This window comes from Eschrichtius robustus, chromosome 3 (assembly GCF_028021215.1).
Source record: "Eschrichtius robustus isolate mEscRob2 chromosome 3, mEscRob2.pri, whole genome shotgun sequence".
Lineage (NCBI taxonomy): Eukaryota > Metazoa > Chordata > Mammalia > Artiodactyla > Eschrichtiidae > Eschrichtius > Eschrichtius robustus.
The window spans coordinates 111,344,762-111,416,850 of record NC_090826.1 but is presented as its reverse complement, the minus strand read 5'-3'; the positions used below and the strand labels follow the sequence as shown (position 1 = coordinate 111,416,850).

Here is a 72,089-nt window from a genome sequence, read left to right as displayed (position 1 = left end):
TGTCCAATTTGTTGGCATATAACTGTTCACAGTATTCTCTTATGGTTGTTTGTATTTCTAGGATATCAACTGTAATGTCTACTCTTTCATTTCTTATTTTATTTATTTTGATCCTCTCTCTCCTGTTTTTTCTTAATAAGCCTGACTAAAGGCTTAACAATTTTTATTTTTTCAAGAAACAACCTCTTGGTTTCATCAATATTTTCTATTTTTTGACCTCTATTTTATTTATTACCTCTCTGATCTTTATTATTTCCTTCCTTCTGCCTTTCGGCTTTGTTTGTTCTTTATAAAAATTCTTTCAGATGGTGGGTTAGGTTGTTCATTTGAGATTCTTCTTGTTTCTTGAAGTAGACCTGTATTGCTATAAACTTCCCCCTTAGAACTGATTTTGCTGCATCCTACAGATTTTGGAATGTTGTGTTTTTGTTTTCATTTGTCTCAAGGAATTTTCTGATTTTCTCTTTGATATGTTTGTTGCTCTATTGGTTTTTAGTTGCATGTTGTTTAATTTCCATGTGTTTTAGTTTCTTCCATTTTTCTTTCTGTAATTGATTTCTAGTTTCATATTGTTGTAGTTGACAAAGATGTTTGATATAATTTATATCCTCTTGAATTTGTTGAAAGTTGTTTTGTGGCCTGGCATGTGATCCATCCTGGAGAACATTCCACGTGCATGTGAAAAGAGTGTGTATTCTGCTGTTTTTGGATGTAATGTTCTGTAGATATTTATTACTAAGGAATTTGTAGTTTTATCTCTCACATTTAGGTATTTGATGCATCTTGAGTTAATTTTTGCATATGGTGTAAGGTGTGGGTCCAAATTAATTCTTTTGCTTGTGGATATCAAGTTTTCCCAGGACCATCTGTGGAAAACACTGTCCCTTTCCCCACTGAATGGTCTTGGCATCCTTGTCAAAAGTCAACTGACCATATATGGAAAGATTTACTTCCAGATTCTCTAGTTTATTTCATTGATCTATATGGCTGTCTTTATGTCAGCACTATAGGGTTCTTTTTTTTTCTAATCTATGACGGTTTTATTGATTATTTCACAATAACCCGTTTCATTATTAAATTGGAATGGTATTTTATTAATGAATAGAAAATATGACCAAACTTTGGGTGTTTTGGAGTGTATTAAAATAATACCAAGGTAAATTTACAGTGTCACCTTGTTCAGCCCATGTCTTTCTTTTCTTTTTTTTTTAACATCTTTATTGGAGTATAATTGCTTTACAATGGTGTGTTAGTTTCTGCTTTATAACAAAGTGAATCAGTTATGCATATACATATATCCCCATATCTCTTCCCTCTTGCATCTCCCTCCCTCCCACCCTCCCTATCCCACCCCTCTAGGTGGTCACAAAGCACTGAGCTGATCTCCCTGTGCTATGCGGCTACTTCCCACTAGCTATCTATTTTACATTTGGTAGTGTATATATGTCCATGCCACTCTCTAACTTCATCCCAGCTTACCCTTCCCCCTCCCCTTGTCCTCAAGTCCATTCTTTAGTAGGTCTGCCTCTTTATTCTCGTCTTGCCCCTAGGTTCTTCATGACCATTTTCTTTTTCTTTTTAGATTCCATATATATATGTTAGCATACATTTGTTTTTCTCTTTCTGACTTACTTCACTCTGTATGACAGACTCTAGGCTCATCCACCTTGCCACGAATAACTCAATTTCGTTTTTTTAATGGCTGAATAATATTCCATTGTATATATGTGCCATATCTTCTTTATCCATTCATCTGTCGATGGACACTTAGGTTGCTTCCATGCCCTGGCTATTGTAAATAGAGCTGCAATGAACATTGTGGTACATGACTTTTTTTGAATTATGGTTTTCTCAGGGTATATGCCCAGTAGTGGGATTGCTGGGTCATATGGTAGTTCTATTTTCAGTTTTTTAAGGAACCTCCATCGTGTTCTCCATAGTGGCTGTATGGAGACCAATTTACATTCCCACCAACAAACACTATAGGGTTTTGATTACTGTAGATTTGTACAAAGTTTTGAGTCAGGAAGCATGAGACCTCCCTATGTGCTCTTCTTTTTCAAGAATTATTTATCTATTTGGGATTCATTGAAGTTCCATATGAATTTCAGAATGAGATTTTCTACTTCTGCAAAATACACATTTGGGATTTTAATAAGGATTGCATTGAAAATGTAGAGCTTTTGGATATTACTATTATCTTAACAATATTGCATTCTAATCTATGAATTTGGGATGTCTTTCCAATTATTTACATCTTTAATTTGTATCCGTTTTTTTTTTTTTAGTTTTTAGTGTATGGGTATTTCACATCATTTATTAAATTTATTCCTAAGTATTTTATTCTTTTTGATACTATTGTAAATAGAATTCTTATCTTAATTTTCTTTTTAGATGTTTATTATTAGTACATGGAACTACAACTGATTTTGTATCCAGCTATTTTGGTGAATTTGTTAATAGCTCTCACAGATGTTCTTGGTGAAATTTTAAAGTTTTCTACATGTAAGATCATATCTTCTGCAAACAAGGATCATTTTACTTCTTTCTTTACAGTTTGGATGCGTTTTATTTCTTCTTCTTACCTAATTACACTGGTTAAGTTTTCGAATGTTGAATAGAAGTGGAAGATGTGGTTATCCTTGTCTTAGTCCTGATCTTAAGGGAAAAATTTCAGTATTTCATCATCGGATATGATGTTAGGTGTAGGTTTTTAATGGATGGCCTTAATCAAGTTGAGGATGTTTCCTTTTATTCACATTTTATTGTGTCTTTTTAAAAAGAAATAAGTTAATTTAATTAATTTATTTATTGGCCACCCCACACGGCATGCGAGATCTTATTTCCTAGACCAGGGATTGAACCCGTGCCCCCTGCAGTGGAAATGTGGAGTCTTAACCACTGGACCACAAGGGAAGTTCCTTATTGAATGGCTTTTTTATCATGAAAGGTATTGAATTTTGTCAAATGCTTTTTCTTCATTGGTTGAAATGAAGAAATGTATTTATCCTCTTCTTTTTATTAATGTAGTATATTATATTGATTGATTTTTGTATATTGGATAATAATTGCATTCAGGAATAAATTCTACTTGTGCATGTTGTATAATGTTTTTAATATGTTGCAGAATTTGATTTGCTAAATGTTGATAAAAACTTTTCTGCATCAGAATTTGTCAGGTATTTTAGTCTGTAGATTTAATTTCTTATACTGTCTTTGTCTGGCTTTTATATCAGGGTAATGCTGGCTTCATAAAATAAGCTAGGAAGTGTTCCCCTTTTTCAATTTTTTGAAGAATTTGAAAAGGATTGGTGTATATTCTATAGGTATTTGCTTTGTGGTTACAGTGGTTATTACATCCTAAAGTTATAACAACCTAGTTTGGATTGATGTCAACTTAACTCCAATTGCATTAAAAAAGTTTATTCCTATGAGCCTCCATCCCCTTTTTATGCTAATGATGTCATAAATTACATCTTTCTACTTTTTGTGGTCACAAATATAGTTTTACAATTATTTTTAATAAACTTGTCTTTTACATATAGTAGAAAGTAGAAACTGAAGTTATAAACTAAAATTACCATAATACTGGCTTTTGTATTTTCCCATGCACTTACTTTTACTGGAAGTTTTAATATATTCAAATGATTTCAAGTTTTGTTCTTTTTAAGCATCCTTTCATTATCAACATAAAGGGCTCCCTTTAACATTTCTTGTAGGGCAAATCATATGGTAATGCACTCCCACAAGTTTTGTTTATCTGGAATATCATAAATTCTCCCTTGTTTTTAAAGGACAGTTTTGCCAGATATAGAATTCTGGGTTGACAGGGTTCTTCTTGCAGCACTTTAAACATATCATATCCCACTGCCTCTTGGCCTCCAAAGTTCTGAGGAGAAATTGGCTGACAGTTTTATTGAGGACCCCTTATACATTAGAGTCTACTCATTTCTTGCTGCTTTCAAGATTCTCTCTTTTTACTGTTTGATTATGATGCGGGTTTCTTTGGATTTAACTTACATGGATTTGTTGAGTTTCTTGGATGTGTAGTTCTGCTTTTTCCAGAAGTCAGGTAAATAGAATCATACAGTATGTAGCCTTTCAGACTGATTTCTTTTACTTAGCAATTTGCATTTAATATTCAACTAAGTCTTTGTGTGGCTTGATAGTTCATTCCTATTTATCACTGAATAGTATTCCATTGTGTGGGCCCACCACAATTTATTTACCCATTCATCTATTGAAAGGCATCTTGGTTGCTGCCAGTTCTTGGAAATTACAAATAGAGCTGCTATAAACATTACCTTGCAGATTTTTGTGTGGGTGTATTTTGAAAGCAGTTGGGTAAATTTCTAGGAGGGTTATAACTAGATCATATGGTAAAATTATATTTAGCTCTGTAAGTTCTTGGGTCAGTTTTGATTTTAGAATTTTATAAGAATTTTTATATCTCACTTATCTTTTCTGTAAGTTATCCCCTTATTGTTCCATCAGCTCTGTCAGCCCTCTCTGTCCAGGAAGCAAATTTTCTTTATTTTTCTTTATGACATTTTGTGAAGCGACCTAACAGCCCATGTACTTTCACTGTCTTGGAAAGACTGTTATGAGAAGTGTCTGATTCATTCCATTTTTTACCTCATGTTCTTCTTACTCTCACTAGCACACACCACATGGGATCAGTTCATATTTTTATCAGCCCTTGAAATCACTCCTTTAAATATTCTGATCTCACATGTAGGGAATACAAACCTAGGATTTATAAAGTCCATTTGCAACTGAAAAGTTAGTGCTGATGGCTATTCATTTTCTTCTAAGGACTTAGCCTGACATTAGGGTAAACTGCCACAAGGAGGAATGTGATATTTAAACTAGAGATTTTCCTGTTGTCTTAAACAGCTAACCATAGTGTTAGTAAAATGAACCAGAGATTACATCATATTTTTAATACAGAATAATAAATATTTATAAATGTTATTTTTTCCACCAACAAAATTAACATGTTAGATTTTATTGGATTGGGATTTTTTTTGGTATTTAACAATATTCAGAGGAAGGCTTAAGTGAATCCAAATACCTAGGAACAATTATATTGTCCTGTTTCTATACTATGTTCTAAATTTCTGCTTAGATTAACTCTTATTTCACCACATAAGAATAAGTGTCTATGATAGTCCATTTTATTATTTCTTTATACCTAATTCAAGTTGGGTGTTCTTTTTAGCTTTCTCCTAAAAACTTTTGGAAGTGACTTAAAATAGAAATGATATAAAAATTCTTTTTAAAAATGAAGCATGGTGTTGGGGACTGTTCTAATTTCATTCTTTTACATGTAGCTGTCCAGATTTCCTAGCACCACTTATTGAAGAGGCTGTCTTTGCTCCATTGTGTATTCTGGCCTCCTTTGTCATAGATTAGGTGACCATAGATTCCTGGGTTTGTCTCTGGGCTTTCTATCCTGTTCCATTGATCAATGTTTCAGTTTTTGTGCCAATACCATACTGTCTTGATTACTGTAGTTTTGTAGTATAGTCTGAAGTCAGGGAGACTGATTCCTTCAGCTCCACTTTTGTTTCTCAGAACACTCCCAAACACCATACAGAAAAATAAACTCAAAAGGATTAAAGACCTAAACATGAGGCCAGACACTACAAAACTCTTAGAGGAAAACATAGACAGAACATTCTTTGACATAAATTGCAGCAAGATCTTTTTGGACCCACCTCCTAGAGTAATGAGAATAAAACCAAAAATAAACAAATGGGACCGAATGAAACGTAAAAGCTTTTGCATAGCAAAGGAAACCATAAACAAGATGAAAAGACAACCCTCAGGATGGGAGAAAATATTTGCAAACAAAGCAACAGAAAAAGGATTAAACTCCAAAATATACAAACAGCTCATACAGCTCAATATCAAAACAACCAAACAAACAAACAACCCAATCAAAAAATGGGTGGAAGATCTAAATAGACATTTCTCTAAAGAAGACATACAGATGGCCAAAAAGCATATGAGAATATGGTCAACATTGCTAACTATTAGAGAAATGCAAATCAAAACTACAGTGAGGTATCACCTCACACTGGTCAGAATGGCCATCATGAAAAAGTCTACAAATAATAAATGTTGAAGAGCGAGTGGAGAAAAGGGAACCCTCATGCATTGTTGGTGGGAATGTAAATTGATACAGCCACTATGGAGAACAGTATGGAGATTACTTAAAAAACTAAAAATAGACCTACCATATAACCCAGCAAGCCAACTACTGGGCATATACCCTGAGAAAACCATAATTCAAAAATGCACCCCAATGTTCATTGCAGTACTATTTACAAGAGCAAATACATGGAAGCAACCTAAATGTCCACCAACAGAGGAATGCATAAAGAAGCTGTGGTACCTATATACAATGGATAGTTTCTCAGCCATAAATAGAATGAAATTGGGTCATTTGTAGAGACATGGTTGTACCTAGAGACTGTCATACAGAGTGAAGTAAGTCAGAAAGAGAAAAACAAATATTGGATATTAACGCATATATGTCAAAATTGAAAAAAATTGGTATAGACAGTCTTATTTCCAAAGCAGAAATAGAGACACAGATGTAGAAAACAAATGTATGGATACCAATGGGGAAACGGGGGGTGGTGGGATGAATTGGGAGATTGGGATTAACATATAGGCATAGTGATACTATGTATAAAATAGATAACTAATTAGAACCTACTCTATAGCACAGGGAACTCTACTCAATGCTCTGTGGTGACCTAAATGAAAAGGAAATCCAAAAGAGAGAGGATATATGTATACGTATAGCTGATTCACTTTGCTGTACAGTATAAAGTAACACAATATTGTAAAGCACCTATACTCCAATAAAAATAAAAAAAAAAACAAACAAAAAACAAAGCAAGGATATATAGAAAAATAAAATAAAACCTTTTATGGAGTGGTGTTGAAAATATTCTAAAAAAAAATGAGGCAAATAACTTCCTCAACTATCAAACACAACTTGAACTTGATGTTTTACCTTTACTTGATTAACAATTTATTATTTAACTAATTGTATACTTTCTGCCACCTGTGGTAAGTGCTTTATATAGTTTCATTTTAAAATTTATTTCTCATAACAGTTTAAAGGGAGGTACTATTTTTACTGCTATGTTATTGTCATCACTACCTCTTTTACTACCATCCTCTTTTACCTAATTTATCACAGTCTGACTAATTTTAGGATTTCTATCTGTCTGACTTTTGAAGTCTGGACAAACTCATTCCTCATTAGTTTTTTAAGCTAAGTATGATCCTCCATTTTTGATTGAACTGTTGCATAGATACATATGACATTCAGGGGCCTGTGGCTTTTGTGTGTCAATGCTGGGAGGAGGGTGGATTATCATTGGGATTTTTCTTCAAGAAGGATTGTATTGAGATGTGGTCAAATATGGAGACAATAGCAATAAAACATCTACCACCTTCAGTCCCAACTTTGATGACTGGCCAGAAATGTTGGTGTAGAACGTCTGGTCTGGAAAAGAGGAAGAGTATTTTCCCTCTAATTGAGGAATAGATAGATTTGTCTCTTGTTCCATTTTCAAAGTAACATTTTAAGATTCTTTACTCATTAGCAGATATTCTTTGGAAAATCTTTTGAAAAGAAAAATACAAAATAAAAATTATCTGTAATTACACCAGTAAATCACTCTTAGCAAATTATATGTATTTCCTGTCTTTTCTCGAATATATGTTAATCAAAATCTCATCATGTTTTACATATGATTTTAAATTATAATTTGAATATTTTTGATAATATTAAAACAACTTCTAAAAGTGCTCTTTGGTGATCTTAAGAATTCAACCATATGAATGTACTGTAATTTGTCCAATTCAGCAAGATTATGGAAGGTTGGTGGAGAGTGAGCCTGACACTCAGAAATAAAAGCAAAAGGCAGAAATTCAAGTATACTTGCAGTTACCTTTTTTTTTTTCCTACAAATATCAGGAATATCTTACCATAATTCTCATTTACTCATTTTTATTTCTTCCCTATTTTATTGTAGAATCTTAATTCTCACGATTATTCTGTTCAATGGTGTATAACATATAGTAGTAATATGTGAGATAAAATGTTGAAGCAAAAATTGGACAAAATTTTTAAAAATGTTTTTTCCTTTCATTTTTCTTATAGTAATAATTCATAGTAAAACCCTCAGAAAGCTACAGAATGGAGACAGTAGTCTTCATTGCAGCATTTCATGAAGTTGATCTTGAGGGACTCTTGAGTGTTCAAGTTCACCACTGCAACCAATAAAGTGACTGCTGCCTGACATGTTGGGGGCACCAGGCTTGCTGTGACTTTGGTGCTTTGACTATAATGATTTGTGCCCTTTTTGAGAGATGTGTCCTCAGCGGGAATGACCCCAGGTATGAACAAAGCTGGAGTACCTGACACTGCAATCCCATTTGAGCAGTTAATTCTCAAATGTTTTGATGACAGAAATCAGACATTTCTCTAAGGATTTATGTCTTAGATGTGATGTGAAACTATGGGGAGTAGTAACTGATCTGTTGAGTAGAGTTCCTTCTGTTTGTTCTCTGAAACACACTATATGATCCATCTGGTGATGAAATTGCTTGTAGATACCTTTTCTGAAGGTGTTCTAGTCATGGCTCTGTCCCTGGATGGTCATGGCCAATGGTAATGTGGGTTAAAAGCTTTTCCTTACTGACAGGAACAAAACAGTTCTGTGAACCCAACCCGTTTAACTGATGGGATGTGATGCTGGGTTGATCCTTCACTTTCCGAAGCATAGATGGTGATTCTTTCATAGGTTTCAAGGGCTTCCTCTTTCTATTCCTCCCCTCCTCATTCTCCTCTTCTTCCTCCTTTCCCATTATAAAACCGCAGTCCTGAAAAGCTTCCTGATTATTTGGCCAAGACAAGGAAGGGCATTTAGTAACATCATTTTAAACTTTTAATTTGAAACTGGTCAGCTCTACTGACTGCAAGAATTTTTAAAAATATGAAAGTACTAATCACTAAATGCATTGACATGAAAATGTACAAAATTGGACAGCTAGGAGTACACATTGGGGAGCAAAGGGTAATATGGCAGGTTGACGGGACTGGAGGGTTGAAGGAGAAGACAGAAAATGAGCATGAAAATACATTTTTAAAATTACTGCCTTTTAAAGACTTAAAGCATATCTGGAAAGAGTAGAAGAAAGCAAAGAGATCAGCCCTAAGTTTGTAATTCACCTAGAATTCGGACCTTTAGTGCTCTGATCCTCTCTCCCCTCCCCAAACCTACTCTCAGTCACTTATATGTGATGGTTTGAGTCTTAAATGGTATCTTCCATTTATTTTTGGTTTCACACAATTTAAATCTGATATTTATTGTTGGAATAAAAAATATTTATTTTCCTTGATAAAGGAATTTTAAGGATATGACAGCAGTCAAGAGGAGTGTTGGGGTCAGGTGAGATGGGACATCCTGATTCTATTAAAAATGTGTTACCACGTTCTACAGTAATATAAAGCCAGTGTTGAAAACGTTTCCTAAATGAGACAGGGCTGCTCACCAGCCATGACCCATAAAGAAAAGTTTCAGTACCCAAGGGGACAGAGGATAGTTCAGGTTCAGGACTGAAAAGGCAGAAATGAAATCTTTTGCCAGGGTTGGAGAACATACTAGGGCATTGTTTCTTGAAATTCAGTTATTCCCTAAAGGCTCATTATATTTGTTATAATTACACATCACAAGTATCATGTAATATTGATATTTTTTACTTTAAATTCACTTTAAACTAACTTTTTGAATTTCTAATTTAATTGGCCATAGGGAGTCAAGTGCATGAAATGGCAGAAGAAATATTCAATTTACATATATATGTGTATATATACATATATATATGAATAGAGAGAGACACACACACACAAACAACAAGAGAGAGAGAGAGAGAAGAGACAGAGAAAGAGAGAAATATAGAGAGAGAGATTAGGAAGGCTGGAAAGTCCAAAATATGCAGGGCCAACCCTAGCTGGAAGGCCATCAGGCAGGGGAATTGTCTCTTACCTGGATGGGGGAGGGTCAGGCCTTTGTTCTATTCAACAGACTCTATGAGGCCTACCCACTTACAAAGGGCAAACTCCTTTACTCAGGGCACTGATTTAAATATCACTCTCATCCAAAAGCATCCTTAGAGAAAAAGCCCGAAAAAAGATTGACCAAATATTTGAGCAACCTGTTCCAGTCAAGTTGACCCATAAAAAATATCAAAAATTCCTTCCAGCACATGGACAAACTGTATAAAGAAAGTAGAGCAGGAAATAGGTTAATTTCACGTATATTCCACTGTGATCAATATGGAAGAATCTACAGATAGGTTAAAATTATAGTAAAATTATTATGAACGATTAAGAAGTAGTGTATGAATGGCAATTAACATCAACGACCGAATTATTAATAAAGTGATTTCAACTATCTCTTGAATTTACCCCTAGATTTGATGTGAATCAATGTGCTTAAATAATTCATAAATAATTAATAGATTTAAAACTCGTTATTTGAATGGCATTGCCTATTAGATAGGGTTTTCCAATGATTTCAAAGAGACAGGAAGCCAGAAAATTTAAACACTCGTCTGAGCTTTCTTCAAAAGTTGAAGAATCCAAAGAGGTCCTTTGGGGGAAATTAGGTAAGAGCAGGTGGGATGTCACGTTTGGGAGGTATGAGTAAAAGGCTTGGTTTCTATTGTAAGTCTAGGTTCTGATCTGCCAGCTGATTGGAATTATGGTAGGTGATGCTACACTCCTAGTGAATTCCTTGTGGCCGGAAGTGAAAGAGATTTATAAAGTTCATAGGAATCTGACTGTTGGATGTTCTTAATCTGAAGGAACAAAGCAGTGAAAGGAGGGCCCTAGAGGTCACCACTTTACTAAACGTATCTAAGTATCATGATGGGAAGTCATCTGAGATCATCTGCAAACATCTCTCAGTCCATTTTAGAAGAGGAGAAGAGATTTCACTTAGCAAGCCGTGGATCAAGGCGAAATGTATTGTAAGAAGGACTTGAGGTAAAGGGAAAGGTGTCACCAGGTAGCCAGGCCATTTTCAAACCAGTATGTACAACAAAATGGCCACCAGATCAAGTGCAACTAGGCAGGCAGTTTTAGAAGTCAAAGAAGGGGAAAGATAGAAAAGGGTCATCTTCCCCAATGAAGAAAGGGAACACTTGCCTACAAGTTAGAGAACCCCTGAAATTCTCCAACTGCCATAAACCACTGAAACGGAGAGCTAAGGCAGGGACTCTGTGAGTCAGGAGAACATCATCTAGTGAGGAGATCCTGGCGCAGGACATTTCCTGTTTTCAGAGTCCCTGTCAAGCCAGTTATGGATAGATTTGCATTTGGGTTGGGAAATGACTGCACGAGGCTAGTTTGGACAGCTCCGCTTCCCCTTGGGTGGGGCAGCAAGCCCCAATAAAAAGGTCCTCTGCTGCACGACAGCTATCCTCCTGCTACTCGAGTTCCGATTGACTTTGGAGAACCTGGTGAGTCTGATTCTTCAGTTCAAATTAGTTCTCGGGCCCCCGAATGTTGAGTTTATGCTGGAGACAGCAAATTTAATGGGTCCAAAGTTATGATCATGGGTATAATGCTACTTAGTGGATGGGAACTTGGAATATGGGCACAATGTTATATTGTATTTACTAGATTTCTGATAGCTAGTTTGAATTCCTCTATTGAAAAAGAAATTAATAGGAAATTTTGACATGAAGGGATAAAGAGCAAAGGGTTTACCTTTTTTTATACCTTTTTCTTGGACCTCCACTGTGATTTCAGAGACATTTATCTTAGAAGGTGTGAGGCTCTTACATTCATCCTGATTGCCCTTTGCTCTGTACAAAGTCATCCTGTCGGGTCCTCATGAGAGAAAATGGTGACAGGAATTACTTCTGAGCTTGCCCAGAATTTTAGAACTTTTGATAGCCTTTTAAAAATATGTTGTTTTCATAAAAAAAAAAAAAAGGAAAGAGAAATAAAACTGAAAACATCGCTTGTTTCTTCAAAACAAAGATATTTTCTTTGGAAAAGTTGTATGAGAAAAGAAAGTATTCTCTGGGCTGATGAATAGATTTGCTAAAGGATGAGAGAGATGTCAGAAATTCATTAAAAGGTATTAAAGAGATTAAAACACATGCTTAGAGATTGGAGAGATACTGTCCGTTTGTGTTACACAAGCTTTTGCTCTTCTCTATGTAGGGATTCCTTATTGTGAACACGGTCATATACTTTCTTTCAGATATTAAGACTGCAGAAAGATGTCTTCTCAAGAGCAGCAGTGCAAGCAGAAGTGCAAGACACCTCCAGTGTGCGTAACTAAGTGCCCTGATCCTTGCTCACCTAAGAAGGATTCAGACCCTTGTCCACCTAAGCCGTGCCAGCAGAAATGCCCTCCTGGGACACCTATCCAGCAATGCCAGCAGAAGTGCCCACCCAAGGAAAAGTAACAGCTTCAGCTTTTATCTGCATCTGGAAAGGATAAGGGCAATCGGCTCACCTAGCTCCACAGCTCCGCCTTCATCTTGTCTTCAAAGCCTATCATGGATACAGAAGAAGCTTTCCACCCTTCAGCCTGCAGTATGCGTGTGGTGAATCCTGACGGTCAGAGGTTTCCTATCTGAGTCTGCTATGCCACTTCCCTCTGGAGGTACCTGAGAAAGTACCACAGAGCCTCAGGAGGAAAAGCAGCAGCTCTCCTCCTGGGGGCCCTCTGAGGATTCTCTCGCTGTCTTCTGTGTCTGTCTGTCACCTGGGCAGCGGTTTCTACCGGATGAGCAATTGTTACTTATCCTCCATTTCCTGAATAAAATACATTTCTTTTTGTGATGGTTAAAGTGTTTTCATTCTTTTAAAACCTGCTTTTAGCAATATTATATCATAATTTTGGTTGATTTCTATCCTTCTTTGATCTCAATTTTCAGGCTCTCACAGTCAGTGTTATCTGAATTTAGAGTTATATCGATGATTGTTTGTATATAATTTCAAATCCAGGTTATTTTCTTAATTATTGCTTGATTGATCTGGGGAACAAACTTTTTAACTCCTCAGAAGTTCAATCCCTCTACTAAAATGTGGGGAAAACCACATTTACAGTGCCTACTTGCTTAGGCATAAAATTTACATGAATGTGTGTAATTCAGTTGCCACAATGCCGGGCACATAATTGGCATTTGAGAGGTGGCCGATCATCATTGCCTCTGTCATCATCACCGTCACCACCATCACCACCACCACCATGTTTGCTCCGGCAGGAAAGAGGCTCAGACATACCTAGTACAGCACAGAAAGAGAATCTTAAACTATATTACACTTTCATATTCTGTGTTCCTTTTCTTTTCCAACTTAACTGTATTTATAATCTGATATGACACATTAAATGCTTTGGGAAATATTGGGATATTGTGCATAAAATTATAGTAGTTCTGAAAACATGGGTAGTACAAATAATGGGAAGTTTAAAGTGTCCTTACCAGGCAAAGCGCTGCCTGCTCTCCATGTGCACAACATGCTCTTCTTACTGTGAAACTCAACAACCTCAGGGTCTTATGATACTTTTTCACCTCTGAAGTTACTTTCTTGATTGATTTGACCCCACCTTTGAGGTCCACTGGGGTTTCCAATGTTTATCTAGATTTACAAAATGACTGTTGCTATGCAGCTTGTTTTCTAAGTGCTTAGCTTAGTGGTCCAGTAAGCTGTGAATAGGGAGGTGTTCTTTAAGCATATCTCTTCTTGTGGTCCTAGAAGTAAAGGAGTCCAAGATGCCAGAACTGCAGAAGAAAAAGATCCACAGATTACTGCCCAAAGCTCATCAGAGTATTACATGAGTGAGAAATCAACACTGATATTTGGGAGTTGTCTCTACTTTAGTTAGTGTTATTTGACCTGACAGAGAATTTAGTTCTGTGAGGTGTGATGCTCCTGTAGAAATCTTAAAATTAGGGCATTGGCTTAAGAGTCTGGAGGTATTTGGCAAGGAATCTGATATTGGAAGCCATAAATGTGGTGATACATTTTATTCAATGGCAAAATGTTTGCAGTAATGGTTGTCCATGGTATCCTGAGAGGCAGACTAAATGTTGGTCACTTGTTGACTTGACCAGGGTATGTCAATAGACATATGTTCAGGAAAAACTTGCTAGTTGGCAGGTCGGAAATTTAAAAAAATGAAAAGGAAAAAATAAAGCCCAGATATTCAAAACCTTGTTGAATTAGGAAACGCAACACTTGTAAGCCCTAAAGAGTAAGAGGTGAGATTAGAAGTGTTTTGTAAAAAAATAATTAATTAATTAATTAATTAATTTTTGGCTCTGTTGGGTCTCCGTTTCTGTGCGAGGGCTTTCTCTAGTTGCGGCAAGCAGGGGCCACTCTTCATTGCGGTGCGCGGGCCTTTCCCTCTCGTGGACTCTCTTGTTGCAGAGCACAGGCTCCAGTCGCGCAGGCTCAGTAGTAGTGGTTCACGGGCCTAGGTGCTCTGCGGCATGTGGGATCATCCCAAACCGGGGCTCAAACCCGTGTCCCCTGCATTAGCAGGCAGATTCTCAACCACTGCGCTGCCGGGGGAGCCCTAGAAGTGGTTTTGAACTTGAAGCCCAATTTCAGTTGACCGTAACAATAGAGAAAAGATATAGATACAGAAGTTGTAGTCTTTCCACCTGTGTGCAAGGGAGCCTCATGGTAATTGAATTATGTTCAGGGATCAAGGCAGCAATTTAATCAGGCCAGAAAATTACTTCCAGAAAAGGACCCGAATGAGGTCTCTAGCACATAGTCATGATTGGAGGAACGAATTATGTCAGGTGCCTACTAAGTGTTTGAGGGAATTGACAACTAAATAAACTATATGCCAAAACGAGAAAGACTGATTTTTCAAGAATTGTATAACGACTTTCCAGCCCTCCTTTCCCCACTTTCCACCCCACCTACTTCAGATGTGGTCAGTAGAGGTGATTAAAAGTGAATATCCACTATGAGGTGGATACAGGGCCCCAGAGAATAATGGATAAGGGAAGCTCTCTCAGAGAATAGTATCAGAGCCTAAGAGAGGCAAGGAGGAGAAGGAACACAGAGCTTCTCAAACGTTGTTACTCTTTTGTATGATGGTTATTCTTTCATCTTTCCCCTCCAGTTTTATTGAGGTATAATTGATTAAATTGTACACATTACGGTGTATAATGTGACGATTTGACATATGTGTACTTTGTGCAGTGATTTACACCATAGGTTACATAATACATTAATTACTTCAACAGTAGCCATTTAACTGTGTGTATGGCTGAGTGTTTGCCTGTGTGTGTGTGTTTGTGTGTGTGTGTTTGTGTGCGTTTGTGTTTGGTGAGAATGCTTATGGTGTACTTTCTCAGCAAGTTTCAAGTACACAACACAGTGTTAATATCAAGACTCACCATGCTGTACCTCAGACTCGCAGAGCTTATTCATCGTAGGACTACAGACTTGTACCCTTTGCCCAACATCTCCATTGTTCCCACATCCCCCAGGCCCTGCTGACCACCATTCTACTCTCTGTTTCTGTGACATCCCTGACTTTGGCAACATAATCCTAAATAAACATTGGCTCAAAGAAGAAATAACAAATACATATAAAATACTTTGTGATGAATGAAAATGAAAAGAAAACATAGAAGAACTTTAAGGATCAATGTAACGCAGTGCATAGAGAGCAACTTACGGCTGGAGGCATGTGTTTTACAGAAGATAAAAGATCTCAAATCAGTAACCTGAGAGACATGTATGCATGTGTGTGGGTTTATGAAAATTGAAAACTCCTAACACTAAAAACAGCAAAATATAAGCAGTGATTATTTTTGGCTGTTTAATAAACATGCTTATTTTTGAACAGCTTTATGTTTTCCCCATTATATTATATGAGGTAATATTTTTATAACAATTTATCATAATATTTAAAAAAGATGTAGTAGTCACTGAAGATGTGGCTGAGATGGAGGGAAAGTTTATGTCCTGGACTTCTGGCGCATGCCCAGCTGGTGACTCTTTCACAGGTTTCAGGTGTCTCCTCTTTCTCTTCCTCTCCTCCTCATTGTTCTCTTCTTCCTCCTTTCCCATTATAAAACCACATTCCTGAAAATCTTCCTGATTATTTGACCAAGACAAGTTACTAGGCCACTTCTTCCTCCTGACTGCAGGAAGAATTATGAAAGATATTAAAGGACTATTACTAAATGCATGGGCAACATTTCAAAGTACTAAATTGAACAGTTAAGGTGTATATATTGGGCAGCAAAGGTAATATGGCCGGTGGAGGGTTCTGGGGTGTTGAAGAAGAAGACAGAGAATAAATAGTGAAACATTTTTTTCTATTACTGTCTTCAAAGCCATAAAGCATGTTTGGAAAGAGCAGAAGAAAGCAAGTATATCAGATGAGCCCTAAGTCCATATTTCATCTAGATTTCAGACCTTAGTGCTCTGATCTTCTCTCCCCTCCCAACCCCACTCTCAATCACTTATATGTGATGCTGTGGGTTTTCAATGATATCTTATATCTATTTTTGGTTTCACACAATTGAAATCTGATATTTACTTATGGAATACAACAGTTTTATTTCCTGATACAGGAATTTTAAGCCCACGAGGGCAGTCTAGGGAAGTGTTCTCCTCAGGTGAGGTAGGATATCCTGACTCCATTAAACATGTGTTCCCACATTCTACAGTAACATTAAGTGAGAGTTACAACTTTATTCCTAAGCGAGACATGGCTCTTCACCAGCCATGGCCCATCACGAGAAGCTTCAGTGCCCAAGGGGACAGCATAGAAAAGAGTAGTGTTCAGGCCCAGGATAGAAGAGAGGAACTGTAGAAGAACTGTTGACAGCTAAATCTCTGAAAAGGCAGAAAGGAAAACTTTGGAGAACATGCTAGGCCACTGTTTCCCGAACTTCAGTTATTCGCTGAAACCTCATTATATTTGTCATCATTCCACACCACATGTATTACATAACATTAATAATTTTTAATTTAACTTCACTTTATAATAACTTTGAAAATTTTTAATTTAGTTGACCATAGTTAACCACGTACATGATATGGCAGATGAAATATTTAAATTATATATTACAGCATATGTGTACATATATACATACAGAAATATGTTACAGAACGAGAGGGACAGAGGGAGAGAGAGAGAGAGAGAGAGAGAGATATTACAAAGTTTGGCAAACTCAAAATCTGCAGAGCTGAAACGCTGCTGGAAGTCGATCTGACGGGGGAATTATCTTTTACCTGGGTGAAGGTCAGCCTTGTTCTATTCAGGCCATCAGTGGATTGGATGAGGACTTCCCACCTTATAGAGGGCAACCGCCTTTACTCAGGTCACTGATTTAAAAAATACTCTCATCCAAAAGAATCTGTACAGGAGCACCCAGAATAATGTTTGACCAGATAACCATGGACCCTGTGCCACTGAAGCTGACCCATAAATTAACCATCAAAACTTCCTTCCAGCACAGTAACAAATTGTATGAAGAAAATAGAGCAGGAAATAGGTTTACTTGACATACGTTCCACTGTGACCAAAATGGAAAATGTAAAAACTAAGTTAAAATTATAATAAAATTGTTATTAATGATTGAAAAACTGTATATGAATGGCAATGAACTTCAGTGACTGCATTTTTAATAAAGTGATTTCAACTTCCTGTTAAATTTATCCCTAGATTTGCTGTGAAACAACATGTGTTTAAATAATTCATAAATATTAAATACATATAAAATTAGTTATTTGAATGGCATTGCATATTGAGATTCCCAATAATTTCAAAGGGACAGGAAGCCAGAAAATTTGAACAATCCTCTGGGCTTTCTTAAAGGTGAAGAAATCCAAAGAGGTTAGTTGGGAGAAATTAGGTAGGAGCAGGTGGTATAACACTTTTGGGCGGTATGAGCAAAATGCTTGATTTCTGTTGAAAATCTAGAGTCTGGGCTGCCAGCTCCTCTTAGTTATGGTAGCTCATGCTATGCTCTTAGTGAATTCCTTTTGGCCTGAAGTAAAACAGTTTTATAAAGGTCACAGGAATCTGACTGCTGGATGTTCGTTATTTGAGGGAGCAAAGCAGTGAAAGGAGGACCCTAGAGGTCACCACTTTACTGAACGTGTCTAAGTGTCATGATGGGAAGTCATCTGAGATGATCTACTCACTTCCCTCAGTCCATTTTAGAAGAAGAAAAGAGACTTTGCTTGGCAAGCCATGAATAAATGGGAAATGCATTGTAAGAAAAACTTGAGGTAAAGAGAAAGGTGTCACTACGTAGCCAGACCCTTTTGAAACCAGTATGGGCATCAAAATGGTCACCAAATCAAGTGCAACTAGGAAGGCAGTTTTAGAAGTCAAGGAAGGTGAAAGATAGAAAAGGGTCGCCTTCCCCAATCAAGAAAGGGGAATTTTGATTACAAGTTAGAGAACCTCCCAAATGCCCCCACAGCCATAAACCACGGAAACGGAGAGCTAAGGCAGGGCCTCTTTGAGTCATGAGAATGTAATCCATTGAGGAGATCCTGGAGCAGGACATTTCTTGTTTTCAGAGTCCTTGCCAAGCCAGTTATAGATGGATTTGCATTTTGGTTGGGAAATGATTGGACCAGGCCAGTTTTGGCAGCGCCCCTTCCTCCTAGGTGGGACAGCAAGCCCCAGTGAATAGGTCCTCTGTTGCATCACAGCCATCCTCCTGCTACTGTAGTCCCAATTGAATTTGGAGAACGTGGTGAGTAGGATTCTTTAGTTCAAATTTGTTCTTCAGCTTCTGAATGTAGCATTTATCCTGGAGACAGCAAATTTGATGGGTCCAAAGTTACCATCATGGGTTTAATGCTACTTATTGGATGGGAACTTGCAATTTGGGCACAAAGTTATATTGTATTGATTAGATTTCTGATACCTTGTTTGAATTCTTGTATTGAAGAAGAAATTAATAGGAAATTTTGACATGAAAGATAAAGAATAAAGTATTTTCCCTTTCCTATGCCTTTGTGGTGTCCCTCTGCTGTGATGTTAGAGGCATTTATCTTAGAAGGTGTGAGGTCCTTACATTCTTCCTGATTGTCCTTTGCTCTGTATATGTCATTCTGTTGGTACCTCATGAGAGAAGATGATGATAGCAATTGCTTGTGAGCTTGCCCAGGAGTTTAGAACTTGTGTTGGCCTTTTTTGAAGATGTTGTTTTCATTAAAAAAAAAAGAAATAAAAGTAAAAACACCTGCTTGTTTCTTTCAAATAAAGATATTTTCTTTGGAAAAGTTGTGTGAGTAAAGAAAAAAATTTCTCTGGGGTGATGTATCGATTTGCTAAAGCGCGAGAGAGAAGTCAGAAATTCTTTAAAAGGTATTAAAGATATTAAAGCCCATGCTTAGAGATTGCCGAGATAGTATCTGTTGTTATTACACAAGCTTTTCCGCTCCTCTCTGTAAGAATTCCTTCTTGTGAACACGGTCATATACTTTCTTTCAGATATTAAGACTCCAGAAAGATGTCTTCTGAACAGCAGCAGTGCAAGCAGCCTTGCCAGCCACCTCCAGTGTGCCCACTGAAGTGCCCTGATCCTTGCTCACCTCCCAAGTGTCCAGAACCTTGCCCACGTATAAAGTGCCCTGAGCCATGCCCACCTCAGCAGTGCCAGTAGTAATGCCCTCCTGTGCCACCTCCCCACCAATGCCAGCAGAAGTGCCCACCCAAGAACAAGTAACATCTTCAGCGTTTTTATGGATCAGGAAAGGATAAGGACAATTGGCTCACCGAGTTCCACAGCTCTACCTTCATCTTCTCTTTAAAGCCTATCATGGATACAGAAGAAGCTTCTCCACCCTTCAGCCTGCAGTATGCGTGCGGTGATTCCTGTCCGTCAGAGGCTTCCTATCTGAGGCTGCGTTATACCGCTTCCCTCTGAGACGTACCCGAGAAAGCATCACAGAGCCTCAGAAGGAAGAGCAGCAGCTCTCCTCCTGGGCGCCCTCTGAGGAATCTGTTGATGTCTTCTGTGTCTGTCTGTCACCTGGACAGGGGTTCCTACCAGCTGAGCATTTGTTCCTTATCCTCCACGTCTTGAATAAAATACAATTCTTTTGTTTGATGGTAAAAATATTTTCTTTCTTTTACAACCAGCTTTTTGCTATACCATATCATAATTTTGGTTGATTTCTATCCTTCTTTGACCCCACATTTCAGGCTCTCACAAGACGTTTTATCTGAGTTTTGAGTCCTATCGATGATTATTTCTGAATAATTTCAAATCCAGGTTATTTTTTTAAAAATTATTGCTTGATTGATATGAGGAAGAAATTATTTAACTCCTCAGGATTTGAATCCCTTATTAAAATGTAGGGAAAATCACATTTAGAGTGCCCACTTTCTTATGCTTAGAAACTAAATGAATCTGTATAATTCAGTTAGCACAATGATGGACACATAATTAGCATTTTGTGAGTTGGCCCATCATCACTGTCTGCTTCATCATCACCATCACCACCATCACCACCATCACCACCACCGCCATGTTTGCTCCAGCAGGAAAGTGGCTCAGACATACCTAGTACAGAAAACAGGGAGATTCTTAAACTCTATTACCCTTTCATATTCTGTGTTCATTTTCTTTTCCAATTTAACTGTATTTTTAAAAAACATCTTTATTGGAATATAATTGTTCTACTATGGTGTGCTAACTTCTGCTTTACAACAAAGTGAATCAGCCATACATATACATATATCCCTATATCTGCTCCCTTTTGCATCTCCCTTCCTATCCCATACCTCTATGTGGTCACAAAGCACCGAGCTGATCTCCTTTTGCTATGTGGATGCTTCCCACTAGCTATTGATTTTACATTTGGTAGAGTATATATGTCCATGACACTCTCTCACTTCGTCCCAGCTTACCCTTCTCCCTTCCCTTGTCCTCAAGTCCATTCACTAAGCCTGTGTCTTTAATCCTGTCCTTCCCCTAGGTTCTTCACAATTTTTTTTTCTTTTTTTACATTCCATATATATATTATCATACGATATTTGTTTTTCTCTTTCTGACTTCCTTCACTCTGTATGACAGGCCTCAGGTCCATCCACCTAATTACAAAAAACTCAATATCTTTTCCTTTTATGACTGAGTCATATCCCATTGTATATATGCACCACATTTTCTTTATCCATTCATCTGTCGATAGACACTTAGGTTGCTTCCATGTCCTGGCTATTGTAAATAGAGCTGTGATGAAGATTGTGGTACATGACTATTTTTGAATTCTGGTTTTGTCAGGGTATATGCCGAGTAGTGGGATTGCTGGCCCATATGGTAGCTCTATTTTTAGTATTTAAGGAACCTGTACACTGTTCTCCATAGTGGCTGTATCAATTTACACTCCCACCAAGAGTGCCACAGAGTTCCCTTTTCTCCACACCCTCCTCAGCATTTGTTATTTGTAGATTTTTGATGATGGCCATACTGACCAGTGTGAAGTGATACCTCATTATAGTTTTGATTTGCATTTCTCTAATGATTAGTGATGTTGAGCAGGCTTTTATGTGTTTGATTTCAATCTGTATATCTTTTTTTTGAGAAATGTCTATTTAAGTCTTTGGCCCATTTTTGGATTGGTTTGTTTGTTTTTTTGCTAATGAGCTGCATGTGCTGCTTGTAAATTTTGGAGACTAATCTGCTGTCAGTTGCTTCGTTTACAAATATTTCCTCCCATTCTGAGGGTTGTCTTTTCGTCTTGTTTATGGTTTGTTTGTTGTGCAAAAGCTTTTAAGTTTCATTTGGTCCCATTTGTTTATTTTTGTTTTTATTTCTGTTTCCCCAGGAGGTGGGTCAAAAAGGATCTTGCTGTGATTCTTTTCATAGAGTGTACTGCCATTGTTTTCCTCTAAGAGTTTGATAGTGTCTGGCCTTACATGGAGGTCTTTAATCCATTTTGAGTTTATTTTTGTTTATGGTGTTAGGGAGTGTTGTAATTTCACTCTTTTACATGTAGCTGTCCAGTTTTCCCAGCAGCACTTATTGAAGAGGCTGTCTTTTCTCCATTGTATATTCTTGCCTCCTTTATCAAAAATAAGGTGACCATATGTATGTGGGTTTATCTCTGGGCTTTCTGTCCTGTTCCATTGATCTATATTTCTCTTTTTGTTCCAGTACCATACTGTCTTGATTACCGTAGCTTTGTAGTATAGTCTGAAGTCCAGGAGCCTGATTCCTTCAGTTCCATTTTTCTTTCTCAAGTTTGCTTTTGCTATTTGGGGTCTTTTTTGTTTCCATAGAAACTGTGAAATTTTTGGTTCTAGTTCTGTGAAAAGTGCCATTGGTACTTAGATCAGTGTTGCATTGGATCTGTAGATTGCTTTGGGTAGTATAGTGATTTTCACAATGTTGAATTTTTAAAAATATGAAAGTACTAATCACTAAATGCATTGACATGAAAATGTACAAAATTGGACAGTTAGGAGTACATGTTGGGCAGCAAAGGGTAATATGGCAGGTTGAGGGGACTGGAGGGTTGAAGGAGAAGACAGAAAATGAGCATGAAAATACATTTTTAAAATTACTGTCTTTTAAAGACCTAAAGCACATCTGGAAAGAGTAGAAGAAAGAAAAGAGATCAGTGCTAAGTTTGTAATTCACCTAGATTTCAGACCTTTAGTGCTCTGATCCTCTCTCCCCTCCCCAAACCTACTCTCAGTCACTTATACGTGATGGTTTGAGTCTTAAATGGTATCTTTCATTTCTTTCTGGTTTCACACAATTTAAATCTGATATTTATTGTTGGAATAAAAAGTATTTATTTTCCTGATAAAGGAATTTTAAGCATATGACAGCAGTCTAGGGGAGTGTTGGGGTCAGGTGATATGGGACATCCTGATTCTATTAAAAATGTGTTACCACGTTCTACAGTAACATAAAGCCAGTGTTGAAAACTTTTCCTAAATGAGACAGGGCTGCTCACCAGCCATGACCCATAAAGAAAAGTTTCAGTGCCCAAGGGGATAGAGGATAGTTCAGGTTCAGGACTGAAAAGGCAGAAATGAAATCTTTTGCCAGCGTTGGAGAACATACTAGGGAATTGTTTTTGGAACTTCAGTTATTCCCTAAAGGCTCATTATATTTGTTATAATTACACATCACAAGTATCATGTAATATTGATAATTTTTACTTTAAATTCACTTTAAACTAACTTTTTGAATTTCTAATTTAATTGGCCATAGGGAGTCAAGTGCATGAAATGGCAGAAGAAATATTCAATTTACATATATGTATGTACATATGCATATATATATATGAATAGAGAGAGAGAGACACACACACAGCAAGAGAGAGAGAGAGAGAAGAGACAGAGAAAGAGACAGATATAGAGAGAGAGATTAGGAAGGCTGGAAAGTCCAAAATATGCAGGGCCAACCCTAGCTGGAAGGCCATCAGGCAGGGGAATTGTCTCTTACCTGGATGGGGGAGGGGTCAGGCTTTTGTTTTATTCAACAGACTCTATGAGGCCTACCCACTTACAGAGGGCAAACTCCTTTCCTCAGGGCACTGATTTAAATATCACTCTCATCCAAAAGCATCCTTAGAGAAAAAGCCCGAAAAAAGATAGACCAAATATTTCAGCAACCTGTTCCAGTCAAGTTGACCCATAAAAAATATCAAAAATTCCTTCCAGCACATGGACAAACTGTATAAAGAAAGTAGAGCAGGAAATAGGTTAATTTCACGTATATTCCACTGTGATCAATATGGAAGAATCTACAGATAGGTTAAAATTATAGTAAAATTATTATGAACGATTAAGAAGTAGTGTATGAATGGCAATTAACATCAACGACCGAATTATTAATAAAGTGATTTCAACTGTCTCTTGAATTTACCCCTAGATTTGATGTGAATCAATGTGCTTAAATAATTCATAAATAATTAATAGATTTAAAACTCGTTATTTGAATGGCATTGCCTATTAGATAGGGTTTTCCAATGATTTCAAAGAGACAGGAAGCCAGAAAATTTAAACACTCGTCTGAGCTTTCTTCAAAAGTTGAAGAATCCAAAGAGGTCCTTTGGGGGAAATTAGGTAAGAGCAGGTGGGATGTCACGTTTGGGAGGTATGAGTAAAAGGCTTGGTTTCTATTGTAAGTCTAGGTTCTGATCTGCCAGCTGATTGGAATTATGGTAGGTGATGCTACACTCCTAGTGAATTCCTTGTGGCCGGAAGTGAAAGAGATTTATAAAGTTCATAGGAATCTGACTGTTGGATGCTGTTAATCTGAAGGAACAAAGCAGTGAAAGGAGGGCCCTAGAGGTCACCACTTTACTAAACGTATCTAAGTATCATGATGGGAAGTCATCTGAGATCATCTGCAAACATCTCTCAGTCCATTTTAGAAGAGGAGAAGAGATTTCACTTAGCAAGCCGTGGATCAAGGCAAAATGTATTGTAAGAAGGACTTGAGGTAAAGGGAAAGGTGTCACCAGGTAGCCAGGCCATTTTCAAACCAGTATGTACAACAAAATGGCCACCAGATCAAGTGCAACTAGGCAGGCAGTTTTAGAAGTCAAAGAAGGGGAAAGATAGAAAAGGGTCATCTTCCCCAATGAAGAAAGGGAACACTTGCCTACAAGTTAGAGAACCCCTGAAATTCTCCCACTGCCATAAACCACTGAAACGGAGAGCTAAGGCAGGGACTCTGTGAGTCAGGAGAACATCATCTAGTGAGGAGATCCTGGCGCAGGACATTTCCTGTTTTCAGAGTCCCTGTCAAGCCAGTTATGGATAGATTTGCATTTGGGTTGGGAAATGACTGCACGAGGCTAGTTTGGACAGCTCCGCTTCCCCTTGGGTGGGGCAGCAAGCCCCAATAAAAAGGTCCTCTGCTGCACGACAGCTATCCTCCTGCTACTCGAGTTCCGATTGACTTTGGAGAACCTGGTGAGTCTGATTCTTCAGTTCAAATTAGTTCTCGGGCCCCCGAATGTTGAGTTTATGCTGGAGACAGCAAATTTAATGGGTCCAAAGTTATGATCATGGGTATAATGCTACTTAGTGGATGGGAACTTGGAATATGGGCACAATGTTATATTGTATTTACTAGATTTCTGATAGCTAGTTTGAATTCCTCTATTGAAAAAGAAATTAATAGGAAATTTTGACATGAAGGGATAAAGAGCAAAGGGTTTACCTTTTTTTATACCTTTTCCTTGGACCTCCACTGTGATTTCAGAGACATTTATTTTAGAAGGTGTGAGGCTCCTACATTCATCCTGATTGCCCTTTGCTCTGTACAAAGTCATCCTGTCGGGTCCTCATGAGAGAAAATGGTGACAGGAATTGCTTCTGAGCTTGCCCAGAATTTTAGAACTTTTGATAGCCTTTTAAAAATACGTTGTTTTCATAAAAAAAAAAAAAAGAAAGAGAAATAAAACTGAAAACATCGCTTGTTTCTTCAAAACAAAGATATTTTCTTTGGAAAAGTTGTATGAGAAAAGAAAGTTTTCTCTGGGCTGATGAAGAGATTTGCTAAAGAACGAGAGAGATGTCAGAAATTCATTAAAAGGTATTAAAGAGATTAAAACACATGCTTAGAGATTGGAGAGATACTGTCCGTTTGTGTTACACAAGCTTTTGCTCTTCTCTATGTAGGGATTCCTTATTGTGAACACGGTCATATACTTTCTTTCAGATATTAAGACTGCAGAAAGATGTCTTCTCAAGAGCAGCAGTGCAAGCAGAAGTGCAAGACACCTCCAGTGTGTGTAACTAAGTGCCCTGATCCTTGCTCACCTAAGAAGGATTCAGACCCTTGTCCACCTAAGCCGTGCCAGCAGAAATGCCCTCCTGGGACACCTATCCAGCAATGCCAGCAGAAGTGCCCACCCAAGGAAAAGTAACAGCTTCAGCTTTTATCTGCATCTGGAAAGGATAAGGGCAATCGGCTCACCTAGCTCCACAGCTCCGCCTTCATCTTGTCTTCAAAGCCTATCATGGATACAGAAGAAGCTTTCCACCCTTCAGCCTGCAGTATGCGTGTGGTGAATCCTGACGGTCAGAGGTTTCCTATCTGAGTCTGCTATGCCACTTCCCTCTGGAGGTACCTGAGAAAGTACCACAGAGCCTCAGGAGGAAAAGCAGCAGCTCTCCTCCTGGGGGCCCTCTGAGGATTCTCTCGCTGTCTTCTGTGTCTGTCTGTCACCTGGGCAGCGGTTTCTACCGGATGAGCAATTGTTACTTATCCTCCATTTCCTGAATAAAATACATTTCTTTTTGTGATGGTAAAAGTATTTTCATTCTTTTGAAACCTGCTTTTAGCAATATTATATCATAATTTTGGTTGATTTCTATCCTTCTTTGATCTCAATTTTCAGGCTCTCACAGTCAGTGTTATCTGAATTTAGAGTTATATCGATGATTGTTTGTATATAATTTCAAATCCAGGTTATTTTCTTAATTATTGCTTGATTGATTTGGGGAACAAACTTTTTAACTCCTCAGAAGTTCAATCCCTCTACTAAAATGTGGGGAAAACCATATTTACAGTGCCTACATGCTTAGGCATAAAATTTACATGAATGTGTGTAATTCAGTTGCCACAATGCCGGGCACATAATTGGCATTTGAGAGGTGGCCGATCATCATTGCCTCTGTCATCATCACCGTCACCACCATCACCTCCACCACCATGTTTGCTCTGGCAGGAAAGAGGCTCAGACATACCTAGTACAGCACAGAAAGATAATCTTAAACTATATTACACTTTCATATTCTGTGTTCCTTTTCTTTTCCAACTTAACTGTATTTATAATCTGATATGACACATTAAATCCTTTGGGAAATATTGGGATATTGTGCATAAAATTATAGTAGTTCTGAAAACATGGGTAGTACAAATAATGGGAAGTTTAAAGTGTCCTTATCAGGCAAAGCGCTGCCTGCTCTCCATGTGAACAACATGCTCTTCTTACTGTGAAACTCAACAACCTCAGGGTCTTATGATACTTTTTCGCCTCTGAAGTTACTTTCTTGAATGATTTGACCCCACCTTTGAGGTCCACTGGGGTTTCCAATGTTTATCTAGATTTACAAAATGACTGTTGCTATGCAGCTTGTTTTCTAAGTGCTTAGCTTAGTGGTCCAGTAAGCTGTGAATAGGGAGGTGTTCTTTAAGCATATCTCTTCTTGTGGCCCTAGAAGTAAAGGAGTCCAAGATGCCAGAACTGCAGAAGAAAAAGATCCACAGATTACTGCCCAAAGCTCATCAGAGTATTACATGAGTGAGAAATCAACACTGATATTTGGGAGTTGTCTCTACTTTAGTTAGTGTTATTTGACCTGACAGAGAATTTAGTTCTGTGAGGTGTGATGCTCCTGTAGAAATCTTAAAATTAGGGCATTGGCTTAAGAGTCTGGAGGTATTTGGCAAGGAATCTGATATTGGAAGCCATAAATGTGGTGATACATTTTATTCAATGGCAAAATATTTGCAGTAATGGTTGTCCATGGTATCCTGAGAGGCAGACTAAATGTTGGTCACTTGTTGACTTGACCAGGGTATGTCAATAGACATATGTTCAGGAAAAACTTGCTAGTTGGCAGGTCGGAAATTTAAAAAAATGAAAAGGAAAATATAAAGCCCAGATATTCAAAACCTTGTTGAATTAGGAAACGCAACACTTGTAAGCCCTAAAGAGTAAGAGATGAGATTAGAAGTGTTTTGTAAAAAAATAATTAATTAATTAATTAATTAATTTTTGGCTCTGTTGGGTCTCCGTTTCTGTGCGAGGGCTTTCTCTAGTTGCGGCAAGCAGGGGCCACTCTTCATTGCGGTGCACGGGCCTTTCCCTCTCGTGGACTCTCTTGTTGCAGAGCACAGGCTCCAGTCGCGCAGGCTCAGTAGTAGTGGTTCACGGGCCTAGGTGCTCCGCGGCATGTGGGATCATCCCAAACCGGGGCTCAAACCCGTGTCCCCTGCATTAGCAGGCAGATTCTCAACCACTGCGCCGCCAGGGAAGCCCTAGAAGTGGTTTTGAACTTGAAGCCCAATTTCAGTTGACTGTAACAATAGAGAAAAGATATAGATACAGAAGTTGTAGTCTTTCCACCTGTGTGCCAGGGAGCCTCATGGTAATTGAATTATGTTCAGGGATCAAGGCAGCAATTTAATCAGGCCAGAAAATTACTTCCAGAAAAGTACCCGAGTGAGGTCTCTAGCACATAGTAATGATTAGAGGAACGAATTATGTCAGGTGCCTACTAAGTGTTTGAGGGAATTGACAACTAAATAAACTATATGCCAAAACGAGAAAGACTGATTTTTCAAGAATTGTATAACGACTTTCCAGCCCTCCTTTCCCCACTTTCCACCCCACCTACTTCAGATGTGGTCAGTAGAGGTGATTAAAAGTGAATATCCACTATGAGGTGGATACAGGGCCCCAGAGAATAATGGATAAGGGAAGCTCTCTCAGAGAATAGTATCAGAGCCTAAGAGAGGCAAGGAGGAGAAGGAACACAGAGCTTCTCAAACGTTGTTACTCTTTTGTATGATGGTTATTCTTTCATCTTTCTCCTCCAGTTTTATTGAGGTATAATTGATTAAATTGTACACATTACGGTGTATAATGTGACGATTTGACATATGTGCACTTTGGGCAGTGATTTACACCATAGGTTACATAATACATTAATTACTTCAATAGTAGCATTTTAACTGTGTGTATGGCTGAGTGTTTGCCTGTGTGTGTGTGTGTGTGTGTGTCTGTGTGTATGTGTGTGCGTTTGTGTTTGGTGAGAATGCTTATGGTGTACTTTCTCAGCAAGTTTCAAGTACACAACACAGTGTTAATATCAAGACTCACCATGCTGTACCTCAGACTCCCAGAGCTTATTCATCGTAGGACTACAGACTTGTACCCTTTGCCCAACATCTCCATTGTTCCCACATCCCCCAGGCCCTGCTGACCACCATTCTACTCTCTGTTTCTGTGACATCCTTGACTTTGGCAGCATAATCCTAAATAAACATTGGCTCAAGGAAGAAATAACAAATACATATAAAATACTTTGTGATGAATGAAAATGAAAAGAAAACATAGAAGAACTTTAAGGATCAATGTAACGCAGTGCACAGAGAGCAACTTACGGCTGGAGGCAGGTGTTTTACAGAAGATAAAAGCTCTCAAATCAGTAACCTGAGAGACATGTATGCATGTGTGTGGGTTTATGAAAATTGAAAACTCCTAACACTAAAAACAGCAAAATATAAGCAGTGATTATTTTTGGCCGTTTAATAAACATGCTTATGTTTGAACAGCTTTATGTTTTCCCCATTATATTATATGAGGTAATATTTTTATAACAATTTATCATAATATTTAAAAAAGATGTAGTAGTCACTGAAGATGTGGCTGAGATGGAGGGAAAGTTTATGTCCTGGACTTCTGGCGCATGCCCAGCTGGTGACTCTTTCACAGGTTTCAGGTGTCTCCTCTTTCTCTTCCTCTCCTCCTCATTGTTCTCTTCTTCCTCCTTTCCCATTATAAAACCACATTCCTGAAAATCTTCCTGATTATTTGACCAAGACAAGTTACTAGGCCACTTCTTCCTCCTGACTGCAGGAAGAATTATGAAAGATATTAAAGGACTATTACTAAATGCATGGGCAACATTTCAAAGTACTAAATTGAACAGTTAAGGTGTATATATTGGGCAGCAAAGGTAATATGGCCGGTGGAGGGTTCTGGGGTGTTGAAGAAGAAGACAGAGAATAAATAGTGAAACACTTTTTTCTATTACTGTCTTCAAAGCCATAAAGCATGTTTGGAAAGAGCAGAAGAAAGCAAGTATATCAGATGAGCCCTAAGTCCATATTTCATCTAGATTTCAGACCTTAGTGCTCTGATCTTCTCTCCCCTCCCAACCCCACTCTCAATCACTTATATGTGATGCTGTGGGTTTTCAATGATATCTTATATCTATTTTTGGTTTCACACAATTGAAATCTGATATTTACTTATGGAATACAACAGTTTTATTTCCAGATACAGGAATTTTAAGCCCACGAGGGCAGTCTAGGGAAGTGTTCTCCTCAGGTGAGGTAGGATATCCTGACTCCATTAAACATGTGTTCCCACATTCTACAGTAACATTAAGTGAGAGTTACAACTTTATTCCTAAGCGAGACATGGCTCTTCACCAGCCATGGCCCATCACGAGAAGCTTCAGTGCCCAAGGGGACAGCATAGAAAAGAGTAGTGTTCAGGCCCAGGATAGAAGAGAGGAACTGTAGAAGAACTGTTGACAGCTAAATCTCTGAAAAGGCAGAAAGGAAATCTTTGGAGAACATGCTAGGACACTGTTTCCCGAACTTCAGTTATTCGCTGAAACCTCATTATATTTGTCATCATTCCACACCACATGTATTACATAACATTAATAATATTTAATTTAACTTCACTTTATAATAACTTTGAAAATTTTTAATTTAGTTGGCCATAGTTAACCACATACATGATACTGCAGATGAAATATTTAAATTATATATTACAGCATATGTGTACATATATACATATAGAAATATGTTACAGAACGAGAGGGACAGAGGGAGAGAGAGAGAGAGAGAGAGAGAGATATTACAAAGTTTGGCAAACTCAAAATCTGCAGAGCTGAAACGCTGCTGGAAGTCGATCTGACGGGGGAAATATCTTTTACCTGGGTGAAGGTCAGCCTTGTTCTATTCAGGCCATCAGTGGATTGGATGAGGACTTCCCACCTTATAGAGGGCAACCGCCTTTACTCAGGTCACTGATTTAAAAAATACTCTCATCCAAAAGAATCTGTACAGGAGCACCCAGAATAATGTTTGACCAGATAACCATGGACCCTGTGCCACTGAAGCTGACCCATAAATTAACCATCAAAACTTCCTTCCAGCACAGTAACAAATTGTATGAAGAAAATAGAGCAGGAAATAGGTTTACTTGACATACGTTCCACTGTGACCAAAATGGAAAATGTAAAAACTAAGTTAAAATTATAATAAAATTGTTATTAATGATTGAAAAACTGTATATGAATGGCAATGAACTTCAGTGACTGCATTTTTAATAAAGTGATTTCAACTTCCTGTTAAATTTATCCCTAGATTTGCTGTGAAACAACATGTGTTTAAATAATTCATAAATATTAAATACATATAAAATTAGTTATTTGAATGGCATTGCATATTGAGATTCCCAATAATTTCAAAGGGACAGGAAGCCAGAAAATTTGAACAATCCTCTGGGCTTTCTTAAAGGTGAAGAAATCCAAAGAGGTTAGTTGGGAGAAATTAGGTAGGAGCAGGTGGTATAACACTTTTGGGCGGTATGAGCAAAATGCTTGATTTCTGTTGAAAATCTAGAGTCTGGGCTGCCAGCTCCTCTTAGTTATGGTAGCTCATGCTATGCTCTTAGTGAATTCCTTTTGGCCTGAAGTAAAACAGTTTTATAAAGGTCACAGGAATCTGACTGCTGGATGTTCGTTATTTGAGGGAGCAAAGCAGTGAAAGGAGGACCCTAGAGGTCACCACTTTACTGAACGTGTCTAAGTGTCATGATGGGAAGTCATCTGAGATGATCTGCTCACTTCCCTCAGTCCATTTTAGAAGAAGAAAAGAGACTTTGCTTGGCAAGCCATGAATAAATGGGAAATGCATTGTAAGAAAAACTTGAGGTAAAGAGAAAGGTGTCACTACGTAGCCAGACCCTTTTGAAACCAGTATGGGCATCAAAATGGTCACCAGATCAAGTGCAACTAGGAAGGCAGTTTTAGAAGTCAAGGAAGGTGAAAGATAGAAAAGGGTCGCCTTCCCCAATCAAGAAAGGGGAATTTTGATTACAAGTTAGAGAACCTCCCAAATCCCCCCACTGCCATAAACCACGGAAACGGAGAGCTAAGGCAGGGCCTCTTTGAGTCATGAGAATGTAATCCATTGAGGAGATCCTGGAGCAGGACATTTCTTGTTTTCAGAGTCCTTGCCAAGCCAGTTATAGATGGATTTGCATTTTGGTTGGGAAATGATTGGACCAGGCCAGTTTTGGCAGCGCCCCTTCCTCCTAGGTGGGACAGCAAGCCCCAGTGAATAGGTCCTCTGTTGCATCACAGCCATCCTCCTGCTACTGTAGTCCCAATTGAATTTGGAGAACGTGGTGAGTAGGATTCTTTAGTTCAAATTTGTTCTTCAGCTTCTGAATGTAGCATTTATCCTGGAGACAGCAAATTTGATGGGTCCAAAGTTACCATCATGGGTTTAATGCTACTTATTGGATGGGAACTTGCAATTTGGGCACAAAGTTATATTGTATTGATTAGATTTCTGATACCTTGTTTGAATTCTTGTATTGAAGAAGAAATTAATAGGAAATTTTGACATGAAAGATAAAGAATAAAGTATTTTCCCTTTCCTATGCCTTTGTGGTGTCCCTCTGCTGTGATGTTAGAGGCATTTATCTTAGAAGGTGTGAGGTCCTTACATTCTTCCTGATTGTCCTTTGCTCTGTATATGTCATTCTGTTGGTACCTCATGAGAGAAGATGATGATAGCAATTGCTTGTGAGCTTGCCCAGGAGTTTAGAACTTGTGTTGGCCTTTTTTGAAGATGTTGTTTTCATTAAAAAAAAAAGAAATAAAAGTAAAAACACCTGCTTGTCTCTTTCAAATAAAGATATTTTCTTTGGAAAAGTTGTGTGAGAAAAGAAAAGATTTTCTCTGGGGTGATGTATCGATTTGCTAAAGCGCGAGAGAGAAGTCAGAAATTCTTTAAAAGGTATTAAAGATATTAAAGCCCATGCTTAGAGATTGCCGAGATAGTATCTGTTGTTATTACACAAGCTTTTCCGCTCCTCTCTGTAAGAATTCCTTCTTGTGAACACGGTCATATACTTTCTTTCAGATATTAAGACTCCAGAAAGATGTCTTCTGAACAGCAGCAGTGCAAGCAGCCTTGCCAGCCACCTCCAGTGTGCCCACCGAAGTGCCCTGATCCTTGCTCACCTCCCAAGTGTCCAGAACCTTGCCCACGTATAAAGTGCCCTGAGCCATGCCCACCTCAGCAGTGCCAGTAGTAATGCCCTCCTGTGCCACCTCCCCACCAATGCCAGCAGAAGTGCCCACCCAAGAACAAGTAACAGCTTCAGCGTTTATATGGATCAGGAAAGGATAAGGACAGTTGGCTCACCGAGTTCCACAGCTCTACCTTCATCTTCTCTTTAAAGCCTATCATGGATACAGAAGAAGCTTCTCCACCCTTCAGCCTGCAGTATGCGTGCGGTGATTCCTGTCCGTCAGAGGCTTCCTATCTGAGGCTGCGTTATACCGCTTCCCTCTGAAACGTACCCGAGAAAGCATCACAGAGCCTCAGAAGGAAGAGCAGCAGCTCTCCTCCTGGGCGCCCTCTGAGGAATCTGTTGATGTCTTCTGTGTCTGTCTGTCACCTGGACAGGGGTTCCTACCAGCTGAGCATTTGTTCCTTATCCTCCACGTCTTGAATAAAATACAATTCTTTTGTTTGATGGTAAAAATATTTTCTTTCTTTTACAACCAGCTTTTTGCTATACCATATCATAATTTTGGTTGATTTCTATCCTTCTTTGACCCCACATTTCAGGCTCTCACAAGACGTTTTATCTGAGTTTTGAGTCCTATCGATGATTATTTCTGAATAATTTCAAATCCAGGTTATTTTTTTAAAAATTATTGCTTGATTGATATGAGGAAGAAAGTATTTAACTCCTCAGGATTTGAATCCCTTATTAAAATGTAGGGAAAATCACATTTAGAGTGCCCACTTTCTTATGCTTAGAAACTAAATGAATCTGTGTAATTCAGTTAGCACAATGATGGACACATAATTAGCATTTTGTGAGGTGGCCCATCATCACTGTCTGCTTCATCATCACCATCACTACCATCACCACCATCACCACCACCGCCATATTTGCTCCAGCAGGAAAGTGGCTCAGACATACCTAGTACAGAAAACAGGGAGATTCTTAAACTCTATTACCCTTTCATATTCTGTGTTCATTTTCTTTTCCAATTTAACTGTATTTTTAAAAAACATCTTTATTGGAATATAATTGTTCTACTATGGTGTGCTAACTTCTGCTTTACAACAAAGTGAATCAGCCATACATATACATATATCCCTATATCTGCTCCCTTTTGCATCTCCTTTCCTATCCCATACCTCTATGTGGTCACAAAGCACCGAGCTGATCTCCTTTTGCTATGTGGATGCTTCCCACTAGCTATTGATTTTACATTTGGTAGAGTATATATGTCCATGACACTCTCTCACTTCGTCCCAGCTTACCCTTCTCCCTTCTCTTGTCCTCAAGTCCATTCACTAAGCCTGTGTCTTTAATCCTGTCCTTCCCCTAGGTTCTTCACAATTTTTTTTTCTTTTTTTACATTCCATATATATATTATCATACGATATTTGTTTTTCTCTTTCTGACTTCCTTCACTCTGTATGACAGGCCTCAGGTCCATCCACCTAATTACAAAAAACTCAATATCTTTTCCTTTTATGACTGAGTCATATCCCATTGTATATATGCACCACATTTTCTTTATCCATTCATCTGTCGATAGACACTTAGGTTGCTTCCATGTCCTGGCTATTGTAAATAGAGCTGTGATGAAGATTGTGGTACATGACTATTTTTGAATTCTGGTTTTGTCAGGGTATATGCCGAGTAGTGGGATTGCTGGCCCATATGGTAGCTCTATTTTTAGTATTTAAGGAACCTGTACACTGTTCTCCATAGTGGCTGTATCAATTTACACTCCCACCAAGAGTGCCACAGAGTTCCCTTTTCTCCACACCCTCCTCAGCATTTGTTATTTGTAGATTTTTGATGATGGCCATACTGACCAGTGTGAAGTGATACCTCATTATAGTTTTGATTTGCATTTCTCTAATGATTAGTGATGTTGAGCAGGCTTTTATGTGTTTGATTTCAGTCTGTATATCTTTTTTTTGAGAAATGTCTATTTAAGTCTTTGGCCCATTTTTGGATTGGTTTGTTTGTTTTTTTGCTAATGAGCTGCATGTGCTGCTTGTAAATTTTGGAGACTAATCTGCTGTCAGTTGCTTCGTTTACAAATATTTCCTCCCATTCTGAGGGTTGTCTTTTCGTCTTGTTTATGGTTTGTTTGTTGTGCAAAAGCTTTTAAGTTTCATTTGGTCCCATTTGTTTATTTTTGTTTTTATTTCTGTTTCCCCAGGAGGTGGGTCAAAAAGGATCTTGCTGTGATTCTTTTCATAGAGTGTACTGCCATTGTTTTCCTCTAAGAGTTTGATAGTGTCTGGCCTTACATGGAGGTCTTTAATCCATTTTGAGTTTATTTTTGTTTATGGTGTTAGGGAGTGTTGTAATTTCACTCTTTTACATGTAGCTGTCCAGTTTTCCCAGCAGCACTTATTGAAGAGGCTGTCTTTTCTCCATTGTATATTCTTGCCTCCTTTATCAAAAATAAGGTGACCATATGTATGTGGGTTTATCTCTGGGCTTTCTGTCCTGTTCCATTGATCTATATTTCTCTTTTTGTTCCAGTACCATACTGTCTTGATTACCGTAGCTTTGTAGTATAGTCTGAAGTCCAGGAGCCTGATTCCTTCAGTTCCATTTTTCTTTCTCAAGTTTGCTTTTGCTGTTTGGGGTCTTTTTTGTTTCCATAGAAATTGTGAAATTTTTGGTTCTACTTCTGTGAAAAGTGCCATTGGTACTTAGATCAGTGTTGCATTGGATCTGTAGATTGCTTTGGGTTGTATAGTGATTTTCACAATGTTGAATTTTTAAAAATATGAAAGTACTAATCACTAAATGCATTGACATGAAAATGTACAAAATTGGACAGTTAGGAGTACATGTTGGGCAGCAAAGGGTAATATGGCAGGTTGAGGGGACTGGAGGGTTGAAGGAGAAGACAGAAAATGAGCATGAAAATACATTTTTAAAATTACTGTCTTTTAAAGACCTAAAGCACATCTGGAAAGAGTAGAAGAAAGAAAAGAGATCAGCGCTAAGTTTGTAATTCACCTAGATTTCAGACCTTTAGTGCTCTGATCCTCTTTCCCCTCTCCAAACCTACTCTCAGTCAATTATACGTGATGGTTTGAGTCTTAAATGGTATCTTCCATTTCTTTCTGGTTTCACACAATTTAAATCTGATATTTATTGTTGGAATAAAAAGTATTTATTTTCCTGATAAAGGAATTTTAAGCATATGACAGCAGTCTAGGGGAGTGTTGGGGTCAGGTGATATGGGACATCCTGATTCTATTAAAAATGTGTTACCACGTTCTACAGTAACATAAAGCCAGTGTTGAAAACTTTTCCTAAATGAGACAGGGCTGCTCACCAGCCATGACCCACAAAGAAAAGTTTCAGTGCCCAAGGGGACAGAGGATAGTTCAGGTCCTGGACTGAAAAGGCAGAAATGAAATCTTTTGCCAGTGTTGGAGAACGTACTAGGGCATTGTTTCTTGAACTTCAGTTATTCCCTAAAGGCTCATCATATTTGTCATAACTACACATCACAAGTATCATGTAATTTTGATAATTTTTACTTTAAATTCACTTTAAACTAACTTTTTGAATTTCTAATTTAATGGGCCATAGGGAGTCAAGTGCATGAAATGACAGAAGAAATATTCAATTTCCATATATGTATGTATATATGCATATATATATATGAATAGAGAGAGACACACACACACACACAGCAAGAGAGAGAGAGAGAGAAGAGACAGAGAAAGAGACAAATATAGAGAGAGAGATTAGGAAGGCTGGAAAGTCCAAAATATGCAGGGCCAACCCTAGGTGGAAGGCCATCAGGCAGGGGAATTGTCTCTTACCTGGATGGGGGAGGGGTCAGGCTTTTGTTCTATTCAACAGACTCTATGAGGCCTACCCACTTACAGAGGGCAAACTCCTTTCCTCAGGGCACTGATTTAAATATCACTCTCATCCAAAAGCATCCTTAGAGAAAAAGCCCGAAAAAAGATTGACCAAATATTTGAGCAACCTGTTCCAGTCAAGGTGACCCATAAAAAATATCAAAAATTCCTTCCAGCACATGGACAAACTGTATAAAGAAAGTAGAGCAGGAAATAGGTTAATTTCACGTATATTCCACTGTGATCAATATGGAAGAATCTACAGATAGGTTAAAATTATAGTAAAATTATTATGAACGATTAAGAAGTAGTGTATGAATGGCAATTAACATCACGACCGAATTATTAATAAAGTGATTTCAAATATCTCTTGAATTTACCCCTAGATTTGATGTGAATCAATGTGCTTAAATAATTCATAAATAATAAATAGATTTAAAACTCGTTATTTGAATGGCATTGCCTATTAGATAGGGTTTTCCAATGATTTCAAAGAGACAGGAAGCCAGAAAATTTAAACACTCGTCTGAGCTTTCTTCAAAAGTTGAAGAATCCAAAGAGGTGCTTTGGGGGAAATTAGGTAAGAGCAGGTGGGATGTCACGTTTGGGAGGTATGAGTAAAAGGCTTGGTTTCTATTGTAAGTCTAGGTTCTGATCTGCCAGCTGATTGGAATTATGGTAGGTGATGCTACACTCCTAGTGAATTCCTTGTGGCCGGAAGTGAAAGAGTTTTATAAAGTTCATAGGAATCTGACTGTGGGATGCTGTTAATCTGAAGGAACAAAGCAGTGAAAGGAGGGCCCTAGAGGTCACCACTTTACTAAACGTATCTAAGTATCATGATGGGAAGTCATCTGAGATCATCTGCAAACATCTCTCAGTCCATTTTAGAAGAGGAGAAGAGATTTCACTTAGCAAGCCGTGGATCAAGGCGAAATGTATTGTAAGAAGGACTTGAGGTAAAGGGAAAGGTGTCACCAGGTAGCCAGGCCATTTTCAAACCAGTATGTACAACAAAATGGCCACCAGATCAAGTGCAACTAGGCAGGCAGTTTTAGAAGTCAAAGAAGGGGAAAGATAGAAAAGGGTCATCTTCCCCAATGAAGAAAGGGAACACTTGCCTACAAGTTAGAGAACCCCTGAAATTCTCCCACTGCTATAAACCACTGAAACGGAGAGCTAAGGCAGGGACTCTGTGAGTCAGGAGAACATAATCTAGTGAGGAGATCCTGGCGCAGGACATTTCCTGTTTTCAGAGTCCCTGTCAAGCCAGTTATGGATAGATTTGCATTTGGGTTGGGAAATGACTGCACGAGGCTAGTTTGGACAGCTCCGCTTCCCCTTGGGTGGGGCAGCAAGCCCCAATAAAAAGGTCCTCTGCTGCACGACAGCTATCCTCCTGCTACTCGAGTTCCGATTGACTTTGGAGAACCTGGTGAGTCTGATTCTTCAGTTCAAATTAGTTCTCGGGCCCCCGAATGTTGAGTTTATGCTGGAGACAGCAAATTTAATGGGTCCAAAGTTATGATCATGGGTATAATGCTACTTAGTGGATGGGAACTTGGAATATGGGCCCAATGTTATATTGTATTTACTAGATTTCTGATAGCTAGTTTGAATTCCTCTATTGAAAAAGAAATTAATAGGAAATTTTGACATGAAGGGATAAAGAGCAAAGGGTTTACCTTTTTTTATACCTTTTTCTTGGACCTCCACTGTGATTTCAGAGACATTTATTTTAGAAGGTGTGAGGCTCCTACATTCATCCTGATTGCCCTTTGCTCTGTACAAAGTCATCCTGTCGGGTCCTCATGAGAGAAAATGGTGACAGGAATTGCTTCTGAGCTTGCCCAGAATTTTAGAACTTTTGATAGCCTTTTAAAAATATGTTGTTTTCATAAAAAAATAAAAAAAGAAAGAGAAATAAAACTGAAAACATCGCTTGTTTCTTCAAAACAAAGATATTTTCTTTGGAAAAGTTGTATGAGAAAAGAAAGTTTTCTCTGGGCTGATGAATAGGTTTGCTAACGAACGAGGGAGATGTCAGAAATTCATTAAAAGGTATTAAAGAGATTAAAACACATGCTTAGAGATTGGAGAGATACTGTCCGTTTGTGTTACACAAGCTTTTGCTCTTCTCTATGTAGGGATTCCTTATTGTGAACACGGTCATATACTTTCTTTCAGATATTAAGACTGCAGAAAGATGTCTTCTCAAGAGCAGCAGTGCAAGCAGAAGTGCAAGACACCTCCAGTGTGCGTAACTAAGTGCCCTGATCCTTGCTCACCTAAGAAGGATTCAGACCCTTGTCCACCTAAGCCGTGCCAGCAGAAATGCCCTCCTGGGACACCTATCCAGCAATGCCAGCAGAAGTGCCCACCCAAGGAAAAGTAACAGCTTCAGCTTTTATCTGCATCTGGAAAGGATAAGGGCAATCGGCTCACCTAGCTCCACAGCTCCGCCTTCATCTTGTCTTCAAAGCCTATCATGGATACAGAAGAAGCTTTCCACCCTTCAGCCTGCAGTATGCGTGTGGTGAATCCTGACGGTCAGAGGTTTCCTATCTGAGTCTGCTATGCCACTTCCCTCTGGAGGTACCTGAGAAAGTACCACAGAGCCTCAGGAGGAAAAGCAGCAGCTCTCTTCCTGGGGGTCCTCTGAGGATTCTCTCGCTGTCTTCTGTGTCTGTCTGTCACCTGGGCAGCGGTTTCTACCGGATGAGCAATTGTTACTTATCCTCCATTTCCTGAATAAAATACATTTCTTTTTGTGATGGTAAAAGTATTTTCATTCTTTTAAAACCTGCTTTTAGCAATATTATATCATAATTTTGGTTGATTTCTATCCTTCTTTGATCTCAATTTTCAGGCTCTCACAGTCAGTGTTATCTGAATTTAGAGTTATATCGATGATTGTTTGTATATAATTTCAAATCCAGGTTATTTTCTTAATTATTGCTTGATTGATCTGGGGAACAAACTTTTTAACTCCTCAGAAGTTCAATCCCTCTACTAAAATGTGGGGAAAACCACATTTACAGTGCCTACTTGCTTAGGCATAAAATTTACATGAATGTGTGTAATTCAGTTGCCACAATGCCGGGCACATAATTGGCATTTGAGAGGTGGCCGATCATCATTGCCTCTGTCATCATCACCGTCACCACCATCACCACCACCACCATGTTTGCTCTGGCAGGAAAGAGGCTCAGACATACCTAGTACAGCACAGAAAGAGAATCTTAAACTATATTACACTTTCATATTCTGTGTTCCTTTTCTTTTCCAACTTAACTGTATTTATAATCTGATATGACACATTAAATGCTTTGGGAAATATTGGGATATTGTGCATAAAATTATAGTAGTTCTGAAAACATGGGTAGTACAAATAATGGGAAGTTTAAAGTGTCCTTATCAGGCAAAGCGCTGCCTGCTCTCCATGTGAACAACATGCTCTTCTTACTGTGAAACTCAACAACCTCAGGGTCTTATGATACTTTTTTGCCTCTGAAGTTACTTTCTTGATTGATTTGACCCCACCTTTGAGGTCCACTGGGGTTTCCAATGTTTATCTAGATTTACAAAATGACTGTTGCTATGCAGCTTGTTTTCTAAGTGCTTAGCTTAGTGGTCCAGTAAGCTGTGAATAGGGAGGTGTTCTTTAAGCATATCTCTTCTTGTGGCCCTAGAAGTAAAGGAGTCCAAGATGCCAGAACTGCAGAAGAAAAAGATCCACAGATTACTGCCCAAAGCTCATCAGAGTATTACATGAGTGAGAAATCAACACTGATATTTGGGAGTTGTCTCTACTTTAGTTAGTGTTATTTGACCTGACAGAGAATTTAGTTCTGTGAGGTGTGATGCTCCTGTAGAAATCTTAAAATTAGGGCATTGGCTTAAGAGTCTGGAGGTATTCGGCAAGGAATCTGATATTGGAAGCCATAAATGTGGTGATACATTTTATTCAATGGCAAAATGTTTGCAGTAATGGTTGTCCATGGTATCCTGAGAGGCAGACTAAATGTTGGTCACTTGTTGACTTGACCAGGGTATGTCAATAGACATATGTTCAGGAAAAACTTGCTAGTTGGCAGGTCGGAAATTTAAAAAAATGAAAAGGAAAAAATAAAGCCCAGATATTCAAAACCTTGTTGAATTAGGAAACACAACACTTGTAAGCCCTAAAGAGTAAGAGATGAGATTAGAAGTGTTTTGTAAAAAAATAATTAATTAATTAATTAATTAATTAATTAATTTTTGGCTCTGTTGGGTCTCCGTTTCTGTGCGAGGGCTTTCTCTAGTTGCGGCAAGCAGGGGCCACTCTTCATTGCGGTGCACGGGCCTTTCCCTCTCGTGGACTCTCTTGTTGCAGAGCACAGGCTCCAGTCGCGCAGGCTCAGTAGTAGTGGTTCACGGGCCTAGGTGCTCCGCGGCATGTAGGATCATCCCAAACCGGGGCTCAAACCCGTGTCCCCTGCATTAGCAGGCAGATTCTCAACCACTGCGCCGCCGGGGGAGCCCTAGAAGTGGTTTTGAACTTGAAGCCCAATTTCAGTTGACCGTAACAATAGAGAAAAGGTATAGATACAGAAGTTGTAGTCTTTCCACCTGTGTGCAAGGGAGCCTCATGGTAATTGAATTATGTTCAGGGATCAAGGCAGCAATTTAATCAGGCCAGAAAATTACTTCCAGAAAAGGACCCGAGTGAGGTCTCTAGCACATAGTAATGTTTGGAGGAACGAATTATGTCAGGTGCCTACTAAGTGTTTGAGGGAATTGAGAACTAAATAAACTATACGCCAAAACGAGAAAGACTGATTTTTCAAGAATTGTATAACGACTTTCCAGCCCTCCTTTCCCCACTTTCCACCCCACCTACTTCAGATGTGGTCAGTAGAGGTGATTAAAAGTGAATATCCACTATGAGGTGGATACAGGGCCCCAGAGAATAATGGATAAGGGAAGCTCTCTCAGAGAATAGTATCAGAGCCTAAGAGAGGCAAGGAGGAGAAGGAACACAGAGCTTCTCAAACGTTGTTACTCTTTTGTATGATGGTTATTCTTTCATCTTTCCCCTCCAGTTTTATTGAGGTATAATTGATTAAATTGTACACATTACGGTGTATAATGTGACGATTTGACATATGTGTACTTTGTGCAGTGATTTACACCATAGGTTACATAATACATTAATTACTTCAACAGTAGCCATTTAACTGTGTGTATGGCTGAGTGTTTGCCTGTGTGTGTGTGTGTTTGTGTGTGTGTATGTGTGTGCGTTTGTGTTTGGTGAGAATGCTTATGGTGTACTTTATCAGCAAGTTTCAAGTACACAACACAGTGTTAATATCAAGACTCACCATGCTCTACCTCAGACTCCCAGAGCTTATTCATCGTAGGACTACAGACTTGTACCCTTTGCCCAACACCTCCATTGTTCCCACATCCCCCAGGCCCTGCTGACCAGCATTCTACTCTCTGTTTCTGTGACATCCCTGACTTTGGCAACATAATCCTAAATAAACATTGGCTCAAAGAAGAAATAACAAATACATATAAAATACTTTGTGATGAATGAAAATGAAAAGAAAACATAGAAGAACTTTAAGGATCAATGTAACGCAGTTCATAGAGAGCAACTTACGGCTGGAGGCAGGTGTTTTACAGAAGATAAAAGATCTCAAATCAGTAATCTGAGAGACATGTATGCATGTGTGTGGGTTTATGAAAATCGAAAACTCCTAACACTAAAAACAGCAAAATATAAGCAGTGATTATTTTTGGCCGTTTAATAAACATGCTTATGTTTGAACAGCTTTATGTTTTCCCCATTATATTATATGAGGTAATATTTTTATAACAATTTATCATAATATTTAAAAAAGATGTAGTAGTCACTGAAGATGTGGCTGAGATGGAGGGAAAGTTTATGTCCTGGACTTCTGGCGCATGCCCAGCTGGTGACTCTTTCACAGGTTTCAGGTGTCTCCTCTTTCTCTTCCTCTCCTCCTCATTGTTCTCTTCTTCCTCCTTTCCCATTATAAAACCACATTCCTGAAAATCTTCCTGATTATTTGACCAAGACAAGTTACTAGGCCACTTCTTCCTCCTGACTGCAGGAAGAATTATGAAAGATATTAAAGGACTATTACTAAATGCATGGACAACATTTCAAAGTACTAAATTGAACAGTTAAGGTGTATATATTGGGCAGCAAAGGTAATATGGCCGGTGGAGGGTTCTGGGGTGTTGAAGAAGAAGACAGAGAATAAATAGTGAAACACTTTTTTCTATTACTGTCTTCAAAGCCATAAAGCATGTTTGGAAAGAGCAGAAGAAAGCAAGTATATCAGATGAGCCCTAAGTCCATATTTCATCTAGATTTCAGACCTTAGTGCTCTGATCTTCTCTCCCCTCCCAACCCCACTCTCAATCACTTATATGTGATGCTGTGGGTTTTCAATGATATCTTATATCTATTTTTGGATTCACACAATTGAAATCTGATATTTACTTATGGAATACAACAGTTTTATTTCCTGATACAGGAATTTTAAGCCCACGAGGGCAGTCTAGGGAAGTGTTCTCCTCAGGTGAGGTAGGATATCCTGACTCCATTAAACATGTGTTCCCACATTCTACAGTAACATTAAGTGAGAGTTACAACTTTATTCCTAAGTGAGACATGGCTCTTCACCAGCCATGGCCCATCACGAGAAGCTTCAGTGCCCAAGGGGACAGCATAGAAAAGAGTAGTGTTCAGGCCCTGGATAGAAGAGAGGAACTGTAGAAGAACCGTTGACAGCTAAATCTCTGAAAAGGCAGAAAAGAAATCTTTGGAGAACATGCTAGGACACTGTTTCCCGAACTTCAGTTATTCGCTGAAACCTCATTATATTTGTCATCATTCCACACCACATGTATTACATAACATTAATAATTTTTAATTTAACTTCACTTTATAATAACTTTGAAAATTTTTAATTTAGTTGGCCATAGTTAACCACGTACATGATACGGCAGATGAAATATTTAAATTATATATTACAGCATATGTGTACATATATACGTACAGAAATATGTTACAGAACGAGAGGGACAGAGGGAGAGAGACAGAGAGAGAGAGAGAGAGATATTACAAAGTTTGGCAAACTCAAAATCTGCAGAGCTGAAACGCTGCTGGAAGTCGATCTGACGGGGGAATTATCTTTTACCTGGGTGAAGGTCAGCCTTGTTCTATTCAGGCCATCAGTGGATTGGATGAGGACTTCCCACCTTATACAGGGCAACCGCCTTTACTCAGGTCACTGATTTAAAAAATACTCTCATCCAAAAGAATCTGTACAGGAGCACCCAGAATAATGTTTGACCAGATAACCATGGACCCTGTGCCACTGAAGCTGACCCATAAATTAACCATCAAAACTTCCTTCCAGCACAGTAACAAATTGTATGAAGAAAATAGAGCAGGAAATAGGTTTATTTGACATACGTTCCACTGTGACCAAAATGGAAAATGTAAAAACTAAGTTAAAATTATAATAAAATTGTTATTAATGATTGAAAAACTGTATATGAATGGCAATGAACTTCAGTGACTGCATTTTTAATAAAGTGATTTCAACTTCCTCTTAAATTTATCCCTAGATTTGCTGTGAAACAACATGTGTTTAAATAATTCATAAATATTAAATACATATAAAATTAGTTATTTGAATGGCATTGCATATTGGGATTCCCAATAATTTCAAAGGGACAGGAAGCCAGAAAATTTGAACAATCCTCTGGGCTTTCTTAAAGGTGAAGAAATCCAAAGAGGTTAGTTGGGAGAAATTAGGTAGGAGCAGGTGGTATAACACTTTTGGGCGGTATGAGCAAAATGCTTGATTTCTGTTGAAAATCTAGAGTCTGGGCTGCCAGCTCCTCTTAGTTATGGTAGCTCATGCTATGCTCTTAGTGAATTCCTTTTGGCCTGAAGTAAAACAGTTTTATAAAGGTCACAGGAATCTGACTGCTGGATGTTCGTTATTTGAGGGAGCAAAGCAGTGAAAGGAGGACCCTAGAGGTCACCACTTTACTGAACGTGTCTAAGTGTCATGATGGGAAGTCATCTGAGATGATCTGCTCACTTCCCTCAGTCCATTTTAGAAGAAGAAAAGAGACTTTGCTTGGCAAGCCATGAATAAATGGGAAATGCATTGTAAGAAAAACTTGAGGTAAAGAGAAAGGTGTCACTACGTAGCCAGACCCTTTTGAAACCAGTATGGGCATCAAAATGGTCACCAGATCAAGTGCAACTAGGAAGGCAGTTTTAGAAGTCAAGGAAGGTGAAAGATAGAAAAGGGTCGCCTTCCCCAATCAAGAAAGGGGAATTTTGATTACAAGTTACAGAACCTCCCAAATGCCCCCACTGCCATAAACCACGGAAACGGAGAGCTAAGGCAGGGCCTCTTTGAGTCATGAGAATGTAATCCATTGAGGAGATCCTGGAGCAGGACATTTCTTGTTTTCAGAGTCCTTGCCAAGCCAGTTATAGATGGATTTGCATTTTGGTTGGGAAATGATTGGACCAGGCCAGTTTTGGCAGCGCCCCTTCCTCCTAGGTGGGACAGCAAGCCCCAGTGAATAGGTCCTCTGTTGCATCACAGCCATCCTCCTGCTACTGTAGTCCCAATTGAACTTGGAGAACGTGGTGAGTAGGATTCTTTAGTTCAAATTTGTTCTTCAGCTTCTGAATGTAGCATTTATCCTGGAGACAGCAAATTTGATGGGTCCAAAGTTACCATCATGGGTTTAATGCTACTTATTGGATGGGAACTTGCAATTTGGGCACAAAGTTATATTGTATTGATTAGATTTCTGATACCTTGTTTGAATTCTTGTATTGAAGAAGAAATTAATAGGAAATTTTGACATGAAAGATAAAGAATAAAGTATTTTCCCTTTCCTATGCCTTTGTGGTGTCCCTCTGCTGTGATGTTAGAGGCATTTATCTTAGAAGGTGTGAGGTCCTTACATTCTTCCTGATTGTCCTTTGCTCTGTATATGTCATTCTGTTGGTACCTCATGAGAGAAGATGATGATAGCAATTGCTTGTGAGCTTGCCCAGGAGTTTAGAACTTGTGTTGGCCTTTTTTGAAGATGTTGTTTTCATTAAAAAAAAAAGAAATAAAAGTAAAAACACCTGCTTGTTTCTTTCAAATAAAGATATTTTCTTTGGAAAAGTTGTGTGAGAAAAGAAAAGATTTTCTCTGGGGTGATGTATCGATTTGCTAAAGCGCGAGAGAGAAGTCAGAAATTCTTTAAAAGGTATTAAAGATATTAAAGCCCATGCTTAGAGATTGCCGAGATAGTATCTGTTGTTATTACACAAGCTTTTCCGCTCCTCTCTGTAAGAATTCCTTCTTGTGAACACGGTCATATACTTTCTTTCAGATATTAAGACTCCAGAAAGATGTCTTCTGAACAGCAGCAGTGCAAGCAGCCTTGCCAGCCACCTCCAGTGTGCCCACCGAAGTGCCCTGATCCTTGCTCAGCTCCCAAGTGTCCAGAACCTTGCCCACGTATAAAGTGCACTGAGCCATGGCCACCTCAGCAGTGCCAGTAGAAATGCCCTCCTGTGCCACCTCCCCACCAATGCCAGCAGAAGTGCCCACCCAAGAACAAGTAACATCTTCAGCGTTTTTATGGATCAGGAAAGGATAAGGACAATTGGCTCACCGAGTTCCACAGCTCTACCTTCATCTTCTCTTTAAAGCCTATCATGGATACAGAAGAAGCTTCTCCACCCTTCAGCCTGCAGTATGCGTGCGGTGATTCCTGTCCGTCAGAGGCTTCCTATCTGAGGCTGCGTTATACCGCTTCCCTCTGAGACGTACCCGAGAAAGCATCACAGAGCCTCAGAAGGAAGAGCAGCAGCTCTCCTCCTGGGCGCCCTCTGAGGAATCTGTTGATGTCTTCTGTGTCTGTCTGTCACCTGGACAGGGGTTCCTACCAGCTGAGCATTTGTTCCTTATCCTCCACGTCTTGAATAAAATACAATTCTTTTGTTTGATGGTAAAAATATTTTCTTTCTTTTACAACCAGCTTTTTGCTATACCATATCATAATTTTGGTTGATTTCTATCCTTCTTTGACCCCACATTTCAGGCTCTCACAAGACGTTTTATCTGAGTTTTGAGTCCTATCGATGATTATTTCTGAATAATTTCAAATCCAGGTTATTTTTTTAAAAATTATTGCTTGATTGATATGAGGAAGAAATTATTTAACTCCTCAGGATTTGAATCCCTTATTAAAATGTAGGGAAAATCACATTTAGAGTGCCCACTTTCTTATGCTTAGAAACTAAATGAATCTGTGTAATTCAGTTAGCACAATGATGGACACATAATTAGCATTTTGTGAGGTGGCCCATCATCACTGTCTGCTTCATCATCACCATCACTACCATCACCACCATCACCACCACCGCCATGTTTGCTCCAGCAGGAAAGTGGCTCAGACATACCTAGTACAGAAAACAGGGAGATTCTGAAACTCTATTACCCTTTCATATTCTGTGTTCATTTTCTTTTCCAATTTAACTGTATTTTTAAAAAACATCTTTATTGGAATATAATTGTTCTACTATGGTGTGCTAACTTCTGCTTTACAACAAAGTGAATCAGCCATACATATACATATATCCCTATATCTGCTCCCTTTTGCATCTCCCTTCCTATCCCATACCTCTATGTGGTCACAAAGCACCGAGCTGATCTCCTTGTGCTATGTGGATGCTTCCCACTAGCTATTGATTTTACATTTGGTAGAGTATATATGTCCATGACACTCTCTCACTTCGTCCCAGCTTACCCTTCTCCCTTCCCTTGTCCTCAAGTCCATTCACTAAGCCTGTGTCTTTAATCCTGTCCTTCCCCTAGGTTCTTCACAATTTTTTTTTCTTTTTTTACATTCCATATATATATTATCATACGATATTTGTTTTTCTCTTTCTGACTTCCTTCACTCTGTATGACAGACCTCAGGTCCATCCACCTAATTACAAAAAACTCAATATCTTTTCCTTTTATGACTGAGTCATATCCCATTGTATATATGCACCACATTTTCTTTATCCATTCATCTGTCGATAGACACTTAGGTTGCTTCCATGTCCTGGCTATTGTAAATAGAGCTGTGATGAAGATTGTGGTACATGACTATTTTGAATTATGGTTTTGTCAGGGTATATGCCGAGTAGTGGGATTGCTGGCCCATATGGTAGCTCTATTTTTAGTATTTAAGGAACCTGTACACTGTTCTCCATAGTGGCTGTATCAATTTACACTCCCACCAAGAGTGCCACAGAGTTCCCTTTTCTCCACACCCTCCTCAGCATTTGTTATTTGTAGATTTTTGATGATGGCCATACTGACCAGTGTGAAGTGATACCTCATTATAGTTTTGATTTGCATTTCTCTAATGATTAGTGATGTTGAGCAGGCTTTTATGTGTTTGATTTCAATCTGTATATCTTTTTTTTGAGAAATGTCTATTTAAGTCTTTGGCCCATTTTTGGATTGGTTTGTTTGTTTTTTTGCTAATGAGCTGCATGTGCTGCTTGTAAATTTTGGAGACTAATCTGCTGTCAGTTGCTTCGTTTACAAATATTTCCTCCCATTCTGAGGGTTGTCTTTTCGTCTTGTTTATGGTTTGTTTGTTGTGCAAAAGCTTTTAAGTTTCATTTGGTCCCATTTGTTTATTTTTGTTTTTATTTCTGTTTCCCCAGGAGGTGGGTCAAAAAGGATCTTGCTGTGATTCTTTTCATAGAGTGTACTGCCATTGGTTTCCTCTAAGAGTTTGATAGTGTCTGGCCTTACATGGAGGTCTTTAATCCATTTTGAGTTTATTTTTGTTTATGGTGTTAGGGAGTGTTGTAATTTCACTCTTTTACATGTAGCTGTCCAGTTTTCCCAGCAGCACTTATTGAAGAGGCTGTCTTTTCTCCATTGTATATTCTTGCCTCCTTTATCAAAAATAAGGTGACCATATGTATGTGGGTTTATCTCTGGGCTTTCTGTCCTGTTCCATTGATCTATATTTCTCTTTTTGTTCCAGTACCATACTGTCTTGATTACCGTAGCTTTGTAGTATAGTCTGAAGTCCAGGAGCCTGATTCCTTCAGTTCCATTTTTCTTTCTCAAGTTTGCTTTTGCTATTTGGGGTCTTTTTTGTTTCCATAGAAACTGTGAAATTTTTGGTTCTAGTTCTGTGAAAAGTGCCATTGGTACTTAGATCAGTGTTGCATTGGATCTGTAGATTGCTTTGGGTAGTATAGTGATTTTCACAATGTTGAATTTTTAAAAATATGAAAGTACTAATCACTAAATGCATTGACATGAAAATGTACAAAATTGGACAGTTAGGAGTACATGTTGGGCAGCAAAGGGTAATATGGCAGGTTGAGGGGACTGGAGGGTTGAAGGAGAAGACAGAAAATGAGCATGAAAATACATTTTTAAAATTACTGTCTTTTAAAGACCTAAAGCACATCTGGAAAGAGTAGAAGAAAGAAAAGAGATCAGCGCTAAGTTTGTAATTCACCTAGATTTCAGACCTTTAGTGCTCTGATCCTCTCTCCCCTCCCCAAACCTACTCTCAGTCACTTATACGTGATGGTTTGAGTCTTAAATGGTATCTTCCATTTCTTTCTGGTTTCACACAATTTAAATCTGATATTTATTGTTGAAATAAAAAGTATTTATTTTCCTGATAAAGGAATTTTAAGCATATGACAGCAGTCTAGGGGAGTGTTGGGGTCAGGTGATATGGGACATCCTGATTCTATTAAAAATGTGTTACCACGTTCTACAGTAACATAAAGCCAGTGTTGAAAACTTCCTAAATGAGACAGGGCTGCTCACCAGCCATGACCCATAAAGAAAAGTTTCAGTGCCCAAGGGGACAGAGGATAGTTCAGGTTCAGGACTGAAAAGGCAGAAATGAAATCTTTTGCCAGGGTTGGAGAACATACTAGGGCATTGTTTTTGGAACTTCAGTTATTCCCTAAAGGCTCATTATATTTGTTATAATTACACATCACAAGTATCATGTAATATTGATAATTTTTACTTTAAATTCACTTTAAACTAACTTTTTGAATTTCTAATTTAATTGGCCATAGGGAGTCAAGTGCATGAAATGGCAGAAGAAATATTCAATTTACATATATGTATGTACATATGCATATATATATATGAATAGAGAGAGAGAGACACACACACAGCAAGAGAGAGAGAGAGAGAAGAGACAGAGAAAGAGACAAATATAGAGAGAGAGATTAGGAAGGCTGGAAAGTCCAAAATATGCAGGGCCAACCCTAGCTGGAAGGCCATCAGGCAGGGGAATTGTCTCTTACCTGGTTGGGGGAGGGGTCAGGCTTTTGTTTTATTCAACAGACTCTATGAGGCCTACCCACTTACAGAGGGCAAACTCCTTTCCTCAGGGCACTGATTTAAATATCACTCTCATCCAAAAGCATCCTTAGAGAAAAAGCCCGAAAAAAGATAGACCAAATATTTCAGCAACCTGTTCCAGTCAAGTTGACCCATAAAAAATATCAAAAATTCCTTCCAGCACATGGACAAACTGTATAAAGAAAGTAGAGCAGGAAATAGGTTAATTTCACGTATATTCCACTGTGATCAATATGGAAGAATCTACAGATAGGTTAAAATTATAGTAAAATTATTATGAACGATTAAGAAGTAGTGTATGAATGGCAATTAACATCAACGACCGAATTATTAATAAAGTGATTTCAACTGTCTCTTGAATTTACCCCTAGATTTGATGTGAATCAATGTGCTTAAATAATTCATAAATAATTAATAGATTTAAAACTCGTTATTTGAATGGCATTGCCTATTAGATAGGGTTTTCCAATGATTTCAAAGAGACAGGACGCCAGAAAATTTAAACACTCGTCTGAGCTTTCTTCAAAAGTTGAAGAATCCAAAGAGGTCCTTTGGGGGAAATTAGGTAAGAGCAGGTGGGATGTCACGTTTGGGAGGTATGAGTAAAAGGCTTGGTTTCTATTGTAAGTCTAGGTTCTGATCTGCCAGCTGATTGGAATTATGGTAGGTGATGCTACACTCCTAGTGAATTCCTTGTGGCCGGAAGTGAAAGAGATTTATAAAGTTCATAGGAATCTGACTGTTGGATGCTGTTAATCTGAAGGAACAAAGCAGTGAAAGGAGGGCCCTAGAGGTCACCACTTTACTAAACGTATCTAAGTATCATGATGGGAAGTCATCTGAGATCATCTGCAAACATCTCTCAGTCCATTTTAGAAGAGGAGAAGAGATTTCACTTAGCAAGCCGTGGATCAAGGCGAAATGTATTGTAAGAAGGACTTGAGGTAAAGGGAAAGGTGTCACCAGGTAGCCAGGCCATTTTCAAACCAGTATGTACAACAAAATGGCCACCAGATCAAGTGCAACTAGGCAGGCAGTTTTAGAAGTCAAAGAAGGGGAAAGATAGAAAAGGGTCATCTTCCCCAATGAAGAAAGGGAACACTTGCCTACAAGTTAGAGAACCCCTGAAATTCTCCCACTGCCATAAACCACTGAAACGGAGAGCTAAGGCAGGGACTCTGTGAGTCAGGAGAACATCATCTAGTGAGGAGATCCTGGCGCAGGACATTTCCTGTTTTCAGAGTCCCTGTCAAGCCAGTTATGGATAGATTTGCATTTGGGTTGGGAAATGACTGCACGAGGCTAGTTTGGACAGCTCCGCTTCCCCTTGGGTGGGGCAGCAAGCCCCAATAAAAAGGTCCTCTGCTGCACGACAGCTATCCTCCTGCTACTCGAGTTCCGATTGACTTTGGAGAACCTGGTGAGTCTGATTCTTCAGTTCAAATTAGTTCTCGGGCCCCCGAATGTTGAGTTTATGCTGGAGACAGCAAATTTAATGGGTCCAAAGTTATGATCATGGGTATAATGCTACTTAGTGGATGGGAACTTGGAATATGGGCCCAATGTTATATTGTATTTACTAGATTTCTGATAGCTAGTTTGAATTCCTCTATTGAAAAAGAAATTAATAGGAAATTTTGACATGAAGGGATAAAGAGCAAAGGGTTTACCTTTTTTTATACCTTTTTCTTGGACCTCCACTGTGATTTCAGAGACATTTATTTTAGAAGGTGTGAGGCTCCTACATTCATCCTGATTGCCCTTTGCTCTGTACAAAGTCATCCTGTCGGGTCCTCATGAGAGAAAATGGTGACAGGAATTGCTTCTGAGCTTGCCCAGAATTTTAGAACTTTTGATAGCCTTTTAAAAATATGTTGTTTTCATAAAAAAATAAAAAAAGAAAGAGAAATAAAACTGAAAACATCGCTTGTTTCTTCAAAACAAAGATATTTTCTTTGGAAAAGTTGTATGAGAAAAGAAAGTTTTCTCTGGGCTGATGAATAGGTTTGCTAACGAACGAGAGAGATGTCAGAAATTCATTAAAAGGTATTAAAGAGATTAAAACACATGCTTAGAGATTGGAGAGATACTGTCCGTTTGTGTTACACAAGCTTTTGCTCTTCTCTATGTAGGGATTCCTTATTGTGAACACGGTCATATACTTTCTTTCAGATATTAAGACTGCAGAAAGATGTCTTCTCAAGAGCAGCAGTGCAAGCAGAAGTGCAAGACACCTCCAGTGTGCGTAACTAAGTGCCCTGATCCTTGCTCACCTAAGAAGGATTCAGACCCTTGTCCACCTAAGCCGTGCCAGCAGAAATGCCCTCCTGGGACACCTATCCAGCAATGCCAGCAGAAGTGCCCACCCAAGGAAAAGTAACAGCTTCAGCTTTTATCTGCATCTGGAAAGGATAAGGGCAATCGGCTCACCTAGCTCCACAGCTCCGCCTTCATCTTGTCTTCAAAGCCTATCATGGATACAGAAGAAGCTTTCCACCCTTCAGCCTGCAGTATGCGTGTGGTGAATCCTGACGGTCAGAGGTTTCCTATCTGAGTCTGCTATGCCACTTCCCTCTGGAGGTACCTGAGAAAGTACCACAGAGCCTCAGGAGGAAAAGCAGCAGCTCTCCTCCTGGGGGCCCTCTGAGGATTCTCTCGCTGTCTTCTGTGTCTGTCTGTCACCTGGGCAGCGGTTTCTACCGGATGAGCAATTGTTACTTATCCTCCATTTCCTGAATAAAATACATTTCTTTTTGTGATGGTTAAAGTATTTTCATTCTTTTAAAACCTGCTTTTAGCAATATTATATCATAATTTTGGTTGATTTCTATCCTTCTTTGATCTCAATTTTCAGGCTCTCACAGTCAGTGTTATCTGAATTTAGAGTTATATCGATGATTGTTTGTATATAATTTCAAATCCAGGTTATTTTCTTAATTATTGCTTGATTGATCTGGGGAACAAACTTTTTAACTCCTCAGAAGTTCAATCCCTCTACTAAAATGTGGGGAAAACCACATTTACAGTGCCTACATGCTTAGGCATAAAATTTACATGAATGTGTGTAATTCAGTTGCCACAATGCCGGGCACATAATTGGCATTTGAGAGGTGGCCGATCATCATTGCCTCTGTCATCATCACCGTCACCACCATCACCACCACCACCATGTTTGCTCCGGCAGGAAAGAGGCTCAGACATACCTAGTACAGCACAGAAAGAGAATCTTAAACTATATTACACTTTCATATTCTGTGTTCCTTTTCTTTTCCAACTTAACTGTATTTATAATCTGATATGACACATTAAATGCTTTGGGAAATATTGGGATATTGTGCATAAAATTATAGTAGTTCTGAAAACATGGGTAGTACAAATAATGGGAAGTTTAAAGTGTCCTTATCAGGCAAAGCGCTGCCTGCTCTCCATGTGCACAACATGCTCTTCTTACTGTGAAACTCAACAACCTCAGGGTCTTATGATACTTTTTCGCCTCTGAAGTTACTTTCTTGATTGATTTGACCCCACCTTTGAGGTCCACTGGGGTTTCCAATGTTTATCTAGATTTACAAAATGACTGTTGCTATGCAGCTTGTTTTCTAAGTGCTTAGCTTAGTGGTCCAGTAAGCTGTGAATAGGGAGGTGTTCTTTAAGCATATCTCTTCTTGTGGCCCTAGAAGTAAAGGAGTCCAAGATGCCAGAACTGCAGAAGAAAAAGTTCCACAGATTACTGCCCAAAGCTCATCAGAGTATTACATGAGTGAGAAATCAACACTGATATTTGGGAGTTGTCTCTACTTTAGTTAGTGTTATTTGACCTGACAGAGAATTTAGTTCTGTGAGGTGTGATGCTCCTGTAGAAATCTTAAAATTAGGGCATTGGCTTAAGAGTCTGGAGGTATTTGGCAAGGAATCTGATATTGGAAGCCATAAATGTGGTGATACATTTTATTCAATGGCAAAATGTTTGCAGTAATGGTTGTCCATGGTATCCTGAGAGGCAGACTAAATGTTGGTCACTTGTTGACTTGACCAGGGTATGTCAATAGACATATGTTCAGGAAAAACTTGCTAGTTGGCAGGTCGGAAATTTAAAAAAATGAAAAGGAAAAAATAAAGCCCAGATATTCAAAACCTTGTTGAATTAGGAAACGCAACACTTGTAAGCCCTAAAGAGTAAGAGATGAGATTAGAAGTGTTTTGTAAAAAAATAATTAATTAATTAATTAATTAATTAATTAATTAATTTTTGGCTCTGTTGGGTCTCCGTTTCTGTGCGAGGGCTTTCTCTAGTTGCGGCAAGCAGGGGCCACTCTTCATTGCGGTGCACGGGCCTTTCCCTCTCGTGGACTCTCTTGTTGCAGAGCACAGGCTCCAGTCGCGCAGGCTCAGTAGTAGTGGTTCACGGGCCTAGGTGCTCCGCGGCATGTGGGATCATCCCAAACCGGGGCTCAAACCCGTGTCCCCTGCATTAGCAGGCAGATTCTCAACCACTGCACCGCCGGGGGAGCCCTAGAAGTGGTTTTGAACTTGAAGCCCAATTTCAGTTGACCGTAACAATAGAGAAAAGGTATAGATACAGAAGTTGTAGTCTTTCCACCTGTGTGCAAGGGAGCCTCATGGTAATTGAATTATGTTCAGGGATCAAGGCAGCAATTTAATCAGGCCAGAAAATTACTTCCAGAAAAGGACCCGAGTGAGGTCTCTAGCACATAGTAATGATTGGAGGTACGAATTATGTCAGGTGCCTACTAAGTGTTTGAGGGAATTGACAACTAAATAAACTATACGCCAAAACGAGAAAGACTGATTTTTCAAGAATTGTATAACGACTTTCCAGCCCTCCTTTCCCCACTTTCCACCCCACCTACTTCAGATGTGGTCAGTAGAGGTGATTAAAAGTGAATATCCACTATGAGGTGGATACAGGGCCCCAGAGAATAATGGATAAGGGAAGCTCTCTCAGAGAATAGTATCAGAGCCTAAGAGAGGCAAGGAGGAGAAGGAACACAGAGCTTCTCAAACGTTGTTACTCTTTTGTATGATGGTTATTCTTTCATCTTTCCCCTCCAGTTTTATTGAGGTATAATTGATTAAATTGTACACATTACGGTGTATAATGTGACGATTTGACATATGTGTACTTTGTGCAGTGATTTACACCATAGGTTACATAATACATTAATTACTTCAACAGTAGCCATTTAACTGTGTGTATGGCTGAGTGTTTGCCTGTGTGTGTGTGTGTGTGTGTGTGTGTGTATGTGTGTGCGTTTGTGTTTGGTGAGAATGCTTATGGTGTACTTTCTCAGCAAGTTTCAAGTACACAACACAGTGTTAATATCAAGACTCACCATGCTCTACCTCAGACTCCCAGAGCTTATTCATCGTAGGACTACAGACTTGTACCCTTTGCCCAACATCTCCATTGTTCCCACATCCCCCAGGCCCTGCTGACCACCATTCTACTCTCTGTTTCTGTGACATCCCTGACTTTGGCAACATAATCCTAAATAAACATTGGCTCAAAGAAGAAATAACAAATACATATAAAATACTTTGTGATGAATGAAAATGAAAAGAAAACATAGAAGAACTTTAAGGATCAATGTAACGCAGTGCATAGAGAGCAACTTACGGCTGGAGGCAGGTGTTTTACAGAAGATAAAAGATCTCAAATCAGTAATCTGAGAGACATGTATGCATGTGTGTGGGTTTATGAAAATCGAAAACTCCTAACACTAAAAACAGCAAAATATAAGCAGTGATTATTTTTGGCCGTTTAATAAACATGCTTATTTTTGAACAGCTTTATGTTTTCCCCATTATATTATATGAGGTAATATTTTTATAACAATTTATCATAATATTTAAAAAAGATGTAGTAGTCACTGAAGATGTGGCTGAGATGGAGGGAAAGTTTATGTCCTGGACTTCTGGCGCATGCCCAGCTGGTGACTCTTTCACAGGTTTCAGGTGTCTCCTCTTTCTCTTCCTCTCCTCCTCATTGTTCTCTTCTTCCTCCTTTCCCATTATAAAACCACATTCCTGAAAATCTTCCTGATTATTTGACCAAGACAAGTTACTAGGCCACTTCTTCCTCCTGACTGCAGGAAGAATTATGAAAGATATTAAAGGACTATTACTAAATGCATGGGCAACATTTCAAAGTACTAAATTGAACAGTTAAGGTGTATATATTGGGCAGCAAAGGTAATATGGCCGGTGGAGGGTTCTGGGGTGTTGAAGAAGAAGACAGAGAATAAATAGTGAAACACTTTTTTCTATTACTGTCTTCAAAGCCATAAAGCATGTTTGGAAAGAGCAGAAGAAAGCAAGTATATCAGATGAGCCCTAAGTCCATATTTCATCTAGATTTCAGACCTTAGTGCTCTGATCTTCTCTCCCCTCCCAACCCCACTCTCAATCACTTATATGTGATGCTGTGGGTTTTCAATGATATCTTATATCTATTTTTGGTTTCACACAATTGAAATCTGATATTTACTTATGGAATACAACAGTTTTATTTCCTGATACAGGAATTTTAAGCCCACGAGGGCAGTCTAGGGAAGTGTTCTCCTCAGGTGAGGTAGGATATCCTGACTCCATTAAACATGTGTTCCCACATTCTACAGTAACATTAAGTGAGAGTTACAACTTTATTCCTAAGCGAGACATGGCTCTTCACCAGCCATGGCCCATCACGAGAAGCTTCAGTGCCCAAGGGGACAGCATAGAAAAGAGTAGTGTTCAGGCCCTGGATAGAAGAGAGGAACTGTAGAAGAACCGTTGACAGCTAAATCTCTGAAAAGGCAGAAAGGAAATCTTTGGAGAACATGCTAGGCCACTGTTTCCCGAACTTCAGTTATTCGCTGAAACCTCATTATATTTGTCATCATTCCACACCACATGTATTACATAACATTAATAATTTTTAATTTAACTTCACTTTATAATAACTTTGAAAATTTTTAATTTAGTTGGCCATAGTTAACCACGTACATGATACGGCAGATGAAATATTTAAATTATATATTACAGCATATGTGTACATATATACGTACAGAAATATGTTACAGAACGAGAGGGACAGAGGGAGAGAGACAGAGAGAGAGAGAGAGAGATATTACAAAGTTTGGCAAACTCAAAATCTGCAGAGCTGAAACGCTGCTGGAAGTCGATCTGACGGGGGAATTATCTTTTACCTGGGTGAAGGTCAGCCTTGTTCTATTCAGGCCATCAGTGGATTGGATGAGGACTTCCCACCTTATACAGGGCAACCGCCTTTACTCAGGTCACTGATTTAAAAAATACTCTCATCCAAAAGAATCTGTACAGGAGCACCCAGAATAATGTTTGACCAGATAACCATGGACCCTGTGCCACTGAAGCTGACCCATAAATTAACCATCAAAACTTCCTTCCAGCACAGTAACAAATTGTATGAAGAAAATAGAGCAGGAAATAGGTTTATTTGACATACGTTCCACTGTGACCAAAATGGAAAATGTAAAAACTAAGTTAAAATTATAATAAAATTGTTATTAATGATTGAAAAACTGTATATGAATGGCAATGAACTTCAGTGACTGCATTTTTAATAAAGTGATTTCAACTTCCTCTTAAATTTATCCCTAGATTTGCTGTGAAACAACATGTGTTTAAATAATTCATAAATATTAAATACATATAAAATTAGTTATTTGAATGGCATTGCATATTGGGATTCCCAATAATTTCAAAGGGACAGGAAGCCAGAAAATTTGAACAATCCTCTGGGCTTTCTTAAAGGTGAAGAAATCCAAAGAGGTTAGTTGGGAGAAATTAGGTAGGAGCAGGTGGTATAACACTTTTGGGCGGTATGAGCAAAATGCTTGATTTCTGTTGAAAATCTAGAGTCTGGGCTGCCAGCTCCTCTTAGTTATGGTAGCTCATGCTATGCTCTTAGTGAATTCCTTTTGGCCTGAAGTAAAACAGTTTTATAAAGGTCACAGGAATCTGACTGCTGGATGTTCGTTATTTGAGGGAGCAAAGCAGTGAAAGGAGGACCCTAGAGGTCACCACTTTACTGAACGTGTCTAAGTGTCATGATGGGAAGTCATCTGAGATGATCTGCTCACTTCCCTCAGTCCATTTTAGAAGAAGAAAAGAGACTTTGCTTGGCAAGCCATGAATAAATGGGAAATGCATTGTAAGAAAAACTTGAGGTAAAGAGAAAGGTGTCACTACGTAGCCAGACCCTTTTGAAACCAGTATGGGCATCAAAATGGTCACCAGATCAAGTGCAACTAGGAAGGCAGTTTTAGAAGTCAAGGAAGGTGAAAGATAGAAAAGGGTCGCCTTCCCCAATCAAGAAAGGGGAATTTTGATTACAAGTTACAGAATCTCCCAAATGCCCCCACTGCCATAAACCACGGAAACGGAGAGCTAAGTCAGGGCCTCTTTGAGTCATGAGAATGTAATCCATTGAGGAGATCCTGGAGCAGGACATTTCTTGTTTTCAGAGTCCTTGCCAAGCCAGTTATAGATGGATTTGCATTTTGGTTGGGAAATGATTGGACCAGGCCAGTGTTGGCAGCGCCCCTTCCTCCTAGGTGGGACAGCAAGCCCCTGTGAATAGGTCCTCTGTTGCATCACAGCCATCCTCCTGCTACTGTAGTCCCAATTGAACTTGGAGAACGTGGTGAGTAGGATTCTTTAGTTCAAATTTGTTCTTCAGCTTCTGAATGTAGCATTTATCCTGGAGATAGCAAATTTGATGGGTCCAAAGTTACCATCATGGGTTTAATGCTACTTATTGGATGGGAACTTGCAATTTGGGCACAAAGTTATATTGTATTGATTAGATTTCTGATACCTTGTTTGAATTCTTGTATTGAAGAAGAAATTAATAGGAAATTTTGACATGAAAGATAAAGAATAAAGTATTTTCCCTTTCCTATGCCTTTGTGGTGTCCCTCTGCTGTGATGTTAGAGGCATTTATCTTAGAAGGTGTGAGGTCCTTACATTCTTCCTGATTGTCCTTTGCTCTGTATATGTCATTCTGTTGGTACCTCATGAGAGAAGATGATGATAGCAATTGCTTGTGAGCTTGCCCAGGAGTTTAGAACTTGTGTTGGCCTTTTTTGAAGATGTTGTTTTCATTAAAAAAAAAAGAAATAAAAGTAAAAACACCTGCTTGTTTCTTTCAAATAAAGATATTTTCTTTGGAAAAGTTGTGTGAGAAAAGAAAAGATTTTCTCTGGGGTGATGTATCGATTTGCTAAAGCGCGAGAGAGAAGTCAGAAATTCTTTAAAAGGTATTAAAGATATTAAAGCCCATGCTTAGAGATTGCCGAGATAGTATCTGTTGTTATTACACAAGCTTTTCCGCTCCTCTCTGTAAGAATTCCTTCTTGTGAACACGGTCATATACTTTCTTTCAGATATTAAGACTCCAGAAAGATGTCTTCTGAACAGCAGCAGTGCAAGCAGCCTTGCCAGCCACCTCCAGTGTGCCCACCGAAGTGCCCTGATCCTTGCTCACCTCCCAAGTGTCCAGAACCTTGCCCACGTATAAAGTGCCCTGAGCCATGGCCACCTCAGCAGTGCCAGTAGAAATGCCCTCCTGTGCCACCTCCCCAACAATGCCAGCAGAAGTGCCCACCCAAGAACAAGTAACAGCTTCAGCGTTTATATGGATCAGGAAAGGATAAGGACAATTGGCTCACCGAGTTCCACAGCTCTACCTTCATCTTCTCTTTAAAGCCTATCATGGATACAGAAGAAGCTTCTCCACCCTTCAGCCTGCAGTATGCGTGCGGTGATTCCTGTCCGTCAGAGGCTTCCTATCTGAGGCTGCGTTATACCGCTTCCCTCTGAGACGTACCCGAGAAAGCATCACAGAGCCTCAGAAGGAAGAGCAGCAGCTCTCCTCCTGGGCGCCCTCTGAGGAATCTGTTGATGTCTTCTGTGTCTGTCTGTCACCTGGACAGGGGTTCCTACCAGCTGAGCATTTGTTCCTTATCCTCCACGTCTTGAATAAAATACAATTCTTTTGTTTGATGGTAAAAATATTTTCTTTCTTTTACAACCAGCTTTTTGCTATACCATATCATAATTTTGGTTGATTTCTATCCATCTTTGACCCCACATTTCAGGCTCTCACAAGACGTTTTATCTGAGTTTTGAGTCCTATCGATGATTATTTCTGAATAATTTCAAATCCAGGTTATTTTTTTAAAAATTATTGCTTGATTGATATGAGGAAGAAATTATTTAACTCCTCAGGATTTGAATCCCTTATTAAAATGTAGGGAAAATCACATTTAGAGTGCCCACTTTCTTATGCTTAGAAACTAAATGAATCTGTGTAATTCAGTTAGCACAATGATGGACACATAATTAGCATTTTGTGAGGTGGCCCATCATCACTGTCTGCTTCATCATCACCATCACTACCATCACCACCATCACCACCACCGCCATGTTTGCTCCAGCAGGAAAGTGGCTCAGACATACCTAGTACAGAAAACAGGGAGATTCTGAAACTCTATTACCCTTTCATATTCTGTGTTCATTTTCTTTTCCAATTTAACTGTATTTTTAAAAAACATCTTTATTGGAATATAATTGTTCTACTATGGTGTGCTAACTTCTGCTTTACAACAAAGTGAATCAGCCATACATATACATATATCCCTATATCTGCTCCCTTTTGCATCTCCCTTCCTATCCCATACCTCTATGTGGTCACAAAGCACCGAGCTGATCTCCTTGTGCTATGTGGATGCTTCCCACTAGCTATTGATTTTACATTTGGTAGAGTATATATGTCCATGACACTCTCTCACTTCGTCCCAGCTTACCCTTCTCCCTTCCCTTGTCCTCAAGTCCATTCACTAAGCCTGTGTCTTTAATCCTGTCCTTCCCCTAGGTTCTTCACAATTTTTTTTTCTTTTTTTACATTCCATATATATATTATCATACGATATTTGTTTTTCTCTTTCTGACTTCCTTCACTCTGTATGACAGACCTCAGGTCCATCCACCTAATTACAAAAAACTCAATATCTTTTCCTTTTATGACTGAGTCATATCCCATTGTATATATGCACCACATTTTCTTTATCCATTCATCTGTCGATAGACACTTAGGTTGCTTCCATGTCCTGGCTATTGTAAATAGAGCTGTGATGAAGATTGTGGTACATGACTATTTTTGAATTCTGGTTTTGTCAGGGTATATGCCGAGTAGTGGGATTGCTGGCCCATATGGTAGCTCTATTTTTAGTATTTAAGGAACCTGTACACTGTTCTCCATATTGGCTGTATCAATTTACACTCCCACCAAGAGTGCCACAGAGTTCCCTTTTCTCCACACCCTCCTCAGCATTTGTTATTTGTAGATTTTTGATGATGGCCATACTGACCAGTGTGAAGTGATACCTCATTATAGTTTTGATTTGCATTTCTCTAATGATTAGTGATGTTGAGCAGGCTTTTATGTGTTTGATTTCAATCTGTATATCTTTTTTTTGAGAAATGTCTATTTAAGTCTTTGGCCCATTTTTGGATTGGTTTGTTTGTTTTTTTGCTAATGAGCTGCATGTGCTGCTTGTAAATTTTGGAGACTAATCTGCTGTCAGTTGCTTCGTTTACAAATATTTCCTCCCATTCTGAGGGTTGTCTTTTCGTCTTGTTTATGGTTTGTTTGTTGTGCAAAAGCTTTTAAGTTTCATTTGGTCCCATTTGTTTATTTTTGTTTTTATTTCTGTTTCCCCAGGAGGTGGGTCAAAAAGGATCTTGCTGTGATTCTTTTCATAGAGTGTACTGCCATTGTTTTCCTCTAAGAGTTTGATAGTGTCTGGCCTTACATGGAGGTCTTTAATCCATTTTGAGTTTATTTTTGTTTATGGTGTTAGGGAGTGTTGTAATTTCACTCTTTTACATGTAGCTGTCCAGTTTTCCCAGCAGCACTTATTGAAGAGGCTGTCTTTTCTCCATTGTATATTCTTGCCTCCTTTATCAAAAATAAGGTGACCATATGTATGTGGGTTTATCTCTGGGCTTTCTGTCCTGTTCCATTGATCTATATTTCTCTTTTTGTTCCAGTACCATACTGTCTTGATTACCGTAGCTTTGTAGTATAGTCTGAAGTCCAGGAGCCTGATTCCTTCAGTTCCATTTTTCTTTCTCAAGTTTGCTTTTGCTATTTGGGGTCTTTTTTGTTTCCATAGAAACTGTGAAATTTTTGGTTCTAGTTCTGTGAAAAGTGCCATTGGTACTTAGATCAGTGTTGCATTGGATCTGTAGATTGCTTTGGGTAGTATAGTGATTTTCACAATGTTGAATTTTTAAAAATATGAAAGTACTAATCACTAAATGCATTGACATGAAAATGTACAAAATTGGACAGTTAGGAGTACATGTTGGGCAGCAAAGGGTAATATGGCAGGTTGAGGGGACTGGAGGGTTGAAGGAGAAGACAGAAAATGAGCATGAAAATACATTTTTAAAATTACTGTCTTTTAAAGACCTAAAGCACATCTGGAAAGAGTAGAAGAAAGAAAAGAGATCAGCGCTAAGTTTGTAATTCACCTAGATTTCAGACCTTTAGTGCTCTGATCCTCTCTCCCCTCCCCAAACCTACTCTCAGTCACTTATACGTGATGGTTTGAGTCTTAAATGGTATCTTCCATTTCTTTCTGGTTTCACACAATTTAAATCTGATATTTATTGTTGAAATAAAAAGTATTTATTTTCCTGATAAAGGAATTTTAAGCATATGACAGCAGTCTAGGGGAGTGTTGGGGTCAGGTGATATGGGACATCCTGATTCTATTAAAAATGTGTTACCACGTTCTACAGTAACATAAAGCCAGTGTTGAAAACTTCCTAAATGAGACAGGGCTGCTCACCAGCCATGACCCATAAAGAAAAGTTTCAGTGCCCAAGGGGACAGAGGATAGTTCAGGTTCAGGACTGAAAAGGCAGAAATGAAATCTTTTGCCAGGGTTGGAGAACATACTAGGGCATTGTTTTTGGAACTTCAGTTATTCCCTAAAGGCTCATTATATTTGTTATAATTACACATCACAAGTATCATGTAATATTGATAATTTTTACTTTAAATTCACTTTAAACTAACTTTTTGAATTTCTAATTTAATTGGCCATAGGGAGTCAAGTGCATGAAATGGCAGAAGAAATATTCAATTTACATATATGTATGTACATATGCATATATATATATGAATAGAGAGAGAGAGACACACACACAGCAAGAGAGAGAGAGAGAGAAGAGACAGAGAAAGAGACAAATATAGAGAGAGAGATTAGGAAGGCTGGAAAGTCCAAAATATGCAGGGCCAACCCTAGCTGGAAGGCCATCAGGCAGGGGAATTGTCTCTTACCTGGATGGGGGAGGGGTCAGGCTTTTGTTTTATTCAACAGACTCTATGAGGCCTACCCACTTACAGAGGGCAAACTCCTTTCCTCAGGGCACTGATTTAAATATCACTCTCATCCAAAAGCATCCTTAGAGAAAAAGCCCGAAAAAAGATAGACCAAATATTTCAGCAACCTGTTCCAGTCAAGTTGACCCATAAAAAATATCAAAAATTCCTTCCAGCACATGGACAAACTGTATAAAGAAAGTAGAGCAGGAAATAGGTTAATTTCACGTATATTCCACTGTGATCAATATGGAAGAATCTACAGATAGGTTAAAATTATAGTAAAATTATTATGAACGATTAAGAAGTAGTGTATGAATGGCAATTAACATCAACGACCGAATTATTAATAAAGTGATTTCAACTGTCTCTTGAATTTACCCCTAGATTTGATGTGAATCAATGTGCTTAAATAATTCATAAATAATTAATAGATTTAAAACTCGTTATTTGAATGGCATTGCCTATTAGATAGGGTTTTCCAATGATTTCAAAGAGACAGGACGCCAGAAAATTTAAACACTCGTCTGAGCTTTCTTCAAAAGTTGAAGAATCCAAAGAGGTCCTTTGGGGGAAATTAGGTAAGAGCAGGTGGGATGTCACGTTTGGGAGGTATGAGTAAAAGGCTTGGTTTCTATTGTAAGTCTAGGTTCTGATCTGCCAGCTGATTGGAATTATGGTAGGTGATGCTACACTCCTAGTGAATTCCTTGTGGCCGGAAGTGAAAGAGATTTATAAAGTTCATAGGAATCTGACTGTTGGATGCTGTTAATCTGAAGGAACAAAGCAGTGAAAGGAGGGCCCTAGAGGTCACCACTTTACTAAACGTATCTAAGTATCATGATGGGAAATCATCTGAGATCATCTGCAAACATCTCTCAGTCCATTTTAGAAGAGGAGAAGAGATTTCACTTAGCAAGCCGTGGATCAAGGCGAAATGTATTGTAAGAAGGACTTGAGGTAAAGGGAAAGGTGTCACCAGGTAGCCAGGCCATTTTCAAACCAGTATGTACAACAAAATGGCCACCAGATCAAGTGCAACTAGGCAGGCAGTTTTAGAAGTCAAAGAAGGGGAAAGATAGAAAAGGGTCATCTTCCCCAATGAAGAAAGGGAACACTTGCCTACAAGTTAGAGAACCCCTGAACTTCTCCCACTGCCATAAACGACTGAAACGGAGAGCTAAGGCAGGGACTCTGTGAGTCAGGAGAACATAATCTAGTGAGGAGATCCTGGCGCAGGACATTTCCTGTTTTCAGAGTCCCTGTCAAGCCAGTTATGGATAGATTTGCATTTGGGTTGGGAAATGACTGCACGAGGCTAGTTTGGACAGCTCCGCTTCCCCTTGGGTGGGGCAGCAAGCCCCAATAAAAAGGTCCTCTGCTGCACGACAGCTATCCTCCTGCTACTCGAGTTCCGATTGACTTTGGAGAACCTGGTGAGTCTGATTCTTCAGTTCAAATTAGTTCTCGGGCCCCCGAATGTTGAGTTTATGCTGGAGACAGCAAATTTAATGGGTCCAAAGTTATGATCATGGGTATAATGCTACTTAGTGGATGGGAACTTGGAATATGGGCACAATGTTATATTGTATTTACTAGATTTCTGATAACTAGTTTGAATTCCTCTATTGAAAAAGAAATTAATAGGAAATTTTGACATGAAGGGATAAAGAGCAAAGGGTTTACCTTTTTTTATACCTTTTCCTTGGACCTCCACTGTGATTTCAGAGACATTTATTTTAGAAGGTGTGAGGCTCCTACATTCATCCTGATTGCCCTTTGCTCTGTACAAAGTCATCCTGTCGGGTCCTCATGAGAGAAAATGGTGACAGGAATTGCTTCTGAGCTTGCCCAGAATTTTAGAACTTTTGATAGCCTTTTAAAAATATGTTGTTTTCATAAAAAAAAAAAAAAAAGAAAGAGAAATAAAACTGAAAACATCGCTTGTTTCTTCAAAACAAAGATATTTTCTTTGGAAAAGTTGTATGAGAAAAGAAAGTTTTCTCTGGGCTGATGAATAGGTTTGCTAACGAACGAGAGAGATGTCAGAAATTCATTAAAAGGTATTAAAGAGATTAAAACACATGCTTAGAGATTGGAGAGATACTGTCCGTTTGTGTTACACAAGCTTTTGCTCTTCTCTATGTAGGGATTCCTTATTGTGAACACGGTCATATACTTTCTTTCAGATATTAAGACTGCAGAAAGATGTCTTCTCAAGAGCAGCAGTGCAAGCAGAAGTGCAAGACACCTCCAGTGTGCGTAACTAAGTGCCCTGATCCTTGCTCACCTAAGAAGGATTCAGACCCTTGTCCACCTAAGCCGTGCCAGCAGAAATGCCCTCCTGGGACACCTATCCAGCAATGCCAGCAGAAGTGCCCACCCAAGGAAAAGTAACAGCTTCAGCTTTTATCTGCATCTGGAAAGGATAAGGGCAATCGGCTCACCTAGCTCCACAGCTCCGCCTTCATCTTGTCTTCAAAGTCTATCATGGATACAGAAGAAGCTTTCCACCCTTCAGCCTGCAGTATGCGTGTGGTGAATCCTGACGGTCAGAGGTTTCCTATCTGAGTCTGCTATGCCACTTCCCTCTGGAGGTACCTGAGAAAGTACCACAGAGCCTCAGGAGGAAAAGCAGCAGCTCTCCTCCTGGGGGCCCTCTGAGGATTCTCTCGCTGTCTTCTGTGTCTGTCTGTCACCTGGGCAGCGGTTTCTACCGGATGAGCAATTGTTACTTATCCTCCATTTCCTGAATAAAATACATTTCTTTTTGTGATGGTTAAAGTATTTTCATTCTTTTGAAACCTGCTTTTAGCAATATTATATCATAATTTTGGTTGATTTCTATCCTTCTTTGATCTCAATTTTCAGGCTCTCACAGTCAGTGTTATCTGAATTTAGAGTTATATCGATGATTGTTTGTATATAATTTCAAATCCAGGTTATTTTCTTAATTATTGCTTGATTGATCTGGGGAACAAACTTTTTAACTCCTCAGAAGTTCAATCCCTCTACTAAAATGTGGGGAAAACCACATTTACAGTGCCTACATGCTTAGGCATAAAATTTACATGAATGTGTGTAATTCAGTTGCCACAATGCCGGGCACATAATTGGCATTTGAGAGGTGGCCGATCATCATTGCCTCTGTCATCATCACCGTCACCACCATCACCACCACCACCATGTTTGCTCCGGCAGGAAAGAGTCTCAGACATACCTAGTACAGCACAGAAAGAGAATCTTAAACTATATTACACTTTCATATTCTGTGTTCCTTTTCTTTTCCAACTTAACTGTATTTATAATCTGATATGACACATTAAATGCTTTGGGAAATATTGGGATATTGTGCATAAAATTATAGTAGTTCTGAAAACATGGGTAGTACAAATAATGGGAAGTTTAAAGTGTCCTTATCAGGCAAAGCGCTGCCTGCTCTCCATGTGCACAACATGCTCTTCTTACTGTGAAACTCAACAACCTCAGGGTCTTATGATACTTTTTCGCCTCTGAAGTTACTTTCTTGATTGATTTGACCCCACCTTTGAGGTCCACTGGGGTTTCCAATGTTTATCTAGATTTACAAAATGACTGTTGCTATGCAGCTTGTTTTCTAAGTGCTTAGCTTAGTGGTCCAGTAAGCTGTGAATAGGGAGGTGTTCTTTAAGCATATCTCTTCTTGTGGCCCTAGAAGTAAAGGAGTCCAAGATGCCAGAACTGCAGAAGAAAAAGTTCCACAGATTACTGCCCAAAGCTCATCAGAGTATTACATGAGTGAGAAATCAACACTGATATTTGGGAGTTGTCTCTACTTTAGTTAGTGTTATTTGACCTGACAGAGAATTTAGTTCTGTGAGGTGTGATGCTCCTGTAGAAATCTTAAAATTAGGGCATTGGCTTAAGAGTCTGGAGGTATTTGGCAAGGAATCTGATATTGGAAGCCATAAATGTGGTGATACATTTTATTCAATGGCAAAATGTTTGCAGTAATGGTTGTCCATGGTATCCTGAGAGGCAGACTAAATGTTGGTCACTTGTTGACTTGACCAGGGTATGTCAATAGACATATGTTCAGGAAAAACTTGCTAGTTGGCAGGTCGGAAATTTAAAAAAATGAAAAGGAAAAAATAAAGCCCAGATATTCAAAACCTTGTTGAATTAGGAAACGCAACACTTGTAAGCCCTAAAGAGTAAGAGATGAGATTAGAAGTGTTTTGTAAAAAAATAATTAATTAATTAATTAATTAATTTTTGGCTCTGTTGGGTCTCCGTTTCTGTGCGAGGGCTTTCTCTAGTTGCGGCAAGCAGGGGCCACTCTTCATTGCGGTGCACGGGCCTTTCCCTCTCGTGGACGCTCTTGTTGCAGAGCACAGGCTCCAGTCGCGCAGGCTCAGTAGTAGTGGTTCACGGGCCTAGGTGCTCCGCGGCATGTGGGATCATCCCAAACCGGGGCTCAAACCCGTGTCCCCTGCATTAGCAGGCAGATTCTCAACCACTGCGCCGCCGGGGGAGCCCTAGAAGTGGTTTTGAACTTGAAGCCCAATTTCAGTTGACCGTAACAATAGAGAAAAGGTATAGATACAGAAGTTGTAGTCTTTCCACCTGTGTGCAAGGGAGCCTCATGGTAATTGAATTATGTTCAGGGATCAAGGCAGCAATTTAATCAGGCCAGAAAATTACTTCCAGAAAAGGACCCGAGTGAGGTCTCTAGCACATAGTAATGATTGGAGGAACGAATTATGTCAGGTGCCTACTAAGTGTTTGAGGGAATTGACAACTAAATAAACTATACGCCAAAACGAGAAAGACTGATTTTTCAAGAATTGTATAACGACTTTCCAGCCCTCCTTTCCCCACTTTCCACCCCACCTACTTCAGATGTGGTCAGTAGAGGTGATTAAAAGTGAATATCCACTATGAGGTGGATACAGGGCCCCAGAGAATAATGGATAAGGGAAGCTCTCTCAGAGAATAGTATCAGAGCCTAAGAGAGGCAAGGAGGAGAAGGAACACAGAGCTTCTCAAACGTTGTTACTCTTTTGTATGATGGTTATTCTTTCATCTTTCCCCTCCAGTTTTATTGAGGTATAATTGATTAAATTGTACACATTACGGTGTATAATGTGACGATTTGACATATGTGTACTTTGTGCAGTGATTTACACCATAGGTTACATAATACATTAATTACTTCAACAGTAGCCATTTAACTGTGTGTATGGCTGAGTGTTTGCCTGTGTGTGTGTGTGTGTGTGTGTATGTGTGTGCGTTTGTGTTTGGTGAGAATGCTTATGGTGTACTTTCTCAGCAAGTTTCAAGTACACAACACAGTGTTAATATCAAGACTCACCATGCTGTACCTCAGACTCCCAGAGCTTATTCATCGTAGGACTACAGACTTCTACCCTTTGCCCAACATCTCCATTGTTCCCACATCCCCCAGGCCCTGCTGACCACCATTCTACTCTCTGTTTCTGTGACATCCCTGACTTTGGCAACATAATCCTAAATAAACATTGGCTCAAAGAAGAAATAACAAATACATATAAAATACTTTGTGATGAATGAAAATGAAAAGAAAACATAGAAGAACTTTAAGGATCAATGTAACGCAGTGCATAGAGAGCAACTTACGGCTGGAGGCAGGTGTTTTACAGAAGATAAAAGATCTCAAATCAGTAATCTGAGAGACATGTATGCATGTGTGTGGGTTTATGAAAATCGAAAACTCCTAACACTAAAAACAGCAAAATATAAGCAGTGATTATTTTTGGCCGTTTAATAAACATGCTTATTTTTGAACAGCTTTATGTTTTCCCCATTATATTATATGAGGTAATATTTTTATAACAATTTATCATAATATTTAAAAAAGATGTAGTAGTCACTGAAGATGTGGCTGAGATGGAGGGAAAGTTTATGTCCTGGACTTCTGGCGCATGCCCAGCTGGTGACCCTTTCACAGGTTTCAGGTGTCTCCTCTTTCTCTTCCTCTCCTCCTCATTGTTCTCTTCTTCCTCCTTTCCCATTATAAAACCACATTCCTGAAAATCTTCCTGATTATTTGACCAAGACAAGTTACTAGGCCACTTCTTCCTCCTGACTGCAGGAAGAATTATGAAAGATATTAAAGGACTATTACTAAATGCATGGGCAACATTTCAAAGTACTAAATTGAACAGTTAAGGTGTATATATTGGGCAGCAAAGGTAATATGGCCGGTGGAGGGTTCTGGGGTGTTGAAGAAGAAGACAGAGAATAAATAGTGAAACACTTTTTTCTATTACTGTCTTCAAAGCCATAAAGCATGTTTGGAAAGAGCAGAAGAAAGCAAGTATATCAGATGAGCCCTAAGTCCATATTTCATCTAGATTTCAGACCTTAGTGCTCTGATCTTCTCTCCCCTCCCAACCCCACTCTCAATCACTTATATGTGATGCTGTGGGTTTTCAATGATATCTTATATCTATTTTTGGTTTCACACAATTGAAATCTGATATTTACTTATGGAATACAACAGTTTTATTTCCTGATACAGGAATTTTAAGCCCACGAGGGCAGTCTAGGGAAGTGTTCTCCTCAGGTGAGTTAGGATATCCTGACTCCATTAAACATGTGTTCCCACATTCTACAGTAACATTAAGTGAGAGTTACAACTTTATTCCTAAGCGAGACATGGCTCTTCACCAGCCATGGCCCATCACGAGAAGCTTCAGTGCCCAAGGGGACAGCATAGAAAAGAGTAGTGTTCAGGCCCAGGATAGAAGAGAGGAACTGTAGAAGAACTGTTGACAGCTAAATCTCTGAAAAGGCAGAAAGGAAATCTTTGGAGAACATGCTAGGACACTGTTTCCCGAACTTCAGTTATTCGCTGAAACCTCATTATATTTGTCATCATTCCACACCACATGTATTACATAACATTAATAATTTTTAATTTAACTTCACTTTATAATAACTTTGAAAATTTTTAATTTAGTTGGCCATAGTTAACCACGTACATGATACGGCAGATGAAATATTTAAATTATATATTACAGCATATGTGTACATATATACATATAGAAATATGTTACAGAACGAGAGGGACAGAGGGAGAGAGAGAGAGAGAGAGAGAGAGATATTACAAAGTTTGGCAAACTCAAAATCTGCAGAGCTGAAACGCTGCTGGAAGTCGATCTGACGGGGGAATTATCTTTTACCTGGGTGAAGGTCAGCCTTGTTCTATTCAGGCCATCAGTGGATTGGATGAGGACTTCCCACCTTATAGAGGGCAACCGCCTTTACTCAGGTCACTGATTTAAAAAATACTCTCATCCAAAAGAATCTGTACAGGAGCTCCCAGAATAATGTTTGACCAGATAACCATGGACCCTGTGCCACTGAAGCTGACCCATAAATTAACCATCAAAACTTCCTTCCAGCACAGTAACAAATTGTATGAAGAAAATAGAGCAGGAAATAGGTTTACTTGACATACGTTCCACTGTGACCAAAATGGAAAATGTAAAAACTAAGTTAAAATTATAATAAAATTGTTATTAATGATTGAAAAACTGTATATGAATGGCAATGAACTTCAGTGACTGCATTTTTAATAAAGTGATTTCAACTTCCTGTTAAATTTATCCCTAGATTTGCTGTGAAACAACATGTGTTTAAATAATTCATAAATATTAAATACATATAAAATTAGTTATTTGAATGGCATTGCATATTGGGATTCCCAATAATTTCAAAGGGACAGGAAGCTAGAAAATTTGAACAATCCTCTGGGCTTTCTTAAAGGTGAAGAAATCCAAAGAGGTTAGTTGGGAGAAATTAGGTAGGAGCAGGTGGTATAACACTTTTGGGCGGTATGAGCAAAATGCTTGATTTCTGTTGAAAATCTAGAGTCTGGGCTGCCAGCTCCTCTTAGTTATGGTAGCTCATGCTATGCTCTTAGTGAATTCCTTTTGGCCTGAAGTAAAACAGTTTTATAAAGGTCACAGGAATCTGACTGCTGGATGTTCGTTATTTGAGGGAGCAAAGCAGTGAAAGGAGGACCCTAGAGGTCACCACTTTACTGAACGTGTCTAAGTGTCATGATGGGAAGTCATCTGAGATGATCTGCTCACTTCCCTCAGTCCATTTTAGAAGAAGAAAAGAGACTTTGCTTGGCAAGCCATGAATAAATGGGAAA

At 38.8% G+C, this 72,089-nt stretch overlaps 4 pseudogenes; all 4 read left to right on the top strand.

Moving 5' to 3' along the window:
- The first annotated feature begins 19,563 nt into the window (after positions 1 to 19,563).
- Positions 19,564 to 19,779, top strand: LOC137761305 (small proline-rich protein 2E-like; annotated as a pseudogene).
- A 13,228-nt stretch (positions 19,780 to 33,007) lies between these two features.
- LOC137761304 (small proline-rich protein 2E-like) lies at positions 33,008 to 33,223 on the top strand (annotated as a pseudogene).
- A 13,236-nt stretch (positions 33,224 to 46,459) lies between these two features.
- Positions 46,460 to 46,675, top strand: LOC137761303 (small proline-rich protein 2E-like; annotated as a pseudogene).
- Positions 46,676 to 59,913: 13,238 nt separating this feature from the next.
- Positions 59,914 to 60,129, top strand: LOC137761301 (small proline-rich protein 2E-like; annotated as a pseudogene).
- Positions 60,130 to 72,089: the final 11,960 nt, after the last annotated feature.